This window comes from Schistocerca americana, chromosome X, assembly GCF_021461395.2.
Source record: "Schistocerca americana isolate TAMUIC-IGC-003095 chromosome X, iqSchAmer2.1, whole genome shotgun sequence".
Lineage (NCBI taxonomy): Eukaryota > Metazoa > Arthropoda > Insecta > Orthoptera > Acrididae > Schistocerca > Schistocerca americana.
In genome coordinates this window covers 117,644,866-117,716,954 of record NC_060130.1, presented here as the reverse complement: position 1 = coordinate 117,716,954, position 72,089 = coordinate 117,644,866, and positions in this window count along the sequence as shown.

Here is a 72,089-nt window from a genome sequence, read left to right as displayed (position 1 = left end):
GAAAACGAGAAAGATGTGACTAAATCTACAACTTTCTTCTGAACCCCAACTCCAGTTATTAGATCATAAAACAACAGTTTTATTTCAGTTTTGTACTCTTCTCTCTAGAAGAGTGTATTAATATTATATTACATGTTCGCCTCAGTTATTAAACAGCAATACAAGTTTCATTTTACTTTTGTCAATTCCTATGCTTTCTTCTAGAATATGTTAAAACCGAAAGTACCGTTGTCTCCCACATGCACAGCTACATTGTGCGACTGTAAAACAAGTGTTATTTTCCTGATGTTCATTTCGGTTGTTTTTGTGTGGATGTGGGTTAACACAATGTACGTTTGCTTTATTTGCTGCACTTATAGAGAGTACAGTTCAAGGACCACGTTAACATTTTGACTGAGCCCAGTTATATCGCTTGTGCATTACTCGAAACAACCAATAGCAGAACATATCAACAGTACCAGCGCGCTCAACTAAAACGGCAATTTTAATGTGAATAGGTTATAATAAATGAAATAATAAATTCAATACTCTAGGTAACATTGTTTCGTGAAACCAGGCAGCATAGACTTAAGAAACATACAATCAGTGTCATGAGCTGATGACTCCTGGTGTCTTTTCTTGTCACTAAGTTTTTCTTTCAATTCCAGTTTCGGTTTGTATAGGCACAGCACGAGGAAGAGAATCATAAGGCAGCTTTGCACTTCGCAGGTAGCCCATAACAAGCGGCAATAGCCGTGCATCTGGTGCCAATCCCGTCGCAGAGAATTTGTAATGCATCTCACTTATTTTCTCGAGAATGGAAACAGATATGACCTCCTTCCATCGTTAAGAACAATTTCGATATGTTAGCTACATTTCGTATGTAGCAACCTATGTCATAAAACGCACCAATCGTGCATTGGCCAGCGACTACACTTTTCACTGCAAACTTTTCAAAATATGCGCGGCATTGTACTTTACTTCGAAGTATCACAATAACTATGGGCCATTACGGAAAGAAAACGAGTTCATTATGAAGATGCAATGTGTGGCTATAGGATGCAGAAAAATAATGTTTTTTTACCCAATAGTTTCCTCAAAATGAATGAGAGAGTCTGCATAACGGAGAACGTGCATGAGTCCCAAAACAGTGAGTTTTATTTTTTAAAGCAAAAACTAAATGTTTTACAGAGAAACTAACTACAGAAACGGATGTAGCTGTGTTTCATTTACGTAAGACAATTTTTTAAAGACAAATCGGATCACATGAAATTTCATTCCACATGTACCGTGCAATAAATTTTGCGCTGAGCGACCAGCATCTCAATGGTTGTGGGCAACCAGATGGAGGGGGAAGCTTGACACACCTCACACGACTCAAAGGCCACTCTATATACTTCTATGCTCTGTGGCCACAACAGCAATATCTCTCCTTCTTGATGGTTGATTTCCTGAAACTCTTTACCTTCGGCCAGGCTGTAACCAAAGGCAACTTTGTGCCATGAGATTAAAGGCAACACGCATACACTTATTTTTTCTCCTAGTGAGAACAGCCAACTCCTATCAGCAGTGAAAACGAAACAGGTTAGGACCAATTCCTATCAACTGGCATCTTGGATAGCGACAATGCGCCTGTTGCCCTACTCCTTCCTTTCTTTCTCGAGGTCACCATAGAGCCACATCTAATTCAGTATCAATCTTGTGAGCCACTCAGAACCAAGAAGATCAACTGCAGGAGATACACAATAGATAAGTCGTGCCAGAGAACAATTTGGTGGAGCCACTACGACTGTCAGCATAAGCTGTCTTGACTGCCAAACCATCATCCTGAACCGCCATGGCCTTGAGTGTCTACTATTCTATCTCATGCTGCCTTTGACAGGAGGGAAGGATGTACAGCTGAAACGTCCCCTTTGAAAAATTTTACAAGACTGTGCTTAAACTGACACACAATATTTTTTAGCGCAACGCAATCTGACTTTCAAAAATCTCTACAAACGAATGGCCCTGACTAACATTAACCTATACCTTTCACAAATCACTTACCTCACCAAAAATCTTCGTTACTCGAACTACTGCAATACAGCGAGCGCCACTACTGCCAGCTAAATAAAAGATTCAAACTACTGAAGGCACTAACTACTGATAGGCATAGTTAGCAAATGAAAGATTTTGATAGAGAACAAACAATGTATTTACCTTAATAGTCATAATATATATAGCAGCTCATGACATCCAGTCTTACAAATTTCAAAACTCCGCCATCTCTCTCCCCACATCCACCACTGCTGGCGGCTCACCTCCAACTGCGTAACGCTACGCGCTGTTAACATCCAGCTGCCCAACACTACAATAGCCAACAACAATGCAAACCAGCCACAGACTGCACACAGCACAGCCAGTGATTTTCGTACAGAGCGCTACGTAACGTTGCCAATAAGAAAACATAAACAGCCTACTTACACAGAGAGACACAGAGTTCCCCACCACTGGCCACTGAGCCCTGAATAATATACTCACCCAACTAATGCCGTGATTCACCACTCATTGTAAAGTGATAGTGTTGTGTGTAGTGCAATAAAGAGTCATTGTGAAGTCGTCTAACACTTTCAGTGCTATGATTAAGTGTCTATAAGTTTGTAATTTTTCACCTTGCTCAAATGCCATCATACAGCTTTCGACCAAACTGCTGAACATTCATATGCGACAATGTATATATTTTCTGTAATATCTTGTTCTGCTAGCACTTGATGACCACACTTAACACATTCACTGTGAATTAATTTTGTTGATTATGTCTCCAATGAAGTCATACATTCATTGTCTGTTGTTTTTGCATGGATATAATTTGTAAATTTTGCCTCCATGCCATTCATTTAGTTTATGATTATGGAGTTAATACGTTTCTGTCTGTATAATATCATGTACCGTGACACAGTTCTCACAAACTTTTTGTTCAGGTGTATTTGAAACTTTCATATTTAACTTTCTGTTTAGACACTATAACTCTCATTAGGTACTAACTCAGTTATACACTTGAAGCATTATGTACACATGTCGTGCATCACTTATATCATCAGTATTGCAGCTGTCATGAGTGTGAGGAGTCAATTAAAAACACTGTTTCTTGGAACTGATCAGGGAGACCATAGTTTTGTGGAGGTACAGTATTTCTTTAATAATTTAATAATTGTTTTGCATATTTCTTCTCTGGGCCTAGGTAAATAAGTTAGCATTTTATAGCTGAATGAGTTTCATTTGAATTCTAGTTATTTTAATTGCCTATCTGTGTGACTATGATGCTTGCAGAGAGCATATGGTCATATCAGGTAATAGCAACATCCGGCATGGTCTTCAGCCCCGTATTTCCTTCATCTTTGCTGACCGGAGTGGCCGAGCGGTTCTAGGCCCTTCAGTCTGGAACCGCGCGACCGCTGCGGTCGCAGGTTCGAATCCTGCCTCGGGCATGGATGTGTGTGATGTTCTTCGGTTAGTTAGGTTTAAGTAGATCTAAGTTCTAGGGGACTGATTACCTCAGAAGCTAAGTCCCATAGCGTTCAGAGCCATTTGAACCTTCATCTTTGTGTGACTGGTAAAGTTTTCCCCTTTCCTAGTTATTTGAATCAAGTGATTGACATGCAATCAATCGTTAATAACAAAAACTTTTCTTGTACATGCCTATCCTCTTTAAGTGGAACAAGTCCCTCAAAAAGAAATTATTGCGAGTGGGGGTTGTGGAAGACGGTAGGTCCTTTCGACCCACCTTTTTTCCACAATATTTGCTAACATTCTAATGATCATTTAAATTGTTAGAGAGGACTGACATAGGTTGTAATGCTGAAATCAGTCGTAGGTAAATGCTTGCAGTCACTTGAGGCGGAGGAGAAGAGTGTTCGTTTTTGTTAGAGAGGACTGACATAGGTTGTAATGCTGAAATCAGTCGTAGGTAAATGCTTGCAGTCACTTGAGGCGGAGGAGAAGAGTGTTCGTTTTCCATCGGACAGCCACTGCTGCGGCAGGCGAGACTGAATAGTGCGAGTTCTGAGAAGAACGAGCTGCAGGTTTGCAAAGGGCAGCTGCCCAGCGCTTTGACATGGCAGTGGCCATCACAAGACAATGCAACCCGAAGTACTGGGAGTCACTGGACACACAGAAGTGGAAAGACAACAGCAGGGGCTCAGATGTATTGTCCCTACAGCCAGAGGTGAAATGCACAACTTCACTCACAGTAACTGTGTAAGAATTTGAAAGCTGCAGTTGTTCCTGGGCGAAGCGAGACGCAGTCCACGTTTCAGCAGGGTGCCTCATATTATTTCCAGTTTCCACTAAGTTCGGTATCTGCTTGTTGGCCAAAACTTTTCTTGGAAACACTGTCGGTGGCCGGAAGTTACGTAGGCGCTCTGGTCCACGCGATTTCCCGTGAGTGAAAACTAACAGTGTGTTGATTGGTCCACAGTTCGCGAAGCAAGAAATCATCACAGTGGACGCCTGTCGATGCATTAGGATCGGAGGAACACTTGTTTCCCATGTAGTGGAGGGAGACTGTAAAGTGTTTTCTGAGCATTCGATTGACGATTTTACTTTGTTGGCGAAAACCCCATGTGGAGCTTCCCGCTGCCTGGGAGACAGTGTTTCCAAGAAATGTTTTGGCCAACAAGCAGATACCGATCTTAGTGGAAACTGGAAATAATATGAGGCACCCTGCTGAAACGTGGACTGCGTCTCGCTTCGCCCAGGAACAACTGCTGAGGCACGGTACATATCGTATCTCAAGTTTTCTACACGTATGGTGAGGATTGTGCAGCACCAGCAGTAGGAATCTTGAGAGCAGATCCTCTTATTTTACTGCTCGCCCACAGAAGCAGCAGTTCTTGTCCGATCCAAGTGTATTATTGCAGTTTGTTTCCGAGTTCAGTTCACAGTCACTGCCAATGGTATTGATCACAGACAGGAAGCGTTATCCTTTCAAAATTGCAATTAAAATCGAGTCACTACCCTTGGTTCAACTTTACGAAATGCCAATCTTATCATTGTACTTTATAAATAAGGGATAGTGTGTAATCGAGACGCTATGTTGACCCAAACGGCATATTTTACGTGTGTTTTATGAATAAATCTATTGTGATATTTATTTCATTCTTTCACTCAAGTTGACAAGACCCATTAGCCGAGCGGTTCTAGGCGCTACAGTCTGGAACCGCTCGACCGCTACGGTCGCAGGTTCGAATCCTGCCTTGGGCATGGATGTGTGTGATGTCCTTAGGTTAGTTAGGTTTAAGTAGCTCTGAGTTTTAGGGGACTGATGCCGGCCGGAGTGGCCGAGCGGTTCTAGGCGCTACAGTCTGGAGCCGCGCGGCCGCTACGGTCGCAGGTTCGAATCCTGCCTCGGGCATGGATGTGTGTGATGTCCTTAGGTTAGTTAGGTTTAAGTAGTTCTAAGTTCTGGGGGACTGATGACCTGAGCAGTTAAGTCCCATAGTGCTCAGAGCCATTTGAACCATTTTAGGGGACTGATGACCTCAGAAGTTGAGTCCCATAGTGCTCAGAGCCATAGTGCTCAGAGCCATTTGAACAAGACTCATTGAAAAAGTTTAAAAATTTTATTTACTTATGTTGGAGATAAGAGGGGCAGTCCTGTAGTGAGAAATGCAACATGTTGTCTTCAGTGACATTACAAAGGGCACCCTTTTGTAGTCATTTGACTATTTTCTGTGACCTGTCTAAGGCATTTGATTCTGTGAATCACAATATTCTCCTAAATAAACTGAGGTTTTGTGCAATTCCATGGATGGTATAATCAATCAATGGATAAGCCACATGTAACCAAAAGAATGAAGAAAGTTGTGCTTAGTAATTCTGCCAACATAGTCAGGGGATATACTTCTGACTGGGGAGAAATTGTGTATGGGGGCTCCCCAAGACTCAGTCTTAGGTCCATTATCGTTCCTCTTATATGCAAACAATCTTGCATCTAATATACAAAACGTAGAATTAGTTCTTTTTGTGGCTGACACAAGTATTGCAATAAATCCAAGCATACATATTGAAACAGAATAAGTGGTAAACAATGTTTTTAAGAGTATCATCGATTTGTTTTCTGCATGTGGTCTCACTCTCAGTTACAAAAAGATACAACTTTTTCAGTTCTGTACATCAAAAGGTACTGTACCAATGACATGTGTAGCACATGGTGAGGAAATACCAAACAGAGTTGAAACTTCATAATTCTTAGGTGTCCATATTGATGAGAATTTAAACTGGCAGCCAGAGACTATGGTCATGTGTGCATGAGCTGCGTTTGTGGGAATGTGTGTATGTATCTTGTCTATTACAGAAGAGGCCCTTCTGGCAGAAATCTTAAGTGTTTAGTGGTCTTTCTGTTGTGCCTGTTTGCGACTCAACGTCTCCGCTAGGTGGTGATAAGCAATCTACCCTTCTATAATATTGTCAAAAACATATTTTGGAATTCCTAAAACAACTTAGTTCAGCGACATTTGCACTTTGATACATTGCAAAACTTGGGGAGAGATATACCGTTAAGCCGATATATTTTGCATATTTTCTTCAATAAAGTCATACGGAGGAATGTTCTGGTGTAACTAATCTTTAAGGGGAAAAATCTCCATTTCTCAAAAATATGTTATAAGATGAATATGTAGTGCTCTCCCATGATCATCTTGTTGATATCTGCTTGAAGAGGTAGCTAAGCTAGGCACTGTGACTGCTACTTCACAGTATATTTATTCCCTAATGTAGTTTGTCGTAGATAATGCACTGCAGTTTACAAGGAATAATAATACACATAACTAGAAAACCAGAAGAAAAAATTGCATTCATTACCCTAAAAACTGCCCTTAGCTAAAAATGGGATGCACAATGCTGCAACCAAACTTTTTTGTTCACTTACCCAGTGATGGAAAATGTCTGACATATAGCAGAGTAAAATCTGAAAACAAGCTGAAAAAATTTCACCTTGACAGTTCCTTCCATTCCATAAAAGAATTTCTATTATTCTAATGTGTAAAAGTGGTTGTTTCGAATTACTAATTCACATCTGTGCGTTTTAAAAAAGTCAGTGTATAACCATGTTGTTGTTGTTGTTGTTGTTGTGGGCTTCAGTCCGAAGACTGGTTTGATGCAGCTCTCCATGCTTCTCTATCCTGTACAAGCCTCTTCATCTCCAAATAATTACTGCAACCTAGATTCTTCTGCATCTGCTTACTGTATTATTCTCTTGTTTCCCTCTGCGATTTTTACCCCCCACACTTCTTTCTAATACTAAATTGGTGATTCCTTCATGCCTCACAATGTGGTCTACCAAGTGATCCCTCCTCTTGGGCAAGTTGTACTACAAATTTCTTGTCTCCCAAATTCTATTCAGTATCTCCTCATTAGTTACGTGATCGACCCACCTAATCTTCAACATTCTTCTGTAGCACCGCATTTCTAAAGCTTCTATTCTCTTCTTGTGTAAACTGTTTACTCAGACATGAGTTTCTTGCTATTGCCAGTCTACATTTTATATCCTGTCTACTTCAGACTTTATTTTCTTTCTTTTGCTTGCGCCTTTGTCCCGCAGTTTTCGCAGGGTCGGTATGGTTACCATCGGATTTGGCATGGTTAATTTGAAGGTGTGGCCAGATGTCCTTCCTGCCACCACCCCGTTCCCCCCAGTACAGAATCAATGTACTCCAGCTGTCTGCGTCCAGTGTAAATCATGAAATAGTGTAAACGTGTTTCAAATGTCTGCCAGTCATGTAACTGGGGCAGAATGTGAGGACCAGCCTGGTATTCACCTAGTGGGATGTGGAAAACCGCCTAAAAGCCACATCCAGACCGGCTGGCACACCGTCTTTAATCCGCTGGGTGGATTCGATCTGGGGCCGGCGCGCCTACCCGAGTCCATGAAGCAGCGCATCAGTGCTCTCGACTCAGCTACTTCAATCATCATCAGTTATTTTGCTGCTGAAGTCGTAAAACTGGTCTATTACTTTGAGTGTCTCATTCCTTAAGCTAATCTCCTCAGCATCACCTGATTTAATTCAACTCCATTTCACTATCCTTGTCTTGCTTTTGCTGATGTTCATCTTATGTCCTCGAAGCGCAAGTCGCCGAAGTGGCGTCGACTCAAAAGACTTGCATCAGCCGACCGGTCTACCCGACGGGAGGCCCAAGCCACAGGTCATTTCGTTTATCTTATGTCCCCCTTTCAATACACTATTCATTCTGTTTAACTGCCCTTTCAAGTTCTTTGCTTACTTCGACAGAATTACAATGTCATGGGCAAACCTGAAAGTTTTTATTTATTCTCCCTGACCTTTAATGCCTACACCAGTTTTTTCTTTGGTTTCCTTTACTGCTTGCTCAATGTACAGATTAAGTAACGTCCTGGATAGGCTACAACCCTGTCTCACTCCCTTCTCAACCACTGCTTCCCTTTCATGCCCCTCAATTCTTATAACTGGCATCTAGTTTCTGGTTCAATGGTTCAAATGGCTCTGAGCACTATGGGACTCAACTGCTGAGGTCATTAGTCCCCTAGAACTTAGAACTAGTTAAACCTAACTAACCTAAGGACATCACAAACATCCATGCCCGAGGCAGGATTCGAACCCGCGACCGTAGCGGTCTTGCGGTTCCAGACTGCAGCGCCTTTAACCGCACGGCCACTTCGGCCGGCTCTAGTTTCTGTATAAATTGTATATAGCCTTTCGCTTTATACCCTTTCCATGTCACTACGATTTATTGTGCATATGTTCTAAGGAACATGAAACTAACCAACTAATTCAAGGAACTGCCGTTACAAATTGTTATTCTGGAATGGAAGAATTTTCTCCTGATTCTTTTAAGCAGCAACATGCGACAGCTGAGAGGTTTTTGCGGAACTTTGAATCAGTCTTTAAATCCCTCTCTGTGATAAATACTAGTCAAGGTATGAAAATAAAATCTACTTCACTGTGCCTGAAATAACTTCACGTGTTAAACGAAACCAAATTTTTATACTGTCTGGGCCTACTAGATACAGTTTTGAAACGATTATAGACGAGAAATATGGCCAAACGGAAATTCAAGCGTTGGGAAATCCAAGTGGTTCTGCAAATGCTAGGAATCTTCGCATGAAATTTCCAGAAGTGCAAGGAAAATGTACAAAACTTAATAACAAGGAGAGTAAATTTACATGTGATAACAATAAGTGTAGTGACACAGGTGATAAAAAGAAATACACTCCTGGAAATGGAAAAAAGAACACATTGACACCGGTGTGTCAGACCCACCATACTTGCTCCGGACACTGCGAGAGGGCTGTACAAGCAATGATCACACGCACGGCACAGCGGACACACCAGGAACCGCGGTGTTGGCCGTCGAATGGCGCTAGCTGCGCAGCATTTGTGCACCGCCGCCGTCAGTGTCAGCCAGTTTGCCGTGGCATACGGAGCTCCATCGCAGTCTTTAACACTGGTAACATGCCGCGACAGCGTGGACGTGAACCGTATGTGCAGTTGACGGACTTTGAGCGAGGGCGTATAGTGGGCATGCGGGAGGCCGGGTGGACGTACCGCCGAATTGCTCAACACGTGGGGCGTGAGGTCTCCACAGTACATCGATGTTGTCGCCAGTGGTCGGCGGAAGGTGCACGTGCCCGTCGACCTGGGACCGGACCGCAGCGACGCACGGATGCACGCCAAGACCGTAGGAGCCTACGCAGTGCCGTAGGGGACCGTACCGCCACTTCCCAGCAAATTAGGGACACTGTTGCTCCTGGGGTATCGGCGAGGACCATTCGCAACCGTCTCCATGAAGCTGGGCTACGGTCCCGCACACCGTTAGGCCGTCTTCCGCTCACGCCCCAACATCGTGCAGCCCGCCTCCAGTGGTGTCGCGACAGGCGTGAATGGAGGGACGAATGGAGACGTGTCGTCTTCAGCGATGAGAGTCGCTTCTGCCTTGGTGCCAATGATGGTCGTATGCGTGTTTGGCGCCGTGCAGGTGAGCGCCACAATCAGGACTGCATACGACCGAGGCACACAGGGCCAACACCCGGCATCATGGTGTGGGGAGCGATCTCCTACACTGGCCGTACACCACTGGTGATCGTCGAGGGGACACTGAATAGTGCACGGTACATCCAAACCGTCATCGAACCCATCGTTCTACCATTCCTAGACCGGCAAGGGAACTTGCTGTTCCAACAGAACAATGCACGTCCGCATGTATCCCGTGCCACCCAACGTGCTCTAGAAGGTGTAAGTCAACTACCCTGGCCAGCAAGATCTCCGGATCTGTCCCCCATTGAGCATGTTTGGGACTGGATGAAGCGTCGTCTCACGCGGTCTGCACGTCCAGCACGAACGCTGGTCCAACTGAGGCGCCAGGTGGAAATGGCATGGCAAGCCGTTCCACAGGACTACATCCAGCATCTCTACGATCGTCTCCATGGAAGAATAGCAGCCTGCATTGCTGCGAAAGGTGGATATACACTGTACTAGTGCCGACATTGTGCATGCTCTGTTGCCTGTGTCTATGTGCCTGTGGTTCTGTCAGTGTGATCATGTGATGTATCTGACCCCAGGAATGTGTCAATAAAGTTTCCCCTTCCTGGGACAATGAATTCACGGTGTTCTTATTTCAATTTCCAGGAGTGTAGTTATTTTTATCAGCTGATAATCAGGGGGGAAATACTTTGAGAAAACAAAGTGAAATTAACCTTAATGAGAAATTTCTCCTAAAACCAGGTGCACATGTGTATGAGATAATAAAGAACTTCAAGAAAATATTCAAGCCACTAACGGAAACTGATGTTCTTATTTCAATAGGAGGCGCTAACGATGTGTACCGTAATACTACTAAACAAGAGCGCACAGGAACAGTGAAAACTCTGAACAGCTTACGAAATGGAAACAACATCCTTTCGATATTTTAAACATTTTGTGGCTGTGAGCTCAGCAACCGTGTATGCAATTACATAAAATGTAAAATCAACCAACCAGTTGCACAATTTAAGAAAAAGACACATTAACCAGGTTTCGATAATTCTAAGACTATCTTCATCGGAATGCTAAAAGTTACCTAGCAAAATATATAAGTTATTGATAATATGCATAAAATAGATACATATGTGAAAATTCTCAGCCAAAACCAGGAATCCCTACTTACATGAAATCACATAACAATTTTAAAATTTCATCAACAATTCTCTCTTTAAATGACATGTTTGTGTTCCATGAGTAAAGAACAAAAATTACAATAAAAAAAGACAGTTATCACAGAATGATAAAACCATTGTTCAAGTGGCGTTACACTACTTAGACCTTACTCTGACAATAGTACATGACAAAAATTCCTTTAATATCTTCATAAGGAAACTTGCACTGATCAAACAGTAACTTTTACTTCAACAAACCCCCACTCTCATAAAAAATGCCTTCTTTCATTCGGCTGTGCATAGAACTATCTCTATTCCCTCATCCAATGAAATTCTTGAAGCAGAAATAATTTGATCACAACTATTGCAATTAATAACGGCTACGAACCCAACACAATAAGCAACATATTCAATAATAAATCGAAGAACAGAATCACAACTTTGGGAGTTTCCATTAATGACCGAAATTGTAAGAAAAACTTTATTTCTATACCATTTCCTGGACCTGTCTCTTACAGAATACAGTGTCTTCTACAAAGCAAATATGATTGGAAAGTAGCTTTTTCCACCAATAACTCTCCAAAAAATAATCTTATTCACAATTTGGATTCAACAAAGTCTTATTTTCAAAAGTCAGGAGTTTATAAAATCGTCTGTGACTCTTGTCCGGCCTATTACATAGGGCAAACAGGTCGACCTATATCTATAAGATTTAGAGACCATATTCTAGGAAAAAAGGGCACTAATATTCATAATTCATCCTTTGCCGACCACTTGTTACTCACAGGGCATAAACCCAAAGAAGTGCAAGATGTCAGTATCCTACAATCCGAGAAAAAAGGTATCAGACTCAATACACTTGAAGAATTAGAAATTTTCAAATACTTCTCGCTTAAAGACGGTTTTATTCTTAACGAACAATTACAGTTGCGTAATAAAAACGTCTTTAAAGGTTTAGAGCCGTTACTTAGAATTGCCTGATTTTCGAATTTTTCCTCACAGCACCGTCGGAAATGTCGGTTTCCCTTATCCAACTGTCAGTGTCCGTTTTTTATTTAATTTAAAACTACCTGTAAAATGGCTGATTTACTATTTTTGCAAAGTTTCATATTGCCTTTTAAATGGGGACTATATGTTACTAGGGTATACCTACAGCCATGTAATTTTGCTCTTAACGCAAATGTTTATACGTTTGCCGTTTTCTTACTAGAGGGCACTGCTCATACTCTTTTCCATCTCCTGGCAGTGTATGCACAAATGACGCTTGGTCTGATACCTCTTGCGCTGCGTATGTGCCGGTCTCAGCTGGCTACAGCAGTTAACTTGTGCCGCCACTTGCAACCATGGTTTTATCATTCTGTGATAACTGTCTGTCTTTCTTTTGTTATGATTTTTATTCTTGACACATGGAACACAGACATCATTTGACGAGAGCACTGTTGCTGAAATTTTAAAGTTGTTATGTGATTTCATGCAAGTTCAGTTTTATGATTATGGTTGAGAATTTTCACGTGAGTATTGGGACAACACCGGTTGTACCCCAAAGTACCATTTTCCAAGATGGCGGCAATGACGTCATCCAAGATGGTGGATTTTGGCGGGAAGTTTGAATTTTGGCGGAAAAGTACCACGCCCACTCCCCAGGCAAAATGGAGGGAAGTTTGAATTTTGGCAGGAAAGTGCCACGCCTCCCTCACCCAGAAAAATGGCGCGAATTTCAAATTCCAGCATCATAATACGTCACACCCCAGTTATCTCTACTAAGCAAACAAAATGGTGGGAAAAAAGGACTTGTCTTTATTATGTAGCCAATTTCAAGCATGTCTGTTCGCAACCGGGTCTGCACTGCAATTGTCTTAGTTTATATCGTCACCACCAGAGAGCACCAACGTGCTATCAGCTGATGATGCAAGTACCGTTACTCAAGATGGCTGCACCCAGTGTATCCACCACGTGGTGTAAGATTGCACACTTGGCCTACTTCCACTAACCTAACTCCCTCCCCACTAAAAATGGCGCGAAGTTCAAATTCCAAACCGGCCAGGGTGGCCTAGCGGTTCTAGGCGCTACAGTCTGGAACCGCGCGACCGCTACGGTCGCAGGTTCGAATCCTTCCTCGGGCATTGATGTGTGTGATGTCCTTAGGTTAGTTAGGTTGAAGTAGTTCTAAGTTCTAGGGGACTGATGACCTCAGAGGTTAAGTCCCATAGTGCTCAGAGCCATTTTCAAATTCCAAAATGGTAGTGCGGTAAACCCCAGTTATCTCTAATAAAGAAAGAAAATGCCGGGAAAAACAGATTTGTCTTTACTATTTAACGAATTTCGGACAGGTGCGTTCTCCACTGCAACTGGCTTAGTTCATATCGGTGCCAGCAGAGGGTGCTCTCCTGACTTCAGGTGATGACGCAAGTACCGTCATTCAAGATGGCTGCGCCCGATGTATCCACCACGAGCTCCTGAACTCAAGTGGCTTAGTTCATATCGTGCCCACCAGAGGGCGCTACTGTGATGTGACGTGATGACACAAGATCGTCTGGTCTCTCTCTCGCGCGCGCGCGCGTTATAACGGGACACAAGTTTCGCCACCGGCTGCATTTCACTTCATTTTTTCATTTCATTTTATTATCTTCCTGTATATCATTTACATGATGTAGGAATTGTCACAACAAAGTTATCATACTAGTACTAGTACTACAGACATAATAATAGAATTTCACTTTCAAAGCATTTTTTAAAAGTACAAGTTTAGACATACAAATTAAAATGTTTGGCAATAAATTTACACACAATCAAAGTACTCATCTACGTCATAGAAAGTTTTGCTTAAAACGTAATTTTTAAGTTCAGTCTTAAATTTTACTTCATCTATTATTGCCTTCATGTACACTGGCAGAGCATTGTAGAGTTTTATTCCAAAATAACTTACATGCTCTTGGGTTTGTGTTGTCCTTACCCTTTCTACATACAAATTCTTATGAGTTCTAGTATTATAATTATGGCAGTCCTCATTTATACGTAGATTTTTCATATGTGCTCTTGTACACAGAATGCTTTTAAAAATATACAGTGATGGTATTGTATTTGCAGTTCTTTGAAAAGGGGCCTACAATGAGTTCTTGGAGAGTTATGTGTTATGATTCGTACAGCTCTTTTCTGAAATTTGAAGATATCTGTTAAGCTTGATTTAGTTTTACCCCAGAACACTATGCCATAAGACACTCTCTATCTTCTTATCCATTAGTTTTAACTGGGGGTCCATATCTTGAGTTGCTTTGCCATACTGTATATAATTTGTTTTACTTAGATTAAGTGTTAACTCATTAGCATTAAACCAATGTTGAATATATTTCAGGACTATATCAGTTGTGGTGGTTAATGATTTTTTTATCATCACTTATAATTATGCTAGTGTCATCTGCGAACAACATTATTTTGGTAGAAATATTAGGATTTTTTATGTCATTTATATAAAGCAAGAATAATAATGGACCGAGAACACTGCCCTGTGGAACACCTATTTCCAATTTCTTTGCATCTGAGACCCACTTGATTTTCTGATTTTTATGCTCTGCGATGATTTCTACCACCTCAGTTCTATCTTGAAGGTAAGATTCAAACCACTGCTTCACAACTCCCCTTACACCTATTGCCTCCATCTTGTTTAACAGAATTTTGTGATTTACTGTATCAAAAGCTTTAGATAAATCTAAGTAAATTCCCACTACACATTTTTTAGTGTCGAGACTCCTGACAATATCTTTGGTATAGGCATGGATAGCTGATTCTGTGCTGTGGCCTGAGCGAAAGCCATGTTGATTGCAGTTTAGAAGTTTGTGAGCATCTAAGTAATTTATGAGTCTGGTTTTCATTAATTTCTCTAGAATTTTTGAAAATGATTGGAGAAGGGATATTGGTCTATAATTTTCTACCTTGTATGGATATCCTCTTTTAAACAGAGGTCTAACCTTAGAGATTTTCAACCTCTCAGGAAACACACCTTCGCTGAAAGACAAATTGGCAATATGTACCAGGGGCTTTATAATTTGTTGGGCAACTTTTTTTATTATTGACAAAGGCACTTCATCCACACCTGCAGACATTTTTGATTTTAGACTCTTTATCACCTTTAATATTTCATTATCATTTGTGGGAGTTAACAACATACTACTGTCTACTTTTGGGGCTGTTAATTTCTCATGTTTAGTAAAGTTTTTACTTAATGACACTGGTACACTTAAAAAGTAATTATTAATGTAATTTGCCAGAGTTTCATCTGACTGCTTATGTCACACATCCTTGGCCGCCACGTCCATACACGCGCCAGACATAGTCTTCTGTAAATACGCTAACTGAAGTAACACCCACATCACGCATCTAACCTATTAATTACCTAAGTACTTAATTCCACTTCAATTTTAATTGTATTAAATAATTGAATTTATAATTAATATCCAATGATCAAATGAGAAGTTCCACATTTTCCCACTATCAGCGCGGTGTTCATTCATGACCTAGCACCCTCCCCTCCCCGCTACCCCTAGAATGCTGCACCAATAGTCACGTGTCTCTACTTAAAAAAATTGATCGTCACCTCCTCCTAGGAACCGGCGCCAAGTTTGAATTCTGACACTTGCGCTTTTGCTACCAACATAAGAAAATTGTTGCAAATGAAGCTCACAACCACCACTAATCTAAGTCACCAGGCAGTCACCTCTTCCTTGTGGTGGGCGGTAAAAGGACTCAGCCTGCAGTAGGCTGAAGGAGAGAGGAAGCATTGTACTTTATTTATTTAGGAGCAATTTATTTAGCGATGCAGGATATTTATCACAGAGCACACACTCTGACATGTCCCACAGCATACAGACCTGCAAACTACTCCTACACACTCTTGCTAGTTCAAATGCATCAAAAATAATGCATTGCAGAACCTACAGACATGCGAACCACTCGTAAATAATGCAATACATTTACGTCGAGAGAGCCAGACAACTCATAAATTCTCAAAATAATAATCCATGTAAAAGACTCTGCTTGCTTATCATCAGCTGTCGAAATCATACACCACTCTTTATTTAAAGAATTAGAGGCAGCAGCACCACCAAGTATATTCGCCACTGAGTCCATAGCCCAACTGACTTAGCTCATATCCATGCTACTAGAGGATGCTGTAGTGACGTCAGGTGATGACGCAAGTACTGTAATCTAAGATGGCGCCACCTAGTGGGTTTACCACGAGCTCCAGATCCCAACTGTCTTAGTACATTTCGTCGCCACCAGAGGATGCCTCCATGACACGAGCTGATGATGCAAGTAGAGTTATCCCTGATGGTGGCAAACAGTGTGTTCTCCACGAGGTCTAGTACTCAGTACCATCAGCAGAGAATGCTGTCGTCCTTTTCGTGATGTAAACCAAGATGGTTAGGGAAAATGGTGGCAAAACGACTCAGCCTGCTCTGGGCTGCTGGGGGGAGTAACGATTAACTGCACTCTATTTATTGTCGAACATTTTATTTAGGCATGGAGTATATTTATCACACTATCACAAAACACCCACCCAGATGTGCCTGGGGTCATGTTGCACAGTCCACAGATGCGCAAACAACTCCTAATTTCAGTGCACAATAGCAAACTGCTCCTAAATAATGCAGTACACATTCATGCAAACACGCTCAGTACTCGTAAACTGTCAAAATAATGCATGGCACAGCCTACAGGATCGCTCGCAAAATAATGCAACAGATGCGCGCAAGCACCCTCCACCACACCCTGTCCCCCGCGAAGTCACACGCCTGTCAGCTGTCAAACTGCACACAGGTCCCTGCTCGGCTTCCGCAAACATGAGGTGGTGACAGCCACATTCATACTCCACACCCATGAAATTCCTATCCAAATACGTGTTGACCTAGACGCCGACGATGACACGAATGAAGCTGCTCAGCGCGCGCCACAACACCCGCGAAGTAAGGCGCCATTTGTCTTTACCATTGAAGGCAGAATAGCACAGAGCGTGTTGACACACGCGTTCACCGCAGGTACCTGCCCAGCTTGACTGACACATCGCCATCTAAAACATTCTCAATATTATTCTTACATCATATGACTCTGTAAAAAAATAAGAGCCAAGTCGACCTCTCGGGAATGGTATAGTGTACCAGAAATAGTTAACGCTTGCTTTCTTGATGCCTCAGCTTGTATGCACGGAAATTCTTACCCTAACAGAACCTGTTTACCAAAATATGGCCGAATCCAGTTTTCCTCTCAGGCATAACGTGATAGCCTTCCTGCTCTCAACATACGCAAATGTTCTCACCACTCCTATATCCCACCACAATCAATCGAGCATTTTCATTGGCTCTTATCGAATTTACCAGTCGAATTACTAACGCCGTCGGTATTGAAGCACCATCCACCTTTTCTTTCCTTCTGGGGCTTTCTGTCATTATTTTGCAAAGATTGCTAAATTGCACAGACAGTTTCCTCAATCTATACACCCCCCCCCCCCAACCTGCTATTTCTTTCTACAGATGCTACACTCAGTGGTAATAAACTATTTTACACTGATCACCATTTTGGACCGAGAACTAAACATAGGAAATTTGTCTACAAGTCATCAAATACATCCAATTCTAGTAAGAATATTGGAGCATCAAACCGATCTCCAACCAGGGAATATATCACCGAGTACCGTCTCGATCTAGTAAACATGCAGTTCATCTCCCCCACCATACCAAATCATCCCCTTTACATCAGCGAACCAAAGTGATGTTCAAAGACAGGTTCGTTTCCCCTTGGCACAAACGCGTTACTCTTTCAGCTTTCTTGCTCGCATTTCTACAGACATCTCCAGGCTCGTCGATTACAAGAACACCCGTATTTTCGCCATAATATTGTACAATTTTCACCATACGTCTCGATATCAAGCACACAGCAGTAGCATCCCGATCGCTAACGCAACATAATGCGCATGATATACACTGTAAATTATTTCTCCACAAACACCAAACTTTAGCGAGGTGCAGCGTGCTGTAAACCATTGACTAACTAGAAACAAGTAGAGTAAACTGATATTCGTACTCTCGAATACCGAAGTCGGTGATCTAACAGATTCCAGATGACCAATATTGTTTACAAACCAACTAGGGTCTTTCACACGTCTAGAGAACAGGCAAACGTGTGCCCAACACACCACGATCGATATTCCCTCAACTACTGTATATAAAAGGCACGAAATGTGCAGGAGCAGTCGACCGAACAATTTACATGGGAGGGAATAACGCTCCACCGCAAACGCACCATCTTCTCAAAGTTACTCTTGATCACGAAAGCCGCCCAACACATACTTAGTTCGCTATTCGGTCGTCTAGAAGATGGTGAAGTTAACTATCATACATTCCTACACTCCAACAAATCGCTCAAATGGCTCTAAGCACTATGGGACTTAACATCTGTGGTCATCAGTCCCCTAGAACTTAGAACTACTTAAACCTAACTAACCTAAGGACATCACACACATCCATGCCCGAGGCAGGATTCGAACCTGCGACCGTAGCAGCAGCACGGTTCCGGACTTAAGCGCCGAGAACCGCTCGGCCACAGAGGCCGGCACACTCCAACAGGCCTCTACATTCGGAAGACCGCTACCATTAACATGGGAACGCGAATCAATACCACCACAGACTTTGCATACACGAACACATTCTAGAAAACCCCTCACATATTTCTTCTATCAGTATACTTACAATTAAATCTTATGATCTAGCTCTCATCTGAACGATATTCGGCAATGAGCAAAGTATCGGAAATACACTCCGTTGACCACTGTGGCTCTGGAAATACCTGTACCTTCCTTACCACTAGACATACTCTTCCCTTCGCTATCACAGTACAAGTCAAATCCATACCCTCCCTACAACAACACATAGCCATTTCCTTTACACAAACAGATATACTTTTAAAACCTGATGCTCAAATGCGAACATATCACACACCCAGCACTAATACTAACTAATATTCCCTCCTCAATAACTGGATGCATATGACACCAAATAAAACTGACCAGAAATCAACAATGCGTGTGCATGTCTCTTACGTTCTTTGTGAGAGTCATACCACTGTGTCATAGACGTAATCGAGCACATGTTGAAGAAAAAATCCCGATCCCAACAACAACTGCATCTTACTCTCACAAGCACTCATCGTTCTACAGGTGCACCCAAGTATCCATGTTAAAACCTATAACCGCTTTACGAATCGAACTACGACATTAACTCTGAATAAGGTGGTGTTTTCCAGACAAATACCGTGACGGTGATCATTAAGATGTGTGTATTAAGAGTCAACGATGTAACCTCGTGATAAATTCAATGAACTTTGAAAGTCATTTGGCTAAGAGACGTCATATGCAAGCGCTATTTGCGACTCCATCACACCGCACACAACTGCATAATTCATTAGTTATTACAATGCATACTGTCTTGAGACCATAACAGACGTTCCGCGATATATCCGCTGAGTTATAGGCGATGACAGACAGTAGTAGTAGATGATGTGGTGATTGAGGTCCAAAGAAGAAAAATATACACTAACTTCTCAGATCTCTAGCCTTGCACTATATATTAGAAATTATGCCCATTCAAACACACACTTGCATAGGCTCACACCCACAAGTCAATCATATATCACACACTCTCGTATCTCTAAACGAGTCACGTTCCTCGAATCTGTCAGCTATAGTAAAATTACAACCGCCTTTTAATCATACCCTACACATCCTCCAGTCGCACCCACTTCTACAGCTTTCCACAAGTGCTAATTCCAGTTTAAGTCAGAGAAAGACATGTCCAACACATTCTGCAATCCGTGTAGAAACAGTTCGAGCTGAGTTACTGCAACAGGACCGTGTTTTGAGCATTCGATGGAAATGCGCATAATATGGTGCATACCTAAACTAGATACAAGAACTACAGATCCCTAACATGGTATCTTCGTTATTCTATACCCACCCCAACATAGAAAAATTACGAACTATAAAAGCTCATCCTATTTACAAGTCACCTACATGTCGATGCGGGCGCAATGATGTATAGCTACAGTGGACCTCCACCGCGAAGAAAGACATTTCACAATAGTTACCGAGAATAGCGCAGCGTGCAGCCAACCCGGCATTCCTAACAGTTCACCAAGTCCGGCACATCAAACCGCAGCTGCCTATGTGGAGACGATCATATTAAATATACAAAAACCGCATAGACCACTTTAAACTTTCATCGCCCATACTCTAAGTGAATTATCGTATGAGGCGCTCCCTCTGCCTCTGCTTCAAACACTGTTTTCTAACACGCTTTTGTACATTGCCAAAGATTTCGTTTTCTGCCACGACTCCGAGGTCTGTGTCAGATTCTAAACTGACATTAAGACGCTCTGATCCATGACCTCTCACAGAAAACTAGACATCACACGATGTAAATCATATTCTTACGGCAGATGGCATAACACTGAATGATTTTTAAATAAAACACATTTACAACATAAGGAAACTAGAAGAGTTTGGCAGTGTTGTGGAGAGTTTCCAAACTACCGTCCCAAAGTGATTCATGACCTCTACATCTAAATTCATATGTCACCGTGACGGAATAGATGATGGCTCGGCGTTCCATTTCGAGTTATTCGTAATTTTGCACGCATGTACGCGATCGCTTTTTAGCTGCTAGCAACCCCTAGAAGTTGTCATCCATCCACAAACCTTTTTCCCCAATTCAAACAAGCTATGTCACTCAATCATTATGCGGTAACCAATGAGACTTGATAGTGTGAAGAATTTTACACTAAGTTCAGCACCGGCCAATGATGTGACAGCATGTTTCCCCAATTTCCGTATCATAGCTAAATCACGCCCTCTCCACGTTGCGAGTATCATTGCGAACATCGATAGATGACTGAGCAGTACGTCCATTAATTCTTAATTCTGGAACACATAAATCATCAAAGTACACGAGACAGCGCTCCACATATTTCTGTCACCTCAAGCATAGTGTTTAATTTACGATCTATTTCTCAGCGTATGGGAGTCACAGAGCATTCTCCCCATCTTACGGTAAAAGACCAACCTCACATTGTCATTGGCCAACCCACCCTGCAGCACCGTTAGAGAATTAATCTCCAAGCGATCAGAAGAAGAGCACTGCACTCCACGTCTCGTGAATGAATATAGCTTTCCAAGTCCTTATCCATCCAGGTGCACGAGACTTCTCGAGATGCGACCATGTCGAGGAGCTTAGCACTCCTTATCAATCTACAGTAACAGATTTCAAAGTGGCATAATGTAATAGCATACAGTTAAGAAGAACAAAAAAAGACTTATTTTTATACGCAATTGAGTTCGAGACGAATTGAGTTGGACACATTTTTACCTAAATCAACGATTGTTCTACAGCCTAGGATCTGTACCTGGAAGGTATTGGTAAGATAGAGAACATAAACACACACACTCCTAAGACTACAGCGTTCTGCACTTAAAAATTGGCTATGATGTTAGATCGAACACCTTTCCAGTCTATCAGGCATACATCCTTCTTCACAGTTTCTCTACACTGAACTATCTCATCGAATCGTAAAACATTTGCTTTGCATGATAGGAGCACAATATAGCTTTGCAGAGACGTATAGTGTCCACTGTTCACATCCGATCACGGTTCAGAAATTATACGATGCCTGCATAAGGCTTACATAAAATGATAGTAGTGGGGGCTACATCCTACAAGGAAACAAATAATATAGCAGCAGCGTCTGACATGTGAAGATTACAAGTCATTCCGTCACTAACTCTGTAAACAGCGCATCAGTCGGGCAAATGTGTACACAGGGATTGCAGCGCCTCACAAGCTCTTACCGCTAAGTTAGTTATGACCCTGAAGTCTCGATTTTACCCCCAAGATGCGACAGGGGCGATCGCATAAATCAAAGCTCCTTTAGAGGAGTGTGCCAAGTTTCTTCACGCATCTATATCTACATCTACATCTACATCCATACTCAGCAAGAGATGGAAGGCCTCTGATGACCGACAGGTTTACCGTTAACGATCGCAAGTAGACAGCACTTTAAAACACATACGAAACACGTAGCTGTATACGAGTAGAATGCAGGCTATGTCACATTGAAGTGGAATTAAGTACTTAGGTAATTGATAGGTTAGATGGCGATGTGGGTATTACTTTAGTTAGCGTATTTACATAAGACTATGTCCGGCGCGTGTATGGCGGTGGCGGCCGAGGGCCGATGGCGCGGCGCGTGTCCGGTTATAACGCACGCGCGAGAGAGAGACCAGATGATCTTGTGTCATCACGCGACCTCACAGTAGCGCCCTCTGGTGGGCACGATATGAACTAAGCCACTTGAGCTCTGAAGCTCATGGTGGATACATCGGGTGCAGCCACCTTGAATGACGGTACTTGCGTCATCACCTGACGTCAGGAGAGCACCCTTTGCTGGCGCAGATATGAACGAAGCCAGTTGCAGTGGAGAACACACCTGTCTGAAATTCGTTAAATAATAAAGACAAGTCCATTTTTCCCGCCATTATCGTAGGTGTGCTGCATTATCGTGTTGTAATTTGAACTTCGCGCCATTTCTATTGGGGAGGGGGGTTAGGTTAGTGGAGGTAGGCCAAGTGTCCAATCTTACACCACATGGTGGATACACTGGGTGCAGCCATCTTGAACACCGGTACTTGCATCATCAGTTGACATCATGGTGGCGCTCTCTGGTGGCGACTATATGAACTAAGCCAGTTGCAGTCCAGATCCGGTGGCGAACAAACATGCTTGAAATTGGGTACATAATAAAGACAAGTCCTTTTTTCCCGCCATTTTGTTTGCTTAGTAGAGATAACTGGGATGTGACGTATTATCATATTGGAATTTGAAATTCACGTCATTTTTCTGGGGGGGAGGAGGGCGTGGCAGTTTCCCGCCAAAATTCAAACTTGCTGCCATTTTTCTGGGGAGGGGGGGCGTGGCACTTTCCAGCCAAAATTCAAACTTCCCGCCAAAATCCGCCATCTTGTATGATATCATCGCCGCCATCTTGGATAATGGTACTTTGGGATACAAACAGTGTTGTCCCAATACTCACGTATGTATCTATTTTATGTATGTTATCTACACCTTATATATTTTTCTAGGAAACTTTTACCAATCTGATGAAGATAGTCTTAGAACTATCGAAACCTGGTTAATGTATTTTTTGTGGGCAACCTGTTGGCTGAGTACTGCGTTTTACATAACATCCTTTCTAGTATACCTACCTGGTAAGACTTAATTACTAAGCAATCGAGAATACTAACAGGAAACTAAAAAAAATGTCGGAATCAGGGATGGGCAAATGCGGGGGCGTCCTTCAGTGCCAACGCTGCTTGCCTGCGGGCGCTCCCTCCTCCACGTCTCTGCTAGCATCGCTCTTTCGTTACCGATGCGTGTGCTGCAAGACGGCCGTGTCCACTTTGTGTTGTTAGTGTTGTCGCTGTTGACGAGTCTTTGGCGTTCGTGGCAGGAGAAAATTAATGAATGTATAGTTTCTGAGGAGGAGGTAAGACCTTTAAAACGAAAATCAGTCGCATCCCTATGCTTCAACCGACAGTGACAAGAAGATTACTTTTTTATTGAAACACAAACCGGCCGTCATCTGTTCATATTATTCACATAGAAGAAGAAAAATGTGATGCGACATTCTCAATTCCTTCACGAGAAATCGCTTTGGATGCTGACGAAAGGAAAGCCAAACTTCTGGAAGTAAAACGGGAAAGAGAGAAATAAGCAAGATAAGCCATTTCCTGAAAATATTACAATTGTTTATAAAGAATTGTGTGGTTTTACCCTCGAGTTTTCCTCAACCTTTCAACGCATTTTCGGGAAGAGAACCCTATCTCTCACAGTGATGGTACATTGAAAGTGAGCTATCATATATCTCTTACAACAGCCAAAATAGCGCGTCCCTTCAGCTACTGAGCATTTGTTTAAAGAGTATCTTGTTGATGCTGCAACAATCTTGCGTCCAGCACCCTTGCAGTTTTCGAAACAGTTCCTCTTTCAAGGAGAACAGTTTGCAGACGCATGAAGAAATTGCAAATGAAAGATAAGATTAAAGATTTCTTTCTCTCTCTCTCTCTCTCTCTTTGGTTTTGGATGAAATCACGAATGTGACCCCGGCCGTTGTGACAGAGCGGTTCTAGGCGCTTCAGTCCGGAACCGCGCTGGTGCTATGGTAGCGGGTTCGCATCCTGCCTCGGGCATGGATGTGTGTGATGTCATTAGGTTGCTTAGGCTTAAGTAGTTCTAAGTCTAGGGGACTGATGACCTCAGATGTTAAGCCCCATAGTGCTCAGAGCCTTTTGAACCATTTTAACGAATATGACTGTTGTTGCTCATCTGGCGGTATTTGTGAGGGGTGTTGACGCCGAGTTCAGCTTGATGGAGAAACTGCTTGATTTAGTGCCAATGCAGGATACAACTTCGGGAGATGACATATTTTCTTGCTTAGGATATATTATTGGCAAATGACCCTTATTGGGAAAACTTGTGTTGATTGCAACCGGTAGGACTCCTGCAATGGTTGGTCAAATGACTAGTGTAGTTACGTTGATGAGGAACAAGAGTAAGAAGTTGGTATCCAGCAGGAAATAGCAGCGGTGGCACGCCACTATCTCACTTTAACAAACAGTCAGTCAGATCAATGTTCATACTTTAGATCATGTTCTCAAGTACTACATTTGCTATGTGTGGTTTATGACTGAAATTGTGAGTATAACGTTCATATAACTGCATGTGTAGCCTGTACAGAACTTGTAGCCGAAGAGCTGTAGTGGAGGTGACAGAGAACAGGGAGAGTGATGGATTGTGGGCTGTAAATGTTGAATCCAGCGAGTGATTCTGGGAAGCAGCACTGTGGACTTAAGACCGTGGCACTCCTTTCTTTCTACTTAGGGATGGAGCAGGAGAGTGCCGGTTCGCAACACATTTTACCTTGTCGAAGTGACAGTCCGTCAAGAAGGTGTCCAGTTAGCGGAAAGTGGGTGGACGAAGCCATTTAAGAGAGACTTCTGTAATGTGTGATTATGTGCAAATGGTGGGACAGTCATAAAACTCCAAGCATTCTCATGTTAGAGGCTGGGACGATATAGACTAAGCGGCTGGTGCAATTGAAGGCAAGCTTGTAACTCCCCTGATGCCAGGAAGTCGCCAGGTTCTTCTAGTGAGCGGCAAAAACATGGTGTCCTGGGAGCTTAACAGCCTTCTTTCAGAAACTGAAAATGGTCGACGTGGAAAGATTAGATTCGTTTTGGTAATTGATCTCCTGTTCCGAGGCTTGATGGAAAGTGGTTGTGATTCTTTGCCTTCTTCGTCTTCTCATCCTTCCCCGATGAACTTCAGGTGTTTCCCTGGTGGGAGAGACTTGTGGTCTGTATCTTGTGGTGGACTAACAGTCAGTGGCAGTTTCCAACAGTACGGACAGTGGAACTGCATATCACCTCGGACATATCGAGTGCCACGAGGGTGAACTTATTCATCCTGAGTCGGCCGTCTGACATTTGACAATTACAACATGCACCATTGTGCCTGTGAGTCAAATTGTTTAGGCCAGACCAGTGAATGGGTGCACCTAATACCGAAATCTGCCGGGATTTCAGGGTTCTGATAAGAAAGTTTACCCCATTCTGATAATCAGAACGCCAGTCAGCATAATTTGCAAATTTCCGTGGACTCGTCAGAACATTACAGCTGCCGCATCGTGCCGATTTCTGTTGCCGCCCGAATGCAGGTGAAAGTGTGCTCCCTGTTCTCCGTGAACCATAGTTTGTGGTGTATCTGGTCATATTTGATTCCATTTGAATAGAATTCGACCTCACAGAGGATTCGTCTACACAAAGCCTGATTGTGTTGTAAAAGGGATTAATTCAGTGGATAATTTTTATAGCTTTCTTCCCAATGAATGCTCTGCCAATAAAGCAGCATCCATTTTTTGATTTGTGTTTGTCATTTTTTGTAAGATTTATCAGCTCGTTGTAGTTATAAAAGGATTAATAAAAACTTGTGATTCTTTTTGTAAACTTAAATACGCCACTGTTATCATTCATACTCCCTCAACAATACACTGTTTTTATTTTATTGCGGTGACACAAGGTTGTTGTTGTTGTTGTGGTCTTCAGTCCTGAGACTGGTTTGATGCAGCTCTCCATGCTACTCTATCCTGTGCAAGCTTCTTCATCTCCCAGTACCTACTGCAACCTACATCCTTCTGAATCTGCTTAGTGTATTGATCTCTTGGTCTCCCCCTACGATTTTTACCCACCACGCTGCCCTCCAATGCTAAATTTGTGATCCCTTGATGCCTCAAAACATGTCCTACCAACCGATCCACAAACTTCTCTTCTCCCCAATCCTATTCAATACCACCTCATTAGTTACGTGATCTACCCACCTTATCTTCAGCATTCTTCTGTAGCACCACATTTCGAAATCTTCTATTCTCTTCTTGTCCAAACTGGTTATCGTTCATGTTTCACTTCCATACATGGCTACACTCCATACAAATACTTTCAGAAACGACTTCCTGACACTTAAATCTATACTCGATGTTAACAAATTTCTCTTCTTCAGAAACGATTTCCTTGCCATTGCCAGTGACACAAGGGTACACCAGAAATTCAAGGTTCAGTATAAGTAATTTAGTTAGTTTGAATATTAATCTGAGTCTGAAAGTGACCGCAGACATAGGCAACAAAAGTGCCATTAGTAAATTTACAAATTCCGAATATAAAAATTAAGGGTGAAGCTCACGATTTGAAGTTTATTGACAAGTTAGTACTTTTCTTTATGTAAAGATAATAACATTTAGAATCATCGGACAAATATTTATAGTTAAAGCAAGCGATAGCTTGTAACACTGCTTTCTACATCGCGTTAATCTGATGGCAAAGTGTCCCCAAATAAGTGACGCCATGGGCGCTGTTGTAAAAAATGTTATCAAACTGAGATCGCACGGTTTTATGACATCGGTAGTATACACCTTTCCTGGTAGAGCTGGGGTATGATTATGGCGATGTGCCGTATTTTTGTGAAGTACGCCGGTTGTGTCGAGGTATTGTTTTAGAACGATATTTCAACTTGCGTAAAGACATGAAAGGTCTTATGAGACGAGATGGCTTATAAAAGGGTGCGCACTAGCGTAAATTATTTTGATTTTCCTCACAACAGAACAGTTATAAGCCATCAATTATTATTTAAGTCTGTAGGCTTTCGTGCCCGTTGTCAGCGTAGTTAAAATCTTCTGGTTTGTTACGCCGCGTCATATTTATGCTAAACGATCTGTTGGGATCTTCTTCAGAATCTTATGGCGTGAACTGACAGTGAACACCACAAGATCCTGAAGGAAATCCCAGCATGGGGGTCGAAACGTCGATCGTTTAGGATAGATACGTCCGCCACCGTAGCGGAACTGAGTTAATGGAATGACGATGAACTTGAACAGGAGTTATGGGACGTCTGCCCCGAAAAAATAGAACGAACGATCACGAACAAAATGAGATAAAAGAAGGACAGTGCGACAGCTTGTCATGTCGGGATGCCCGGGTTCGATTCCCGGCTGGGTTGGAGATTGTCTCCGCTCAGGGACTGGGTTTTTGAGTCGCCTTCATCATCATCATTTCATCCTCGACGTGCAAGTCGCCGAAGTGGCGTCACCTCAAAAGACTTACACCAGGCGATCAGGTCTACCCACCGGGAGGCCCTCGCCACACAACTCATTTTTTCAGGATAAATATGACATGCCCTGACAAACCAGAAGATTTTAACTTCAGTAACTGTTATTACTTTTTCATTCGATGGATCTCTTGTCCAACACAAAATTGGTCTTTAAACGACATTTCAGAAAACACTATGCACGTGTTATGTTGTGTCGTACTGCAGTAATTACGACAATGCAAAGAATACTAACGTGACTACAAATTCGACCGTCAGCTGTCAGTCATGTATCATATCGTCGACTGTCTTCAACCATGTTCACGAGTAAGGGAATGTGAGCTGCGGGCGCATCGTGGCCACCAGGCAGCTCACGCGCCCAGCCCGGGTCTAAAGCATATCTAAACACGTCTTTTCTGAAGTGTCAGTCCCTCGAAAGAGTTCATTATACCAGGCATGGCATGCACATAAATAATAGAGGAAAGTGATTTATTTGTCAGAAAATTAGAGAACGCGTTAGAAATATAAATAAGAGTAGCAGTTCACAAATTGTTCTAAAAGTGGAAGTAAAAGGACACCAAAAAATAGTTTCTTATGCTGAGAGTCTTAAGGAGAAAAATTATTCGTGAATTGGGCTACAAGCGGAAACGTAAGCTCCAAGTAAAACTCTCTCCTATGCTGAAGCTGTGGTGCAAAACATCAAGCATAACAACAACTGCAGCAGAAGAAAAAGAAGCAATAACAGAAGAAAACAGAACAGCTTTACACCAAAGCACATGAAACAGTAGGAAAACGGAAGGTGTTGTGCTCTTCTCATCTAAAGGATTTTGTAACCACAGGCACAAAGAAAAATAAGCCTCACTTTAGGGACAACAAGAGAAGAGGCGGTGAAACCAAATTTATTAAAAATAATTTAATATTTAAACAACGGAAAATCCAGGATGGAATAACGAATATTTTATGAAAAGAATAGATTGCTACTAACCATACGGAGGAGATGTTGAGTCACAAACAGGAACAACGAAAAGACTGCTATGCATTTGAGCTTTCAGCCAAAAGGCCGTCTTCTAAAGTAGAAAACACACTCAGACACATACACACAAACATAACTCGCACACACACATGACCAATGTCTCTGGTCACTTAGGATCCTTTATTGTATGATTATATGATAGCGGAACAAACATTGGTAGCAGTTACTTCTGTAAAATATCTGGGAGTATGCGTGCGGAACGATTTGAAGTGGAATGATCACATAAAATTAATTGTTGGTAAGGCTGGTACCAGGTTGAGATTCATTGGGAGAGTCCTCAGAAAATGTAGTCCATCAACAAAGGAGGTGGCTTACAAAGCACTCGTTCGACCTATACTTGCGTATTGCTCATCAGTGTGGGATCCGTACCAGGTCGGGTTGACTGAGAAGATAGAGAAGATCCAAAGAAGAGCGGCGCGTTTCGTCACAGGGTTATTTGGTAAGCGTGATAGCGTTACAGAAATGTTTAGCAAACTCAAGTGGCAGACTCTGCAAGAGAGGCGCTGTGCATCGCGGTGTAGCTTGCTGTCCAGGTTTCGAGAGGGTGCGTTTCTGGATGAGGTATCGAATATATTGCTTCCCCCTACCTATACCTCCCGAGGAGATCACGAATGTAAAATTAGAGAGATTCGAGCGCGCACAGAGGCTTTCCGGCAGTCGTTCTTCCCGCGAACCATACGCGACTGGAACAGGAAAGGGAGGTAATGACAGTGGCACGTAAAGTGCCCTCCGCCACACACCGTTGGGTGGCTTGCGGAGTATAAATGTAGATGTAGATGTAGATGTAGGCTGGACTGTGAGTAGTTGCGGCTGATGGGACAAGCAGTCCGTGGGTGATGGGGGTAAGAAGTAGGCTGGGATGAGAAGGTGAGGGATAGCAGGTTAATGGTGGGGGAGGGAGTAGTGTTGCTTGTGGGAGAATGCAGGGATGTGGTGAGTCAGGGTAGGGCTTTATGTGCTTTCAGGCGGTATGAAAATGAGGGAAGTGGAGCGGAAAAGAAGATAAGTAGAGGAGGGGAAAAAGAATTGTGGGTACACTGGTGATAGCCGAGCGGTCTAGGGCACTGCACTCACGGACTGTGCGGCTGATCCCGGCGGAGGTTCGAGTCCTCCATCGGGCATGGATGTGTGTGTTTGTCTTTAGTATAATTTAGGTTAAGTAGTGTGTAAGCTTAGGGACTGATGACCTTAGCAGTTAAGTCCCATAAGATTTCACACACATTTGAAGATTTTTTTGGTGTAATGGTGACATAGAAAGCAGTGTAGTAGTGGAGTGGGAGCAGGGAAGGGGTTGGTAGGTGAAGGACAGGGGCTAGTGAAGGTGGAAGCCAGGGGGTTACGGGAACATAGGACATATTGCAAGGAGTGTTCTCATCTGCAAAATTGAGAAAAGGAAGGATCCAAATGGCGCAGACTGTGAAGCACAAGTGAAGTATGTTGTGTCGTGCAGCATGTTCAGCAACTGGGTGACCCAGCTATCTCTCAGTCACAGTTTGTCAGTAGCCAGTCATGTGGATGGACAGCTTGCTGATTGTCATGTGCACATAGCAAGCAGCACAGTGGACGCAGATTAGATTGTAAATGTGACTGGACTGGAGTAGGTGGAGGTGGGAGGATGTATGGGACAGTTCTTGCATCTAGGTCTATTGCAGGGATATGAGCCATGAGGCAAGTGGTTGGGGGGAGGGATGGAGTAGTGATGGACAAGGATATTGCGCTGGTTTGGTGTCTGGAGGAATACCACCATGGGAAGGGTGAGAAGGATACTGGGTAGGATATTCCTCATGTCAGGACATGACGAGTATCTGAAACCATGGCAGAACATGTGGGTCAGTTGCTCCAGTTCTGCATGATGCTGAGTCATGAAGGGAGTGCTCCTGCTATCCCTTCGCCTACTTGGTGCAGCCTCCTCCTTACCCCTACCACCCACGGAGTGCTTGTACCATTAGGTGAAGTTGCCCACAGTCCGACCTCAGGTGCCGGAAACCGTGGTCATGTATGTGTGAGTTGTGCTTGCGTGAATGTGTGATTTAGAAAATTGTCTTTTGGCCGAGTGTTCGAAATGTATAGTAGTCTTTTTGTTGCGCCTGCCTGTGACTCAACGCCTCCTCTACGTTGTCACGTAGAAGTAGGTGTAATTATATGAATGAGGAACACTAACTTCACTTAACAAAGGTATAGTCAGCACTTGCACATACAAGAGTACGGAGAGAACTGCCTCCGGCCAGAACACATACAGTAGTATATATACAGCTACAGAACATTGCAGTACAATGATTCTTGACATTTGTGGATGCTTCTAGAATGTACTCGAACCGAATATAGAAATTAAAATTGTAGAGACGAGATGAGTTTTGAACTCACGACCCTCCATGCAAAAGTTTAGTATCATAACCACCACACCACGGCGCTACTCAGCTTATTCTGCAACACTCCCCGCACCTTGTGGGAACAGTGTCTCGGTGTTACGTCGTCCTAGACGGGGAACGAGTCATCGATTCTGTGTACTCCGACTCCTGATGACTGATTCTCGCCCTGGCGGTGATCTTCTTAGAACTTCTTTTGCCGCTACGCACTTCGTCACCTTCCTGCTTGTTGCCTGTCGCTGGAGCTTCGAATTTACCATGGGTTGCAGGATCGTTATAGGGCTTCATTCGAAGGACGTGGACCGTATCTCTGATCTTTCGTCGTCTTGTGTCGGGGTCGAAATCTTCAACTTCACAAGTAACATCAGACAACTGTCTTACAACCAAAGTAGCGCCTGGTGAGCTTCTCAGAGAGACCAACGTTCCGAACAGAAGTGAAGAACCAGAGGAGGTCACCGGGCTGGTAGACAACAGGGCGGTGGCCCGCGTTATACTTTTGGCGAACGTTTTCTTGAGCCTACAGCGTGCGGAGTCGAGGTAACTGCCGAACTTCCTCAGCCCTGGTTAACACCTGGCCGATGTAGTCGTCGTTCACGTCATCAGGATGTAACGGAACCACAGTGTCCATCGTCGTAGTCAAAAAAAGAAAAAAAATGTTCAAATGTGTGTGAACTCCTATGGGACTAACTGCTAAGGTCATCAGCCCCTGAGCTTACACACTACTTAACCTAAATTATCCTAAGGCCAAACACACACACCCATCCCCGAGGGAGGATTCGAAGCTCGTGGTTGTCGCCTCACGTCTATGCACCAGGAAAATAGGCGTAAATCCTGTGGTGTCTTGTTTGAAGGTGTTGTAGGCGAACGTCACGAAAGGTAGCACCTCATCCCAGTTGCTCTTCTCAACATTGACGAACACTGATAATACGTCGGCCAAGGTCTTATTAAGGCGTTCAGTATGCCCGTTAGTTTGCGGATGGTAGGCAGTCGTCACGTGATGAGTAATGTTGCACCGACCGTTTATCTCTGTCACAAGATTCGATTGAAAAACTTTCCCTCTTCCCGTAATTAACGACCATGGGCCACAGTGTTTTAATACAATGTCTTCCACGATCAGTCTGGCTACCTCGGATGATTCGGCTCTTTTCACGGCTTTTGTAATGGCATAGCGTGTCAGATAATCAGTGCAAACAATAATCCATCTATTGCCACTAGCAGACGTTGGAAATAGTCCGAGGAGGTCAATCCCAACACACTGAAAAGGCGTTTCGGCTGGTGGAATTGGTATGAGTCAGCCAGGTTGTTTCGGAGGAACTGCCTTTCTCCTCTGGCACTCTAGACAGTGTGACACACAGTGATGGACACTCCTAAATAAACCTGACCAGAAAAATCTCTTGCAGATTCTATCGTATGTCTTAATAAATCTTAGATGCCCGACCTCAGGTGTGTCATGGAATTTCTGTAGAACATCTAAGGGCAGGTGTTTAGGAATCACTGGTAGCCACCTCTTTCCAAACGGTTCAAAGTTTTCCTTGCAAAGTACTCCATTAACTACCAAAAATTGTCCTTTCATATCGACTGTCCAATTTAAGGCAAGCATAATTTGAGATATCTTGGCGTCCTTCTTCTGCTCAGCAAAGAGATCCTGGAGTGCAGCGAGACAGTCACTATCTTCATCAAAGTCTTGATGGTCTTGCACCGGGTTTCTTGAGAGACAGTCGGCATCTTGGTGTTTTCTTCCACTTTTGTACACTATGGTAATGTCATACTCGTGAAGGCGTAGTGCCCACCTGGCGAGTCGTCCTGTTTGATCCTTATGACCTGTCAACCAACAAAGTGAATGATGTTCTGTAACAACTGTGAATGACCTTCCATAGAGTTACTGTCGAAATTTCCACATGGCCCAGATCACAGCAAGACATTCTCTTTCTGTAGTTGAGTAGTTCTGTAGGTGCTCTCTCATCATACAGTCCAAGTACAGGGTCAGTCGTCAGAGCTTTTCGCAGCACATCGAAAGAATCTTGTTGACCACCACCCCAGGTAAATTTAGCATCGGCTTTTAACAAGTCTTGGAGTGGCCTGACTTTGATACAAAAGTCTTTAATAAAACGACGGTAATAAGAACATAATCTGAGGAAGCTTCACACATCTATAATAATTTTAGGAATAGGAGATTCCGTTATAGATCTCACCTTTTCTGGGGCTGGCCTCACACCTTCGTTTGACACAAGGTGTCCAAGTATTTTGATTTCTTTTGCTCCAAAGAGGCACTTTCTTGGAATAAGTTTCAGTCTGCCTTGTTGGAGACACTTAAGAACGGCCCTCAGTCTTTTTATATGTTCGTCAAATGTCTCTGAGAACACTACAATGTCATCCAAATAACAAAGACACATCGTCCACTTCAGGTGAATTAGAAAATTATCCATCATCCGTTCAAAAGTTGCTGGTGCATTACACAAACCAAACAGCACTACCTTAATCTCATACAGGCCCTCAGGGGTGATGAATGCTGTTTTCTCACGATCAGCCTCATCTACTTCGATTTGCCAGTATCCCGAGTACATGTCCATGGTTGAGAAAAACTTAGCCCCCTTCAGACAATATAGTGTATCGTCAATTCGTGGAAGAGGGTAAATATCCGTTTTAGTTATCTGATTAAGCTTCCTGTAATCAACACAAAAGCGCCAACTGCCATCGTTCTTCCTGACGAGGACCACTGGTGACGACCATGGGCTCTGTGAAAGCTGAAAGATATCATTCTTCATCATTTTCCCTACCTCGTCACGAATTATTCGACGTTCCGTTGCTGACACACAGTATGCTCTCTGGCTTATTGGTTGATCTCCAGTGCTAATCCGATGCTTCACCGTCAATTTGTCTAATTTACTCCTCACCTGTTGACTGAAGCATTCAGAGAATTTTTGAATACTGGCAAGTAGCTCCTTCTGTTGTTCCTTAGTGAGATCTGGTGATAGTCGAGCTATAAGATCTTGTCTCGTAGTGGTAGCGCTAATTTTGTCCACAGACTCGACATGGGAGGTTTCTATGGCGCTCAGATATTCTTCAATCAACGGCTCAACGTTTGCTACGCACACGCGTCTTAGAAGGATCTGCGGTTCTCAGTGACAGTTAACTATCCACAATTCACCGAATCCGTTCTTAAACAAGACGACAGAGGCTGGGACGACCAAGTTATTCTTCAGTGGTGACAGTAACCTTTCTAGTGCTGACTGCAGGAATGATCGCTTCATCCAGCACACATAGTCTCCACACACTCGGATACGCATCTTCCTGTCCACAGTATCTCATCTTGTCTAGCATAATCCTCGAGCGACAACGATCTATAATTGCCTGAGAAGCTTTCAAAAAGTCACACCCGAGAATAACGTCATGACTTCACTCTTGTAAGACTTTGAATCCTAAGGGCTGTTTATGGCCACTTATGCCCACACGGATGGTACATCTTCCTGTAGGTTTTACATATTTCCCATTAGCCACCTTCAGCAGAGATGTTTTGTTGTCGACGAATACGGTTTTCTGCAACTGGCGACAGTACTACTCCGAAATGATTGAATATGATGCTCCAGAGTCCACAAGAGCTCGGGCTGGACGGCCATCCATGAGGATATCGGCGTAGTTTCTTATCATTTTTGTAGTGATCAATGGCGGAGGATTCTTCTTCGGCGGCCTCCCCTCCAAGAAAGACCGCACCCTTTAGTTTTCCAGGTTGCGGCGGCTAGGTGATCGTCTGGAGCTTCTAAACGGCGATGGAGATCTTGATCAGCGTGTTGGGGAGTGTCCTCTCCAGCGGCTAGCTTGCGGCGATGGTGACCTACGTCGTCCTGCACCCACATCTTCTTGTTCATCTTCGTCCCGGAGTTGGCGTCGTCTAAAAAAATGGTTCAAATGGCTCTGAGCATTATGGGACTTAACTACTGTGGTCATCAGTCCCCTAGAACTTAGAACTACTTAAACCTAACTAACCTAAGGACATCACACACATCCATGCCCGAGGCAGGATTCGAACCTGCGACCGTAGCAGTCGCGCGGTTCCAGACTGCGCGCCTAGAACCGCTAGACCACGGCGTCGGCTAAGATCGGTCTGCTGTCTTCTGGCGCGGGCTTCATCAAATCTCCGCCGACTTTCGCGACAATAGCGCACCACATGTCCCGGTCGTCCACAGTGGAAACATACTGGTTGGTTGTCCTGGGTCCTCCAAACGTCAGTCTTCCTTGGTGCCCAACCAGGTTCCTCATGCGGCATTGTAGGAACGTAACCCCGTCTGGGTCTCGACTTTTTCACCGTATTAAAGGGAAATGAAGGACGAGAGATTGGGTTCAATGTCTGTTACACTTCCTCCCTTATGACGTTTTGAAGCGTCTCGGTTTTTTGCTCTCCGTGCAATCCAAGTGCCTTCTGAACTTCTTCTCTCACTATATGACGAAGAACACTTGTGAAATCAGTTGCTTTCTCCATCACAGACATCGATACGACGTTTGGAAGCCGTTCAGACTTCTTGTGTGTAATCCTTTTTGATGCATTGTCTCGATATACTGGCACCATTTTATGAAGTCGTCTTCTGTCGAAACCTCCAACAGGAGTAGGGCTTGATACATGTCCTCAGCAACACCCTCCATGAGATGTGCAACCTTATCTTCCTCCTTCATTCTAGGATAGGCTATTTTACACAGCTCCAAGACGTTTTGATTGTAGGATACTGTAGTTTCTGCTGGACGCTGTGCCGTGGACTTTAATTTATCTTCAGCCTTGCACTTCGGTCGTTGTGTGTCGCCGAAATACTTGCGCAGTTCCGCCTGGAATACTTCCCAGTTTTTGAACTTCACCTCGTTGTTCTCATACCATTGCTTGGCAGTGCCCTCCATGTGGAAAAATACGTTTGCCAATCACACGGTGTCATCCCATTTGTTGGAGCTGCAGTCTGGAACCGCAAGACCGCTACGGTCGCAGGTTCGAATCCTGCCTCGGGTATGGATGTTTGTGATGTCCTTAGGTTAGTTAGGTTTAACTAGTTCTAAGTTCTAGGGGACTAATGACCTCAGCAGTTGAGTCCCATAGTGCTCAGAGCCATTTGAACCATCCCATTTGTTAAATTTGGCTATACGCTCATTTACCTTCAGCCACTTGTTTGGATCTTGGCCATCGTCACCAGAGAACCCGGAAGGATGTCTCATGTGGAGGCACACAGTTGCTGTCATCGTAACGTCCTCTTCTTCTTCTTCTGTCTCCGGTAGATTGCGATCTGTTGAAGATGGCTCGAACTCGGGTTTCTCGCCAAGTAAACGGCGGCTCTGTCGTGGCCTGATGGGAGCCACTGTGTCGTTGATAATGTGCGCTATCACAAGTTCCAATACCCAACGTCTCCACCAGAATAATTTCACGGAGAAGAAGGTGTAATTAGATGAATGACGAACACTAACTTGACTTAACGAAGGTTTATTCAGCACTTGCACATAGAAGTGCGCGGGGCGAACTACCTCCGGCCAGAACACACACAGTGTATATACAGCTATTGAACATTCCAGTACAATGATTCTTGACATTTGTGGATACTTCTAGAATGTACTCGAACCGAATATAGAAATTGAAGTTGTACAGACGAGATGCGTTTTGAACTCACGACTCTCCATGCAACAGTTTTGTATCATAACCACTACACCAAGGAGCTAATCAACTTCTTCTGCGACAATATGATGAGTAGCAATCCGTCTTTTTCCGTTATTTGATTTTGCCTAGCGGCTTTTCTTCCACCCCACAACCTAGTGCTGTTTTCCTTTGTTACTATTCTCTAAAAAATTACTTTACTTGGCATCCGTCCTTTTCTCTATCTTCTGACGCTGAAGATTCGTAGCCTCTGCTGAGGTACTGCAACCTCTGCTGCGCAATGAATCGGCGTTGATGATGCCGCTGCTGGCTGGAACCACGTGCTCTCGATGTCGCCTCTTCTTCCATGTTCCTTTTTTATCACTACTAACCACTGCTAAATCTCGGTGCACACAACTGTTGCAACAATCACGCAAACTTCCTAAACTGTCACAGACTTGGGACCTAGGTCACAGAATGTCATTAACTGTGAGAATCACAATTGTAATTTCACAGCTATTAAAGAAACCTAACATTCAATCTTGAACCGATCTCACATTTAACTTTTGCGAGAGGTCCTTCCTATCGAAGTTCAAATAATACTTTTGGGAACACTTTGCAGAATTAAAAATCCAATTCTAAACTTTCCAGAGTTCTTATTCCGTAACTAACACTTTTCAAACTCCAATCCTCTTCAAGATTCTTATCCCTCAACTAACACTTTCCAAGTTGCAATCCCGGACGAGCCCCCAATTGCGAACTAACATCCCAAAGATGTTCGGGCTCACATGCGATTCCTCCTCGTCCAAATGTCTTGGCTCAAACTCATCTAGGGGCTGAACCGCACGTGTCGCGTTACGCGCCCTAAATCAGACGCTTGTGACCCTTTGGTTAAATTGTCTGGCTGATGGCAAGTTTGCGAAATACAAAGTTAACATAACACATAGTAACAGTAGTAATAATATCGGGAACTAAATTAACGACCCATAAGTGATGTAGGCCACACAGTTACGATTTGGTTAGAAGAATGTTTATTCAGGAAGCAAACAAATAGCAAAAGTGATCGCATTTAGAGTTACTGTTACACTTGAGCGCGTATCCATTTGACACAGTTCGATTATTCACAATCTCATCGCGAAATACAAGTTATCAACGCGAAACGGAGTTCAGACCAGGCGCGCGGCTGCTCACCGCTCAGAGACTGTCCTGCGATACCACACAACGCGGTATTTTCTAATTCGTTTCACTTCCTAGCTGCCTAAAGACCGACTGTCCGCTTTCGCATCTCAATCCCAACTGTCCCCTTTGGTGTCTAGACCAGAACGGTCCCCTTTCGTGTCTCGACCAGAACTGTCCCTCTGTCCGTCCACGGCTGCGTTTCCCGTGCTCCGAATATCCTCTCTCAACTGACTAGACCAGTTTCCTTTCCTGAAGCTGTCGATCTGATTGGCTACAACTTATTCTACATTATTTTACAAATGTGACATATTTAAATAATCAGAGCTTGACCACTTTCACATTCTATATAAAGTAACAATAATATCCATTACATAATAAACGTTAAATTCTTTTACATAAAACCAATACAATTTCCTTCTTAGCTTTGAATGCCACGGCCAGTAGCCTTGCACCAATGTCCTTTCTGATAAATAAGCAAAGAACAAAAGAAACTGTTATGCACTAAACTTCACAACAAATATTCTATTACCTAATGATTCAATAAGGTGTCATGCTGTCATCGTTCAATGTGTTTTGTGTGGAGGAAATGATGATCTGATGCTTAACTGAAAATACTGATACTTTAAATTTACTATATCTTTTAAACAAATAAAGTTACAGAGTTGATACTTACAACATCTGTCATTTTAATGATGCGCTTCTGTACGAAATGTCGATCGCTAAGATCGACCAAAGCGCTCAGATTTTTTAGCATTAAGGTCTTTGTTACAAAACTTGTTAATATCGCTTTAACAGTAAATCCTAAACTACTATAGATGTGACCAATATTCAAGTTTTATTAGGGTCACCATGAAAAGTATGGAGGATGGGAGATTAAAATTACTGTGGCTTGATTCCCTGCACTACTACAGAATTAAATAGTTTTCATAAATGTTTCCCTTTATGGCCCGTCTTGGGTCCACCAACACTCCTACGTCTCCTTGGCCACAAAAGCCCTCTACTAGGTTTCCCCATGACGTAGGTTCTCGTCTGTCTCACTGGCACACTACAGCGCTTAGGCCTCAATAAACAATGGACGCCTGTGAGTTTCCCCACCTCGTCGTGAATCGGCGGCCATTGTGCATCAGGTCCTGGACGAAAGGGTTCGTTTCACAATTCCTGAAGGTTGACTGTTTCAGCCATATACTTAAATGAGAGCGAAATGCTCGTTAACTCACAAGGCGCATCTCATAACCCCTCCCCTGAGTCTACCTATCTCCTCATTTCTTTATTCCCTGCGCTCACATCTTCTAGATGCTTCCTAAAATCCAAAAACCCAACCACTCAGGCTGTCCCACTGCGATCTTTTACTGTGCCCCTACTGAGAGAATCTCTGCTCTCACAGACCAACACCTTCAGCTTATTCCATGTAACATACACTCCTGGAAATGGAAAAAAGAACACATTGACACCGGTGTGTCAGACCCACCATACTTGCTCCGGACACTGCGAGAGGGCTGTACAAGCAATGATCACACGCACGGCACAGCGGACACACCAGGAACCGCGGTGTTGGCCGTCGAATGGCGCTAGCTGCGCAGCATTTGTGCACCGCCGCCGTCAGTGCCAGCCAGTTTGCCGTGGCATACGGAGCTCCATCGCAGTCTTTAACACTGGTAGCATGCCGCGACAGCGTGGACGTGAACCGTATGTGCAGTTGACGGACTTTGAGCGAGGGCGTATAGTGGGCATGCGAGAGGCCGGGTGGACGTACCGCCGAATTGCTCAACACGTGGGGCGTGAGGTCTCCACAGAACATCCATGTTGTCGCCAGTGGTCGGCGGAAGATGCACGTGCCCGTCGACCTGGGACCGGACCGCAGCGACGCACGGATGCACGCCAAGACCGTAGGATCCTACGCAGTGCCGTAGGGGACCGCACCGCCACTTCCCAGCAAATTAGGGACACTGTTGCTCCTGGGGTATCGGCGAGGACCATTCGCAACCGTCTCCATGAAGCTGGGCTACGGTCCCGCACACCGTTAGGCCGTCTTCCGCTCACGCCCCAACATCGTGCAGCCCGCCTCCAGTGGTGTCGCGACAGGCGTGAATGGAGGGACGAATGGAGACGTGTCGTCTTCAGCGATGAGAGTCGCTTCTGCCTTGGTGCCAATGATGGTCGTATGCGTGTTTGGCGCCGTGCAGGTGAGCGCCACAATCAGGACTGCATACGACCGAGCCACACAGGGCCAACACCCGGCATCATGGTGTGGGGAGCGATCTCCTACACTGGCCGTACACCACTGGTGATCGTCGAGGGGACACTGAATAGTGCACGGTACATCCAAACCGTCATCGAACCCATCGTTCTACCATTCCTAGACCGGCAAGGGAACTTGCTGTTCCAACAGGACAATGCACGTCCGCATGTATCCCGTGCCACCCAACGTGCTCTAGAAGGTGTAAGTCAACTACCCTGGCCAGCAAGATCTCCGGATCTGTCCCCCATTGAGCATGTTTGGGACTGGATGAAGCGTCGTCTCACGCGGTCTGCACGTCCAGCACGAACGCTGGTCCAACTGAGGCGCCAGGTGGAAATGGCATGGCAAGCCGTTCCACAGGACTACATCCAGCATCTCTACGATCGTCTCCATGGGAAAATAGCAGCCTGCATTGCTGCGAAAGGTGGATATACACTGTACTAGTGCCGACATTGTGCATGCTCTGTTGCCTGTGTCTATGTGCCTGTGGTTCTGTCAGTGTGATCATGTGATGTATCTGACCCCAGGAATGTGTCAATAAAGTTTCCCCTTCCTGGGACAATGAATTCACGGTGTTCTTATTTCAGTTTCCAGGAGTGTACTTTCCTATCTAAAAGACACCAACCATCTCCTCCACCAACTCTCTGCAGTTCTTGTTTATTTACCATAAAGCGTCCTGCTCATTACTATTGTTTCCATCTCCCTCTACACTAATATCCCTAAGCCTATTGCTTTTCTGCTGTTGAACATACTCATCCCAATGCCAGACTGGCTCCAAACCTACAACTGCCTTCCTACACTACTCTTCCCAATGCCAGACTGGCTCCAAACCAACAACTGTCTTCTTGGTCACCTTGACAAAAAATATCCATTTCCAACAAACAATCAATTAACCTCTGAAGTCTTCACCCGCTAAAAAATTCATGGTACACGGATGTGCATAAGTATGGCACCATTCTATGGCAACCTATTCATGGGCCATCTAGAGGAATTCTTCCTAGCCACCCAGATCCCAAACCTCAACCTGTCTCAGATTCGTTGATGAAATTTTCGTGATCTGGACTGAGGGTGAGGATAGCCTATCCACAGTCCTGCAGAGCCTGAACACTTCTCCATTATTCACTTCATCTGGTCGTCCTCAACCCAGCAAGCCACCTTCCTTGATGTTGACCTCCACCTCAGCCATGGCTATGTCTGTACCTCCGTCCAAATCAAACCCATCAAGGACCAGCAAAACCTCTAATCTGACAGCTGCCACCCATTCCATACCGAGAAGTCCATTAGATAAAAACTAGCCACCCATGGCCATCAAATCTGTAGTGACAAGCAGTCCCTCTCCAAATGCACCAAGGGTCTCAGTGAGGCCTTCACAGACCGAAATTATCCTCTCAATCTTGTACAGAAACAGATATCTCATGCCTTGTCTCGCCAGTCACCTACGACTTCCCACATTCCCACCATATGAACACAAAGCACCACTCCCCTCATGACTAAGTACAATCCGGGAATGGAGCAACTGAATCACATTTTTCGCCAGGGTTTCACCTGCCTCTCGTCATGGTCTGAAATGAGGAATATCGTGCCCACTATCCTTCTTACACCTCCCACTATGGTATTCTGCCACCCATCAAACTTACACAAGATCCTTGTCATCATTACTCGACTCCTGCTCCCAACCCCTTACCTCATGGCTCATACAATCTGTCACATACAGCATCCCAGTAACATCCAACTAGTCTGTTCACAGGTGTCACCTATCCCATCAAAGGCAGGGGTACGTGTGAAAATAGTCATGTGATCCACTAGCTAAGCTGCAACCACTGTGCTGCTTTCTATGTGGGCATGGCAACCAACAAGGTGTCTGTCCACATGGATGGCCACTGACAAACTGTGGCTAAGAGACCGCTGGACCACCCAGTTGCTGAACGCGCTGCCTACCACAAGGTGCTTCACTTCAATGATTGCTTCATAGCCAGCTCCATCTGGATCCTTCCCACCATCACCAGCTTTTCTGTATTGTGCAGGTGCGAACTTACCCTGTAATATATGCTGCGTTCCAACAAACCCCTTGGCCACAAACTTGACTAGTGCCTAACCTTCACCCACCTATCCTCTTCCATGTTCCCACTCCAGCACTACACAACCGTCTATTTCACCAGCGTACCCATCAGTCTTTTTCCCCTCCTCTGTTTCTCTTCTTTTCCGCTTCTGTTCTCCCCTTATCCCGAATGCGCATAGCAGCCCTAATCTGTCTCCTCCACGTCCCTGCAAGCTCCCATAACCAGCAACAGACCCTCCGATGTACTTTGTTTTTGTTTATTACGGGAATTATACCTGTCACATTCAAAGTATACCAATATTGATGATAGAATTTCGATGTTAGAGTACCACTTAATGAATGCGAAAGAAATTTTGAAACTTAACATTAAGTTGGAACTGTACTGGGTACTGGGCAATAATAACAGCAGGTGCGTGAAATCACAATTACCTTTCTTTCTGTTATTAAATAAAAAGCCTACCTATCTTCCCTGATTTTTAAAATGTAATGTTTCCATCCTAAGCTCCGTTATTACAAAACACCACATGACTATTTAACGCCACAGAAGACGCTAAACTCACAGAAGAACACAAACTACATAGTCAAAATGTCGTTAGTGACATCTTACTTCTTTTCAGGTGGTCGCACAGAAGCTCACAGTGTTTAGTTTTGTAGTTTAAATTACTTTTAAAATGCAGTTATTGTGACTTTCAATAACGCGATCTAAATAATACACACACGAGATGGTACATCCCATGAATGAGATTAACTATTAAAAGGAATCTTCCGCTTAAAGTTAATCACAGTACAAATATTATATTTCTCAAGGACGTCGTTATTTACACTTTACAGAACTCGAGTATACACTTTATGAATGTGTCTTGCAGGGATTATTGAGTAAGGGTTGTGGCCGAGCGAGGATGTTTTTGTGGTGGCCGATTGCAACTCCACCTCTGGCCAGGGGAAGGGGATTATCTGTATAGTGGAGGATATAGGGAGAAATTCGGATGGTGGGATGTGGTTGGAGAAATGTGTCAATAAGATGAAGGTATGGACATTGTGTTGGGACAGGGTATGCATGAAAAGGGGTTTGTTCATGGGTACAGAGTGGATGTTGTGGTATAAGATTCTGTATTGCTGTTGTACCATGATGGGAACTTAGGGAGTGGGTTGTGTGAGTGAGGGGTTGGGGAGTTTTAAACAAGGGTGTTGAAACAGGTGAAAGCGAAGTGGACTTGGTTTTGGGAGTAAGTGGCCTGGATACTGAGCTGGAAAACAAGAGTGGGTGGCAAGAGAAATTTGTTGTAAGGTATGTTGTGGTTGGAAGGGGTAGATATTTTGGAGGACATTAGTAAGGAATCTGATGATGTCTTTGGCAGTAGGAGTTGGGAAGAGGAGTTATTGGAATGGATAGGGCGATCAATGGGATGTATGGGTACTGTTAATTCTTCTTTTATAGATGGGAGTTTAGCCTTGCATTTGGCCTAGTAGGTAGGATGGACATCATTGTAGCTGTTGCAGGTGGATGGGGAGGTGAGATTGGGACATAGTTTGAGGAACTGAGAGTCCTTACAGTGAGGACAGGTGAGGGGATTTCACAATCGGGAGTGAGGTGGTCATTGTAAACAAGGCATTTTTGGCAATGGTAGGACTGGGGGGATGGATTTTGTAGATTTGACTTTATGCCACTAGTTGTAAAACAGGGATCCTTCTGTGAGGAGGTGCTTGATGGAAGGGGCAGGCTTTGTGAAGACTCGCATGAGAATTTAGTGAAACTAAACTTCTAATTGTTGTTGTTTATAGGACCCTAACTCTGACTACAGAGCATTTCTGCTCAAGCTAGAGAGGGTTCTTCATTCACTTCATAGGAAGTACCAGAAATTAGTTATATGTGGTGGCTTTTAATATTAATTTTGCATATGATTGTGCGAGAAAAAGGATGTTGGTAGATCTCCTAAATTCATATGATCTGATGCCGACTGTGTTTTTTTCCAACTAGGGTGCAGGAGAACAGTAGCACAAACATAGATAACATTTTTATTCATTCTTCATTACTAGAAGAGCACTCGGTTAGTAAAAGCGTGAGTGGCCCTTCAGACCATGATGTACAAATTTTAACACTAAAACGCTTTTGTACTCAAACAAATGTCACAAATAATTACAAACTATGTAGGAAAGCTAATCCAACGGCAATAGAGAGTTTTTTAAACCTCGTTAATTAACAAGAGATGCAGGATGTTTGTAGTGCCGTTAACATAGATGGCAAATATAATGCTTTCCATAACACATTTCTATGCTCTTTGAGAGTTGCTTTATATTAGAACGTTCTAAACGGGGTACTAGCAGTAAAAGGCAGTCTGGGTGGTTGAGTAATGGGACAAGGATATCATATAGAACGAAGTGGGAACTACGTCAGAATGTTAGAAGTAGTCACAATCAAGCTACAGTAGCCCATTACAAACAGTATTGTAAGGTGCTTAAAATTTATTAGGAAGGCAAGAGTATGTGGTATGCAAATAGAATAGCTGATTCACAGGATAAAATTAAAACCATAGGGGCAGTTGAGAAGGAAGCGTCTGGTCAGCAGCACAAGGTCGACGATATACAGTCAGTGCATAGCAAAAAGAATTCTGTTACTGATAAATCAGATATACGTGCAGTATTTAACGATCTATTTCTGAGCATTGCTGGTGAATTAAATAAAAATTTAGTTTCTACAGGGAATCATATAACTCTCTTGGCAAATACCTTTCCGAGGTTGATGTCTGAAATATTCCTCTGTGATAAAGACAAGCGGGAGATTGAGTCAATAATTAAATCACAGAAGACTAAGGCCCCTCATGGATATGATGGAATGCCTAGCAGAATATTGAACTACTGTACTGCACATGTTAGCCCTGTATTAAGCCATATTTGTAATTTTGCTTTAGGAATGGTCAGTTTCCTGAACGATTGAAGTACTTGGTAGTAAAGCCGTGTTATAAAAAAGGAGAAAGGGATAATGTAGACAATTTTAGACCTATTTCTATGCCATCAGTCTATGCTAACGTGGTTAGCACACTGGACTCGCATTCGGGAGGACGACGGTTCAATCCCGTCTCCGGCCATCCTGATTTAGGTTTTCCGTGATATCCCTAAATCGGTTCAGGCAAATGCCGGGATGGTTCCTTTGAAAGGGCACGGCCGATTTCCTTCCCCATCCTTCCCTCACCCGAGCTTGCGCTCCGTCTCTAATGATCTCGTTGTCGACGGGACGTTAAACACTAATCTCCTCCTCCTCCTCTATGCTAACGTTTTTGAAATGGCTCTGTATGTAAGAATAATTGATCATTTTATATCACACGATTTGCTATCAAATGTTTAGTTAGGCTTTAGAAGACGTTTAACAACTGAAAATGCTATATTCTCTTTTCTCTGTTGGGTACTGGATGGGTTAAACAAAAGATTTAGAACGCTAGGCATATTGTTTATTTAACTTAGGCGTTTGGTTGTGTTGACCACAAAATATTGCTCCAGAAGTTGGATCATTACGGAATATGGGGAGTAGCTCACAACTGGTTCACCTGTTACTTTAGCAACAGACAGCAAAAGGTCATTATTCACAGTGTTGAGAATATCTGTGATGTGGGGTCTGAGTGGGGTACGATCAAACGAGGGGGGCCCCTGGGATCTGTGTTGGGGGGCACTCCTGTTCCTTATTCATATAAATGATGTGCCCTCTACTATTATGGGTAACTCTATAGAGTATTTCTGTTTGCTGATGACACTAGCTTGGTAGTAAGGGATGTTGTGTGCAACATTGGCTCAGTTTCAAATAGTGCAGTCCACGACATAAGTTCATGGCTTGTAGAAAATAAACTAACGCCGAATCACAGTAAGCCTCAGTTTTTACAGTTTCTAACACACAATTCAACAAAACCCGACGTTTTCATTTCACAGAATGGGCATGATTAGTGAAACTGAACAGTTCAAATTTCTAGGTGTTCAGATAGATAGTAAACTGCTGTGGAAAGCCCATGTTCAGGATCTTGTTCAAAGACTTAATGCTGCCATTTTTACTATTCGAACGGCATCTGAAGTGAGTGATCGTTCGACATGAAAATTAGTCTACTTTGCTGATTTTCATTTGCTTATGTCGTATGGTATTATATTTTGACGTAACTCTTCCCATTGTAAAAGGATATTTTTGGCTTAGAAACGAACGGTTCAGGCAATAAGTGGTGTAAGTTCGCGAGCCTCTTGTCGGCCCCTGTTCCCGAGTTTGGGTATTTTGACATTGGCCTCTCAATATATATATATATATATATATATATATATATATATATATATATATATATATATATTCATTCTTTAATGTGTTTCTTGTTAACAATATCAGCTTATTCCCAAGAATAATCAGCTTTCATTCAATTAATATTCGGCAGAAATCCAACCTGTATTTAGACCGGACTTCCTTAACTCTCGTGCAGAAAGGTGTGCAGTATACTGCTGCACCCATTTTCAATAAGCTACCCCAAGAATTCACAAATATTAGCAGTAATCCACGAACTTTCAAATCGAAACTGAAGAGTTTCCTCATGGGTCACTCCTTCTATTTTGTTGAGGAGTTCCTTGAAAAATTATTCTGATTCTAGTGTTATATTGTTTTTTATGGTTACTGTTAGACTTGTCACTTCGTAAAGAGGTGTTTTCCTCTTCGCACAGATCAAGAGTATATAATTTTCAAATTTCTGAATGTCTGTATGGGCTTAATTATTGGCATAGCTGCTGTCCACGGCACACACACATACACACACACACACACACACACACACACACACACACACACACTACATTTTCGTGGTGAGTTTTACAGTCGTAGTACCTAAACTTTTTTTTTAATTTCAGAACGACTATACAAGTTGCCACCTCAGGAGAACGATTGTGCTTACATTTCAAATTTCCCGTGCCATTTTAACTTAGGCCACATTGGGTTGTGGCTGTAGCGCCATCACAAACAGTATACCAGCAGCAGAATTTGGGACTGCTATTCCACAATTTGTGTTAGGCTGTCGACTCGGTTGTGTGTGTACAGTGTCCCTATGCATTTAGTTGTCACAGGCCAATGTTCATGCAACTCCCCGTTACCTGGTTGGTGTTGTGTTGGAATGGTATGTCTAGAGTGAGGCAATGTCAGTATCTGTGGTGTCACCGCAAGGCACCACACTTGCTAGGTTGTAGGCTTCAAATCGGCCGCGGTCCGTCAATACACATCGGACCCGCGAGTCGCCACTGTCGACGCTAGCAGACCGAGCGCCGCCACTCGGCTGGTCTTACGACACAAGCTAGCGCACTCACCAGTTCTACAGCCGACTTTAATAGGAATGGTTCACTCGTTATAGCTTCAGAGATCTCATTTGCAGAGATGCTAGTTAGCATAGCCTTCAGCTAAGTCAGTAGCTACGACTTAGCCAGGCGCCACATACAGTATATGCATTGACAATTGATCTATATGTGTGGAGCAATCAGAATTGTAAAGAAGTATTCGCAGTTCAGTCTATAACTGCACTTGTAAATATTACTGTACAAAGTCAAGATCGGCGTACACCGCTGATTCTGAATTAAAGCAAAGTATTTGATTGTATTCCTGTCTGCTAACTTTCTAATCACCTAGGATGTTCCAGATACATCCCGTCAAGTATAGTTCATTGATCCTCACGTCAGCATACGTGATCAACGCGTGCAATGGCCGCACCTCGTGATCAGACTAAGAGCCAAATTGCGTGACTTAGTGCCGGCCGGAGTGGCCGTGCGGCTCTAGGCGCTACAGTCTGGAACCGAGCGACCGCTACGGTCGCAGGTTCGAATCCTGCCTCGGACACCGATGTGTGTGATGTCCTTAGGTTAGTTAGGTTTAAGTAGTTCTAAGTTCTAGGGGACTGATGACCTCCTGCCGGCCGGCGGCAGGATGGAATTCCTGCAATGACGTCCCGGACTTACACAGATTATCGGGCAAGTTCATCTGGCGAAAAGCTATTTTTTCGAGTGCGCTACGAGGTTATGGCGAGACCCCTACTGATGGGAAGTTTGGGACTGACGTTCGGGCCAAGGTTTCTGCTTTATTTCTTCGACGCACTATTTTAACGTGTCTTCGCGACCCCCAATCACAACAGCTCGCCTTTTTGTCTGTCTCCGACCTACGAGCTTAACCTTTCAATAGATGTTGGTAGGATAAATAACAAATTAAGGAATATTCGGGAACTTTTCATTGATGTCATTTATTTGGGTGTTGATATTCTTTCCCATTCGCATCTCTCTGTGAATATGCTGTTATGTCGCCGGGAGCTTCCAAGTCGCATTTCCTAAGTGGAGTCCCCGTCGCCAGAGACAGATTGGAAGGTTGTTTGGTCTAATGTCAACCTACCTATTTTTCCGATAGAAGTGGCGTCCTCATGGTACCAAGACGTTCATAACCTTCTCCCAACCAACGTTCGACTTTTCGCATTGGCGTTAGTGAGACAGACCGACGCAGTCGTGCCATGAAATGGATAGATCACGTTATCGGTTGGTTGCCTGTGGAGACATACATTGAAGCTGGCACCGCTGTCAATTGGTCTTTCTTGCCAGGACGATAGAAGTGGCAATCTCCGATGAGATTCCGGCTTGTCGGTCATTATCTTCATTACGTGGTGCGGAGAGAGTATGACACGGATCCTTCTGTATTTTACCAGTATGTAGTTACAGCCCATTGGACATGGCAAAGGATGCCACGCCATCACGAGCTTTTTGCGAAAATGCTGTACCTCGTATTTAATCGTCAAGGAGTTGGATGGTGTATAATTATAATCCCTTTTCCTTTCGGATGCTTTCGTCATTTTCCCTTTTCAGAGGTGTTACAACAATTCATTTCATTTTTATGGCCCTGTTTTTGCTGTTTTTTAAAATTAATAAACAATAAACAAAACAATGTTGCAGGCAAGAGTGGGAATGACTTTATTTCTTTTCCAGGTACGGAAGCCATATCTTCCCAAAAACGTTTCGTATGTATGCTAAAGTTCTGTCTGATGGAACTTCAAAGATAATTCGCTTCACTGCTTAACACACCAGCAATAGTAAAAACCTCTACAAACAATTCCGCCAAACAGCTCGTGGCTGTGTCAAGATGAGAACAAGTTCACGCTCGAAAATTTCCTCGCCCTACAACGGCCACTGGCAACAAACTACCGGTCATTCGCGACCCGCCGCCTAACCCCAGCAGCCGTCCGACCAGGCGAACGCAGCGCAGCGCTATAAGAGTATTATTAACTGTCTCTTATTACACACTGATTTTCAGAATATTTCATCAAATGTGCGTAAATATCTAGCGAATGTAGTAGAATAATTCAGTTCCAGTTCTGGAACACCATCGACTATCACTCAGTCGCCAAACATTTTCTGGATGGCATTTTATATATATAATTATTTTTGAGACAATGCTAGTGATTTGCGAACATTTGTCTTGTACTTTAACGGCATTCTTTCCTTAGTCATTGTTTGGTGATGCCGTTAGTTCATGTCAGATACATGTGAATCAGAGTGGAGCGTCTATCTACTCAAACAACTAATGGTCAGTGTGTTTCAGAGCAATGGAAGCAGCAATGCAGGGAGCTTACTACTTAATTATAACATATAAAACATGTGTAGTGACTGTCAATTCAGTTGCATTAAATAAGATAATATTTGTCACCTAATTGTCTGCAGAATTAATGTAATTATCAGAAAAATGAACTGTGTGCCTAGTTGGTGCTAATGAGACAGATGTTCCATATATTAGGTTTAGTAGATTTACAGGTGCTTCTCTTAAATGTTAGGATCTTTTGGTTCCATTCTCTGCTTGTTCTTGAGGAAAACGTGAGACAGTGTAGCAGGGAAGTTGTTCCTAGTCGCATATCAATGTATAGTGTATGCTTGACTGCGGAGCAGGATGAAGTGTGTAGAGCTTAATCAGAATTGTTGCTCATAAGAAGCGCCGACTGTCTTCACTTAGGTAGTCAGATCTAGAGGAAGTACGTCATTCAAACCAGGTGGGCAGCGTAGCAGCACTGCTTTCACTGAGCACAGATACCATTCTGATCATACCATTGTTACTATCATCTATTCCCAACGATTACAATATAACTACCACTGATGTTTTGCCAGGAAAAGCGAAAAGTGCCTTATGAATGAGAATTTCTACTTGCAGTACGCCCAAGAATGAGATCAAAAAGACGTTAACAGAATAGAGCAAAAGGCAGAGCCCCTACGTATTTTCTCGAATCCCGAAGTTTTATCTTAATTCCTGAAATTTGTGCACTAACGGGTATTTTCGGCTATCAAAATAACCGTATGGATGTTATCGAAGTTTAATTGCCTTAACACTAAAGAGGCTTAAGCAATACCGCATTTTGGGTTGAATTTGATTCTGAACGCGGCGTTTACTTGACTTTTAGTCCATCTTATGACGACTTGATGAATTATGTCTGAGCTGTTCTGGCAGTTACGTTGCCTGTCGTCTGAATTTGGGAAAGAGTTGTGGCATTTGTCAGTCACTGCTGAATGCAGATATACACAAAGATGTCATTTCTTTAGGGGTACTCTTCTTTTCTTCCTGTACCCAGTATCGTAACTAATAAAATAACAAAAGGCTCTTCAGCTGAAAAACTCGACGTTCAGAAGTCCTTAATTAAGAAACTGCAAGTAGTAGTGATGCAGTGAAAGGGAACAGCCTGAGACTTGGGAGTGTACTGTCGTAACAGTGCCCACGCTCAAGCTGATACTGCCCTACTGCAGATGATGCGAGACGCTGCATACCAAAACGGACGACTAGACGTTGGTGAAGTGGCTTTGTTGAAATAGGCAGTCGAAAGTGGCAGTGGGGGACCCCATGTGTCCAGTGAGAGAGGCGAAAACATAGTGCCAGTCCATTTCTCAGCTGCCATCAAACGAGACATGTTTCTCAGTTTCCTGGAAGTGAAAGAACTGTGAGAAGGAGACTGAGCGATAATGGACATTTATTCTGAAGAGTTGCTATAAAAAAACGCTTGACTGTTTATCAGGAAATCTATCGCATGACGTTTGTAGAAGACCATATTGGCTTTCATTGGAGCAGAGTTAAAGTTTCTGACTAGAAAATATTTTATGCCATTACCAGTGCCCCATTTCAGGTAAGATATTGTTGTATATACGAGGGTCGTTCAAAACTAATGTCCCACATTTTTTAAAAAGCCATTAATATACGTTCTTGTTGGTGGTTCACATTTGATGTTTGTTCTGCGCGCCGGTGAAGTTTCGAACTGCTCTGGAAGATGGCAGAGCCGTAGTACAGCGTCAAAATGCCGTCTACATACGACCCACGCTACAAGCAGCGTGCTGTTATTGAATTCTTGTGTGCGGAAAAAGAAACCGTGCTGAACATCCATAAACTTTAGTGTGGAGTGTATGGCGATGCTGCAGTTGATAGGAGCACATTTGTGCGATGGGTAAAGAAAGTTACGGCCTCAGGAAATGCAGCAACAGAGCTCCATGATCAGCCACGGTCGGGACGTCCTGTCACAGCCACTGCTCCAGACATGCTGAATCGTGCGGATGCCATTATTCGAGCAGACCGGCGCATCACAACTCGACAACTGGCTCTACAGTCGTCGGTCAGCATTGGAAGTGCGCCTGCAGTGATCGAGACTCTCGGATATGGGTTCCACGAATGCTCACAGTGGACCTCAAGATTCAAAGAAAGGCCATTTCATCTGAATTGTTGGAGCGTTTTGAGACCGACAGAGAGACTTTTCTGTCACAGATCGTTATGGGGCACGAAAGCTGGGTGCACCACTTTGCGACAGAAACAAAAATGCAGTCCATGGAGTGGTATCATCCGCATTCACCACAAAAGAAGGAATTCAAGACAAACCCTCTGCGGAAAAAGTCATGGTGACAGTCATCTGGGATTGTGATGGCACCATTCTCGTTGATGTGATACCAAGAGGGTCAACCATCAATTCAGAGGCATACGTGAAGACTCCGAATAAACTCCAGAACCGTTTCCGACGTGTTCGATTGGACAAGAATCCAGCAGAAAACTTGCTCCAACACGATAATGCATGCCCACACACAGGTCAGAGAACGCAGGAACACATCGCCAAATTGGATTGGACATCATTGCCTCATCTACCCTACAGTCCAGACCTGGCACCCTCGGACTTCCATCTCTTTGGACCGTTTAAAGATTCTCTACGGGGAACACAGTCATGCAATGTCAGTCATGCAGTGAAAACATGGCTACACCTACAGGACATGAGCTTTTACCAGCAGGAAATACATGCTCTTCCACAACGTAGGCGTACAGCTATAGATTGTGATGAGACTACGTAGAAAAATAGGACATGGAGAAGACATGTTGATGTATATTGTTATCAAATTCTGACTCTGAACAATAAATATGTTCTGAGAAAAAAATGTGGGGCATTAGTTATTGAACGTCCCTCGTAGTATCGTAAATACAATCAAATTATTTATGTCGTAATTTATGTTCAAATGTTCAAATGTGTGTGAAATCTTATGGGACTTAACTGCTAAGGTCATCAGTCCCTAAGCTTACACACTACTTAACCTAAATTATCCTAAGGACAAACACACACACCCATGCCCGAGGGAGGACTCGAACCTCCGCCGGGACCAGCCGCACAGTCCATGACTGCAGCGCCCTGAGACCGCTCGGTTAATCCCGCGCGGCTCGTGATTTATGGTCTGTCTCCACTCTTTTGCTTCTAATCCCTCTTACGTTCCATGTAACAATTTTCAGGCAGTCTGTGATACTTGATCGTTTATCCTTGACTTGCCTAGGTAGGCTCCAAGAAATGATGGTATTAGGATTGAACTAGGTATTTGTAATATTATGAAAAGATTGACCAAAGTAAAACATTATGGAAACATTGCCCACAAAGAATGAGTGCAGAGAGAAATCCACGTCTAGCCGTGCTGTACCAGCCAAGAGGAAGAAGGGAATTATGAAGACCGAAAATAAGGTGGAAGTGGAAGGTGAAGACGGAACGAGCATAAGTGCCTAAGCCTTGAAGTGCAGAAGAAAAAGAAGAAGGTTGTAAATGTAAGTGTTTTAGATAACACTCGCTTTACGTTATTGTAGTGCAGAACACCCATTATAAAACCTTTTTCCTCACTGACATTATTTTAATATTCTGATTTTTTTAGAAGTTACTTCGAATTTCCTCTTTCGTTATGCACGGATCGCACATGAGCTGTCGTATTTCTTTTTTGAATTCACAACTAGTACTACGTCACATTCCTCACACTTTCTTGTACAGTTGCTGCTTATTACTCCACGGTAGGAATTTTTTTGCACAAGAGTTAAAATTGCAACGCAACGCAGAAGTTAAAATTGTCTAATGTTTTATACATTTCAGTTCGATGCCACATCATTCGCATCTGAGTCAGCTGATTGATCTTAATCTGGCTTTCATCAGGCTACAACTCTCATCATATGATGGTCTTAGTAAACCTCGTTCCTAATCGGACAGTTTAATCTGGATCTAATGACAGGACCTGAATTCTTAAATGCTGTAACGCCCCAGGATAGCATGCACAGTAGACACTAAAACTTCGTTCAGATTCTACCTTGGAAGCGCCTGGAAGCCTGTATCAGTGACCAGCAGACTGCCAGCGAGGTGAAATACTGAGCGAGCTGCGGCAAACACGGAAGCTATCGCAGCAAGAGGGAACTATCAAGCGCACAGGTTTGCGAGCAAACCGTAATGACATCGTGGAAGCTGAAATATACCATTATACTAATGACAAAGTAGAATATCTTAAGGGAGTCTAGATACAACGCAGCTTTAAGTCTTCAGGTTTCGAGCCAGCAAAAAACAGCCGAAAGGTGAAGCTGCGAAAGTCTGAAGTCTCTATGAAAGCTGACAGTGAAGGAAAAACCGTGACACATGATGTTACAGCCACCCTCAGTATCGCAGAGTGCACGGGAAGGCGAACATAAATACCCCACCCTTCTTAATAAATGTCTAATTGCTGAGTGCTGACTTCCGACTGCCCAGTGCGTAGTCTCAGCCCTTGTGTCAGTTGTAGCTATCCAGTGAGAGGGCAAGTTGTGGAGGTGGACCCTCAGCACCTCCAGCTGGACGCTGCTCCTGCCAGCTGCACTGACAACTTCCTAATCAACACTGAGGGGGCGTCGAGACTGCTGTCACTCTGAAGGCCTGCTCGAGGCTCGACCTGTGTGGCCTGCACGCTGTCCGTCATCTAAGTGAGAGTCGCTGCTGCTCGTCCCACTGCTGTGGCAGATGTCGATGCTGCTGGCTCCTGTCTCCTAAATGGTAGCTGAGAACCGACAGTGAATACTTCAGATAGACCTGGGTCGAAACTCCTGAGTGCACATCTTCGACATCCACAAGAGCACTTTGGAGATCGATACACAGAGCTGGAGGCCGCTGGATCCCGCTGGTCGACGGCGGTGTAACGAAAAAAACCGTCACCTGAAGCTCCATTGTGATGGCGACACCGTGAGACGAGAGCACGCCGGCTTTCCGCCGCTGACAAGGCGCTACTCTGCCGACCCGGTTGTAGCGCGGCCCTTTGGAAGACAACCCTGTTTTCTGCCTAATAAATGTGTTATTGACAATAATGTTTTCTTGGAGCTCTCAAGTGTAATTAAGACCTCACCACCCCATCACCCGGCTTTCTCCTGACGACTGTAGGAGCCTGGGACCAGACCCCTAAGATGCTGCAGAAAATTCTAATACAGTGCGCCAGTTACAAATACATTTTAAATACAAATAGATTAAATAACTAGATAAAATTTTATTTACAGGGCTATAGCCCCATCCATCAAAGCAGATCTGTTCAGGACTCGTTTCAGGACCAAGACAGGATAAAGCGAATGGCGTTCATTCCACAATCACGGGACCTCAACCCGACAGAGTATATATGGGCGGAGGTACCGAAGTCACTGCCATGTGGACCTACAAACGCAAGTAACATTCGGACGAATGTACAGGGTGTTCAACATGTAACCCTGCAGTTCATAGCTTGCCGTATTAAAGTCATTGAAGCTATAAGAGATGCTGGAAGTGATCACCTTGAACTTGAAGACACAGCGGCACACGTTTCTGCATATTCTTGAAGACGTTGTGAAGAAGATCGGGTGTGATGTTGCGAATGTGATGTGCCAGGGCAGCTTGGAGTTTTTGTATGGTATGCGGTTTACCTTCATAAGCCTTTCCCTTCAACGTACCCCAAAGAAAGTAGTCTGGTGGAGCCAAGTCGGGTGAACGTGGAGGCCAGAGAGAGATGATGCGGTCACTGAAGATATCCTTTAAAAAGTTCGTCCCGTTATGCGCGGTATGTGCAGTCGCTCCATACTATTGGAACCGGGCAGTCTCAATTTCTTCCTCATTCAGTTCACCTAGGAAGTGCTCCAGAATGCAGGTGCAGTATATTTCTGCATTTATGGTGTCGTGAAGGAAGATCGGCCCATTGATGCGCTTACTAGTCACGGCGTACCAAACACCAACCTTTTGATCATGCAGTGGGGATACCTTAACTTCATGCGGATTCTCCGTAGTTCACACACGACTATTCTGGGTGTTCACGTAGGTGGAGAGCTGAAACGTTGAATCATCCGTGAAAAACGATGTGTCCTGAATCCCCTCACCACTGACCTGCAGGAAGGACATAAACCAGTTGCAAAAGATCACACGCGCCGGGCGATCGGTGTCTCTCAGTTCATGCACGACCGACATTTTGTACGGATACATGGACAGTGACTTCCGGAGAACTTGTGAGCGGAACCCAAGGACACGTAGGCCTGCTGAGCTAGTCGTCTAACCGATTTCTTTGGACTTCACAGCATAATGTCTTGCACTTCCGCCACCTTCTCTTCGGATGTGGATGTGGATGGCCTGCCTGATCTTGGAGCATTATGAACGCTTCCAGTCTTTCGAAACTTAGTGATGAGGTTCCATACGGCATTGCGGTTAGTTATCTTCACTCCTGGTAGGAACTTAGCTGCAAATGCAGCTTCTTCTGCTGACCGAGGGAGGGCGCAGTGGTTAGCATACTGGACTCGCATTCGGGAGGACGACGGTTCAATCCCGCATCCGACCATCCTGATTTAGGTTTTCCGTGATTTCCCTAAATCGCTTCAGGCAAATGCAGGGATGGTTCCTTTGACAGGGTACGGCCGATTCCCTTTCCCATCCTTCCCTAATATAATGAGACCGATGACCTCGCTATTTGGTCTCTTCCCCCAAATAAATCCAATTCTACTGCAGAGGCAAACCTGTCAATTGCGGAACACATGCTCCACAAGAAACACTCTTTGTTCAATCGTCAGCGTGATGACCTGGATCACAATGATGTCACACAAGAAGTTGATCTTCAATCAAACCGGACGTGCGAATAAATACAAATACCTGGTTAAAAATGGTTCAGATATGTTAAACAATGGAAAATGTTGTATTAATAATTGACAGTCATATCAGTCATTACTTAGCACACCACAACATGGCACTGCATAGTTACTTTCTGAATGATGGTGGACGTGTTGGTTATTAGAAGTATACTTTTGTGCAAAAGCCATGCAGACGAATGACTGATAATCAGTCAAGCGTTGCTTTAGACAGTTCATCGGAATAAACATGTTATCTTTCAGTCTCCTCCTCATAGTTCCGACAGTGTCAGGAAGCTCACAAACTCACCCAATTGATGACATTTAAGGAATGGATTGGTGGATATGTTCTCGAACAGATAATGGTCATCTCTAACACTAGACACAATGACTCTGTGTGTGTGTGTGTGTGTGTGTGTGTGTGTGTGTGTGTTCATATTTGCACATTGTATGAATAGATACCATTAAGATCTAAAAAACAAGCAACAATATAAATTGCATGAAATGTCACTGTGAAGTAATTTAACGCAATGGCAAGTTACAAACTTCATTCTTACTCACCCTGTGTCCTAAATGTTACCTTAGCTAAATTCTTCGAGGATGTGTTACGTATAAAACATAATTAGCACAGTCAGTGCGTTCTTGAGGTCGTGATTCGAGACAAGTGCAGCAATAAACAATGCCCGATTTGCTTATCGTGGCTGACCGACCGACACTGCAGCAAATACTTCGACATAAAGATAAAGACGTCATATTGACTCCACTATCTGAACATTCGTCAAGTAGTCAATGTGAAACTCTGTTCACAGATTCGATGGGGCGAGTGAAACCAATATCACCTCATTAGTCATCAGAATATTAACCAGTACCAGACTGCCCATTCGCTTCTGATCCCAAGAAAAAGTAAGATGGAGGTGATACCAAAATTTATGCAGCACGCTCAAAAGAACTACTGCACTTACTGCAGTCGGTAGTAGTACACAAGTAAACAGTTTTTCTCAGAAGTATGTAATTCATTTCCTCTTCTCATGTCATAGCACATGTTTTAGTATGAAGTGAGAAACAAAAATTTTAGGCTTCTGAAGCGCGGTACGACACGAGATTTTATCGTAGTCCCAGTCAGAAACGTTCTCCTTTCTTTCGTCCGACGGGCTGTTTCCCTTCATGCATAACTACAGCTCGCAGATAATTTTTTATGGACTTGTGCATATCGTTTCTTTTAGAAAAATGAACTTTTCTTGCTAAGCATCAGTGGCAGTTATATTGTAATTGTTGTGGGTAGAGGGTAGTAACAAGTGTATGATCAGAATGGTACGGGTGCTCAGTGGATGGAGTGGTGTTAAGCTGTCCACATGGTTTGGATGACGTTAGTCGTGATGCACGTACTCTAGCGCTGGCTATCTGAGTAATGATAGCGTGAGGGCGTCGGCGCTTCTTGTGAGCAATAACTCTGATTAAGCGCTACTTACTACATCCTGCTCCGCGAGAAAGCATACACTATACACTGATATGCGACTAGGAACACCTGCCTTGCTACACCACCTCACGTTTCCTCAAGAAAAAGCAGAGAATGGGACCAAAAACTCCTAACATTTGAAGGGAAACACCTGTCAGTCTGTTCAACTAAGTAAACGAAGCAGCTGTCTCATTAGCGAGTTCGTTCTTGTTGTAATTACACTAATTCTGCATTATAATTACTTAATACATATTACTATCTGCTATGCAACTAAAATGACAGTCACTACACATGTTTTATATGTTACAGTTAGTTAAGTAATAAGCTCTCAGCATTGCTGCTTCCACGGCTCTGAAACATACTGACCAATATGAATGAGATTTTCACTCTGCAGCGGAGTGTGCGCTGATATGAAACTTCCTGGCAGATTAAAACTGTGTGCTGGACCGAAACTCGAAGTCCGGACCTTTGCCTCTCGCGGGGAAGTGCTCTACCAACTGAGCTACCCAAGCACGACTCACGCCCCGTCCTCACAGCTTTACTTCTGCCAGTACCTCGTCTCCCACCTTCAAAACTTTACAGAAGCTCTCCTGCGAACCTTCAGTTGGTAGAGCACTTGCCCGCGAATGGCAAAGGTCCAGAGTTCGAGTCTCGGTCCGGCATACAGTTTTAATCTGCTAGGAAGTTTCATTCTGACCATTACTTATTTGAGTATGTAGGCGCTACACTCTGATTCACATGTATTTGACTTGAACTAGGCACATCACAAAACAATGAATAAGGAAATGATGCCATTAAAGTGTTATTACACAGGTAGCAAGTCAAATGAACCCAAATCACTAGTATTGTTTCAAAAAAACAATTATACGTAAAATGCTACCCAGAAAATATTTGGCGAGTGAGTGATGGGGTCGACGGACTTCCAGGACTGGAGCTGGATTATGGTACTATGCGTACTAAACATTTACTTGTATCTGGGGAGGAATTTGTAGTGCACAACATTCTTTTTGAGTCACCAGATGCAAAATATTATGTTCAGACTGCCCTTTGCTAGAGTATATGTCTTTTGTTACGGCTGAGCTGTAGTTCATCACATATGCCTGTTAAAGAAAGTTCCTGAGTGTGGAATATCAGTCATGCCAGAACGATCTTTCTTGAAAAAAGAAACCCCTTTTCCGATTTGTTTTCCCAAAAGCACTCACCCTACATACAATACGAAGCTGCCTCTGTTGCCTCCAACCATCTATTAAACCCATATCGGATAATATATCTCAAATGTCAGACCTTTTTCCACTTGTGACTCAATTTTACAACTCTTGAACGACGTTCATAAGTTTCAAGCATGCGAAGTCCGGAATGTAGCACCAAGACAAATATTAGAGCTGCATATAAGAAAATGACAGTTGACAATACAATCATAGCGCCATGCGGCGTTCGCCTTGTCGGATACCTCCTGGCGTTCGGCGACAGGTGGTGTATGGCCGGTAGCTGGTGGCTGGGGGCCACTATAGGGCGAGGAAACTCTCGAGCGTGAACTATTCTGATCCTGACATAGCCACGAGCTGTTTGGCGGAATTGTCTCTAGAAGTTTAAACTATTACTGATGTGTTAGACAGCGAAGAAAATCACCTTTGGGACTACTTCAGACAGAACTGAAGCATACACACGAAATATAACCAAATAGAAACAAAGAAGAAGGGCATCAGGGTGGTCTCGAACTCGCAATTCCGTATACACCTTGTGCTTCGTTTACCACAACGCCGCAGTCAGATACAGCTCTGTAACGGCTTGTGAAGAACGGCAGCATTTCCTCCACACGCTTGCGCACCCTGCAGTGTCGGCAGATCGTGCATATGGATGAATTAAGAATTCTGAGGGGCGGCCTGTTGTATTGGCCGCCTAAGTAAGTGACTTTGGTTCAGTCTCTGCGGCGGCTGTGCGTCAAATGCTAAGTTGTCTGCTAGCTAAAGCTGGTATCGACTTGAAAGCATTCAATACTCATCAACATATATTGATTTCTATTGATTCAGATGCACACATCAACCACCTCACCGAGAGTTTTCCAGGAGCACTTATTTAGTATTGAAAACCATGGGCATTTTGTTTAAGTACAACATATTATCACTTGAACATTTGTAGTATGCCTGTCTATTTCAAGGATTTCTAGAGTAACCGACTCAAGAAACTCTCAGATGAGAATGATGTAATACTGGTTTATTTATTTTATTTATTTATTTATTGTTCCGTGGGACCAAATTAAGGTGAAGTCAATCCATGGAATTATAACACGATAGTAGAAACAGATGAAATGAAACATAAAAAACATATTCAGGTGATAAATCTTAAGTTTAAATAAAGAAAATCAACAATGTAACACTGGAATTTGCTTAATTTTTTAGCTCTTCCAGGAGCTCCTCGACAGAATAGAAGGAGTGAGCCATGGGGAAACTCTTCAGTTTAGACTTAAAAGGGTTTGGGCTACTGCTAAGATTTTTGAGTTCTTGTGGTAGCTTATTGAAAATGGATGCAGCAGAATACTGCACTCCTTTCTGCACAAGAGTCAAGGAAGTGCATTCCACATGCAGATTTGATTTCTGCCTAGTATTAACTGAGTGAAAGATGCTAACTCTTGGGAATAGGCTAATATTGCTAACAACAAACGACATTAAAGAAAATATAAACTGAGAGGGCAATGTCAGAATTCCCAGACTATTATATAGGGGTCGACAAGAGGTTCTCGAACTTACACCACATATAGCTCGAACAGCCCGTTTTTGAGCCAAAAATACCCTTTTTGAATCAGAAGAGTTACCCCAAAAAATAATACCATACGACATAAGCGTATGAAAATATGCGAAGTAGACTACTTTTCGTGTTGAACTGTCACTTATTTCAAATACTGTTCTAATGGTAAATAAAGCAGCATTTAGTTTCTGAACAAGATCCTGGACATGGGCTCTCCACAACAGCTTACTATTTATCCGAACGCCTAGGAACTTGAACTGTTCCGTCTCGCTTATAATATGCCCATTCTGTCTGATCAAAATATCGGTTCTTGTTGAATTGTGAGTTAGAATCTGTAAAAACGGAGTCTTACTGTGATTTAGCATCAAATTATTTTCCATAAGAAAGGACAGGAAAAGGGCAGATGACATCTGGTCTGTGACGAAGGTAAATGACATCTTAGAGAGAGTAGGTTCCTTGAAATGGCAGTGGGCTGGCCACGTTGCAAGAAGAAAAGACAACAGATGGACGAAGCTAGTACTGGAGTGGAGTCCGAGAGAGCACCGGAGGCCTAGAGGAAGACCACCAGACCGATGGGAGAAAGACATCAAGAAGATCGCTGGTAACACCTGGCAGAGAACTGCCCAAGACCGTCCCACTTGGAGAAGACTTCTGAAAGCCTACCTGAATCCACGACTCGAAGAGGCCACATCATCTAATGATTGAATTGGCAGATGACGATGATGATGATGAAGCCACGAACTTATTTCATGAACTACATTATTTGATACTGTTTCAATATTACACACAAGATCCTTCACTACCAAGCTGGTGTCATCAGCAAACAGAAATATTTTTGAATCACCTGTAATACTAGAAGGCATATCATTTATATAAATAAGAAACAGCAGTGGCCCCAGCACCGACCCTTAGAGAACGCCCCACTTAACAGTGCCCCATTGGGACTAAACATCACTACCACTCTCAATATTGCGGCGAATTACCTTCTGCTTTCTGTTCTTAAAGTAAGAGGCGAACCAATTGTAAGCTGCTCCCCTTACTCCATAATGGTCCAACTTCTGCAGTAATATTTTGTGGTCAACACAGTCAAAAGCCTTCGTTAAATCAAAGAAAACACCTAGCGTTCGCAACCTTTCATTTAATCTGTCCAAAACCTCACAGAGGAAAGAGAATATAGCATTTTCAGTTGTTAAACCATTTCTAAAACCAAACTGTACATTTGACAGGAAATTACGTGAATTTAAATGCTCCAGTAACCTTGTATATAAAACCCTCTCGATAACTTTAGCAAACACCGATGGCATAGAAATAGGTCTATAATTGTCAACATTATCCCTGTCTCCCTTTTTATAAAGTGGCTTCACTACCGAGTACTTTAATCGGTCAGGAAACCGACCACTCGTAAAGGAAAAGTTACAGATATGGCTAAGTACTGGGCTAACATACATAGAACAATACTTCAGTATTCTGCTAGATACCCCGTCATATCCATGAGAGTTCTTGTTCTTTAGTGATTTAATTATTAACTCAATCTCCCTCTTGTCAGTATCATGGAGGAGCATTTCAGGTAACAGTCACGGAACACTTTTTTCTAAGAGCGCTATATAATTCCCTGTTGGGACTAGGTTTCTATTTAGTTCACCTGCTATATTCAGAAAGTGATTATTAAATACTGTACATATATGCGACTTATCAGTAACACGGACATTCCCACTACGCACTGATTCTATATCCTCAACCTGTCTCTGCAGACCAGCCACTTCCTTTACGACTGACCATATGGTTTTAATTTTATCCTGAGACTTAGCTATTCTGTCTGCATACCACATACTTTTTGCCTTCCTAATAACATTTTTAAGCACCTTACAATACTGTTTGTAATGGGCTGCTGCATTTAGATTTTGCCTGTTTCTAACGCTTTGATATAATTGCCATTTTGTTCTACAAGATATTCTTATCTCTCTAGTCAGGCACCCAGGCTGCCTGTTTGTGCTAGTACCCTGTTTTGAACGTTCTAACGGAAAGCAACTTTCAAAGAGCACGAGCAAAGACTTGAGAAAAGCATTATATTTATCATCTACTGTATCAGCGCTATAAACATCTTTCCACTCTCGTTCCTTGATAAGGTTTACAAAGGTCTCTACAGGAACTGGATAAGCTTTCCTAAACAATTGATAACTATGTTTAACATGTGTTGCAGCACAAAAATCTTTTAGAGTTAAAATTTGTGCATCATGATGTGGGGCGGCGGTTAAGTTGTAAAAATGAATCGTTTAACTGTTGCAGTACAAATGTTTGAATGTTGAATCAGTTTCTGGCTTTTAGAATGTTGTTAATGCTGTCTTTCGCCGTTCTCAACACTGGCTCTCTATTTACTTTTTAGCACCCAGAATGTGATTTAACAAAACTTGAAGCCTGTAATTAGAGTTCCTAGTGCCCACTTCATCTGAGAATACCATTATAGCTGCAGCTTATAGCTCTGAGGAATTAGGAGATTGTCCGGGATTTCTAATCAAAAACGGTTTTCCAAAATAGTTGAGTATATTCTGAAATTCACTGATAAAAAACACAAGTATCCCTACAACCTAACTAACAGAGCAGTTCAGAGTCTAATGCGCTGATACAACTATAAATGTCCGAATTAAATGTTAAAAAGAATGCTCGCCATAATTTGATGAAAATATTTCATCAAACGCCACGCTAAATATTTGGTAGAATGTCTGTCCCGCGACGGCACGTGAAAATACGACAATACGCAAACTGAAGCTAGATAATGAAAATCATCCCAGAATTAACACTTCACTTGAAATGTTTTCATGGTTCCACGTATCTCTAGTAACTTAATACGGCACCCGAGGCTGTTTGTAGCAGTGACACTGATGGGACGCGACTCCCGACACAGATGGCGTGTCATTCAGTGTCTGGAGAGAACTGGGGCCTTTCTTCCTCGCGCAGCGTTCTTATATATAAAGCCGCGGTGCGGACGGCTAAGGGAATGCCTGATCAAATCGGCTCTCCCGACTAGCCGCTGGGCTAGTAACGCACCACTTCAAGTTACATAATAATTTATAGCTTCTTTTGCTGATGGCCGATGAAGCTCTTAATTTAAACATGCATTCAGCACGCAGGTAAGTATGGATAATAAAATTTTGACATGGCTAAGTTAAATATTTTGGGCGAGAGAATTAATTAAATTACACTGCACGCAGTAGATGAGCTCTGAACTGCCCCTTTTGAGATCCGCTATCGCTATAATTTTATAGGTATTCAAAAGAAACTTTTCACATCTTCATAGTCATAGCGGACCTCCAACCTATTTAAATCTAAACATCCTAGCCTTATTTATTAGCCTACTTAATCTATCTTGCTTCCTTCAGTTTTGAGATGAAAACCTCATTGGCAGCAACACGTTCTACACGTTCCAAATACTCAATGAAACGATCCAGATTGTCTCTAGGGGCTTTTATAATTCTAGTTTGCCAATACCATGGCAGTTTGGCTTCAAGACCCAGTATTATCATTTCAGGTTTCAGCTTTTCGTCCAAATGTGACAAACGTGAAATCCATGACCTAGCAAACTCTTTAATGGACTCCTTGCCTGCATTGAAGCGTTTTCCACTCCAAAATTCTCTCAACACTTAATTTTGCTTATTGGTAGACCAATACTCATTAATGAAAGCTGTTTTAAACTCCGCTAATGTTTTACACTTCAACATAACATCAGCTGACCAACGCATGGCGTCACCTGCTAAATGGCTTCTAACAAATGAGATTTTCTCTCGCTCAGACCAAGTTGGTGGAATCACATCTTCAAAATCGTTCCAGAAATCTAGCGGATGGATATTTTTATCTGGATCGAACCGCAAGAACTGCCGACACCCGATAAAAGCGGCATTTGCAGCTACAACTTGCTGTATACTACCATTACCAGAAGTTACTGAAGCTACTTTACTCTCAATGTTAGCAATGTTAGTACTTATATTTTCTACTTTCATTTCCACACTTTCTACTCTTTGTACAATATGAGTAGTATCAGTTTTGATTGCATCTACATCTGCTTGACATGTTTACTTTTATATTAACATCTTTAAATCTATCTGAGCACAGTTCAGATTCCGCCTCGATCTTTTCTGTTAACTTGTGCTCCAGCTTCGCATCTTCCATTTGGAAGTCTCTGCGAACCTCAGCAACTTCGGATTTAACTGTTTTATACATTTCAGACAACTGTTGAGCAACCTTTTTCTTAATATCTTCATGGTTGTAATCAATTTTATAATTCAAACTGTCTAGATCCTCTTTCAACTTATTGCAACCAGCCTTGAAGGTATCGTCCATTACCTCCAATCGTTTATTAAAATTAGTTTGACTGGCCACAATCCTGTTATTTACCTCAATTATATTAGATTTTAATTCAGCATTATTGGATTCTAATTTATTGTCCATTGCCTCAAACCGCATATTAAAATTTGTTTGACTGGCAGCTATTGCTTGTAATATAACATTTAGATCAACAGCCCCAGCATCTTTGGGTTGCTCACTAGCTGGCTTTTTATCACACTCAGGTGACAAAAAACTAGCTCCAATACCAGAATCATCAAAATTAAATGAAACTTCTGACTGATTAGTCATATCTAACTTCTCCTTCTTAAACTCTACCATCTCTGATGACTGTTTCATTTTTAATTCATCAGAGAAACTATCATCCAATAAATTTACAATTTCTACTTTCCGCTTTACTACAGGGGTCTCTATTATTGAATCATTGCCCCTTTTTAAACTACTGTCAGGAGACAATACTTCATATTTCACTTTAACATTACTACTTTCATGCATATTTACTTGAAACGTTGTCTGAATTTACAGTTCCCTCAACAGATATTGGTTCTGATTTAAGTTTAACCTCAGCTTCTTTTGGCGGTTCCATCGCCGACAGTCTTTTAGTGCAGGATAGTAAAATTTTTAACAGCTTTTCACTTAACTTAGTTCCTTCTGCACGACGTATGGTGTTGCCGGCGCGGCGTACCAGGATTCCTGATGCGACGTGGCACGTTGAACTGCAGACGGCTCTCCGACGGCTGTTGTGTGTTTGCGTGGCCCGCAATTGCAGGCGCTGTGCCGGCTGCTCCAGCGGACGACTGCGGTGCGGCGAGACTGGCTTCTCGCGATGCCGGCAGCACCGCTAGACTCAGTGCCAGCTCCGTCATTCCAGATGTGTTGTTAATCCAATTGCGTCGTCCACATTCACACGTAACACATTCACTGTTCTATACTCAGTTGCGTGTCGCCTTTCACTCGCGAATCCGAATAGTTAAAAATCACTTTCACTTAGTCGATTTCCCGGCCGATGCACCATATGTGGGGCGGCGAATAAGTTGCAAAAATAATTAATTGCTGTATAAATGCTTGCATGTTGAATCAGTTTCTGGCTTTTAGAATGTTGTTAATGCTGTCTTTCGCCGTTCTCAACACTGGCTCTCTATTTACTTTTTAGCACCCAGAAAGTGATTTAACAAAACTTGAAGCCTGTAATTAGAGTTCCTAGTGCCCACTTCATCTGAGAATACCATTATAGCTGCAGCTTATAGCTCTGAGGAATTAGGAGATTGTCCGGGATTTCTAATCAAAAACGGTTTTCCAAAATAGTTGAGTATATTCTGAAATTCACTGATAAAAAACACAAGTATCCCTACAACCTAACTAACAGAGCAGTTCAGAGTCTAATGCGCTGATGCAACTATAAATGTCCGAATTAAATGTTAAAAAGAATGCTCGCCATAATTTGATGAAAATATTTCATCAAACGCCACGCTAAATATTTGGTAGAATGTCTGTCCCGCGACGGCACGTGAAAATACGACAATACGCAAACTGAAGCTAGATAATGAAAATCATCCCAGAATTAACACTTCACTTGAAATGTTTTCATGGTTCCGCATATCTCTAGTAACTTTAATACGGCACCCGAGGCTGTTTGTAGCAGTGACACTGATGCGACGCGACTCCCGACACAGATGGCGTGTCATTCAGTGTCTGGAGAGAACTGGGGCCTTTCTTCCTCGCGCAGCGTTCTTATATATAAAGCCGCAGTGCGGACATTGAAGGGAATGCCTGATCAAATCGGCTCTCCCGACTAGCCGCTGGGCTAGTAACGCACCACTTCAAGTTACATAATAATTTATAGCTTCTTTTGCTGATGGCCGATGAAGCTCTTAATTTAAACGTGCATTCAGCACGCAGGTAAGTATGGATAATAAAATTTTGACGTGGCTAAGTTAAATATTTTGGGCGAGAGAATTAATTAAATTACACTGCACGCAGTAGATGAGCTCTGAACTGGCCCTTTTGAGATCCGCTATCGCTATAATTTTATAGGTATTCAAAAGAAACTTTTTGTGGTGTCACCGCCAGACACCACACTTGCTAGGTGGTAGCTTAAATCGGCCGCTGTCCATTTAGTACATGTCGGACCCGCGTGTCGCCACTGGGTGATCGCAGACCGAGCGCCGCCACAAGGCAGGTCTCGAGATACGATATAGCACTCGCCCCAGTTGTACGACGACTTTGCTAGCGACTACACTTACGAAGCCTTTCTCTCATTTGCCGAGAGACTGTTAGAATAGCCTTCAGCTAAGTCCATGGCTACGACCTAGCAAGGCACCATTAACCGTATCTGAAGATAGTCTTCTTTGTATTATCAAGAGCGTTGTACCACAAGGATAGAATAAAGTTAAGTATTCGAGGAGCTGCATACTTTTCTTATGAGAATTCACTACTTATCCTGTTCCAGAATTCACGCCCGTTTGCGTTAGATAGCTTCCATTTCGGCCTCCTCTATCTACAAGGTGTTGGCACATTTACCAACACATCATTGGCGACGAGTATTGGTGACGCGCCCATGTTGCAGTCATTTTGATAGTAAGTTGCTCTGATTTATTTGTGTCATGGCTTCGCCAGATGTACTGTCCGAATTTTATCGCTTGCAGAATCAGCAGACGCAGGCGTTATTGGATGCCCTTGGACAGCTCGTCCAGGGTCAACATGCGCTGCAAAACGATGCGGCAGCCACCGCTTCACCGCTACCGCAGCCACAACATGCAGTTGCACCGCCTTTCAGGCCCTACGACCCAGACGTGGAATCGTGGACCGAGTGGTCCCGCCGGTTTGGATTTCATCTCGCCGCCCACAGAATTCAAGGTAACGAGCGGCAGCCTCATTTATTGTCGTGTGTAGGGGTGCAAACGTACCGTGTGATAGTGAAATTGTTTCCCCGACGCGACGTAGAAACTCTTACCTACGAAGAAATTTTGTCGGCATTGGACGCCTATTTCAAAGAAACAGTTAATGTAGTTGCAAAAAGGTATACTTTCTTTTGTACAAAACGTACGGCCGGTCAAACTAATCAGGAGTGGGTTGCAACTTTGCAAGGCCTTACTAGGGATTGTGCGTTTGAATGTGTCTGTGTCCTTCCTTATTCAGATACTATGGTGCTTGATGCAATTGCACAGAACGTTCCTGATGTTCGCATACGGGAACAGATATTGAAACTAGTTAATCCCTCCCTTCAACAAGTGATAGACATATTGGATAAACAAGACACGCTTGACTTTGCTCAGGAATCATTTGCGACTTCGCCAGCCGTGTGTAACATTAACCGGCCTGCCGGGCGCGCTGCGCGACCCGGTCAACTGCCCTCGCGCACACCAACGCAGCTGCCGCCACGCTCTAAACCAGGTGCGCCGCGCCAGCACACAAATGCAGTGAAATCATGCCCGCAGTGTGCTACTAGACATTCGCGTGAAAATTGCCCGTCACGCCAAGCTATTTGCTTTTTCTGTAATAAGAAAGGACATGTTCAAAGTGTTTGCCAGAAAAAGCTCCGATCAGACAATCACAATCATTCCAGGCCCTTTGCTTCACGCCGGTATCGAACCACGAATACTCAGGCTCGTGAACATTCGCACATGGACATTCATGTAGTTAATTCCGCTTCGTCCAGTGCCACTTTCTCTAACAGTGACTGTGTTCATCCCACAAAAACTGTGCGTCGACGTCGCCGGAAATCACGTCAATTAGCAAGTGATTCTGTACCAGTGTCTGTTCAAATTGCACAAAACAGACGCTCTTGTCGTCGGCAGGACAATAAACTTTTTGTAGATTTGGACTTTAATGGCAAGGTCATACAATTCCAGCTCGATACCGGAGCTGCAGTTTCACTGCTCAATCACGACACGTACAAACAACTGGGCAAACCTCCGTTGCGTTCCGCAAATGTTAAGCTAACTACATATTCAGGACAGAAAATTCCTGTGTTAGGACAGTGCAGCCTTCTTGCAACATACAAGGGACAAACAAAACTTGTGTCAATTTTACGTTCTTCGTTCTTCTACTGCAGTGAACTTGTTTGGTTTAGATTTATTTCAGTTGTTTAACATGTCTATAGTAAATCAGGTCCTATCAGTGAATCAGACTGTGCCTTCAGACAGTGTTTCTCGTCTGTGTGAAGAATTTGCAGACATTTTTGCACCGGGCTTAGGTTGCGCTAAGCACTATGAAGCGCATTTGGAACTGAAAGTAAACGCGCAACCGAAATTTTTCAGAGCGCGCAATGTTCCCCACGCATTACGTGATGAGGTCGCACAAACATTAAACGATCTAGAATCACAAGGTGTGAGTGAATGTGCGCAATGCCTCTTCCCTTTCAGCTCCGCTTCATCGCTTACGCCGTACAGGTGTTCCGTTTCTCTGGACGACGGAATGCGAACGCGCTGTTCGCCAGTTGAAATCGGCGTTGCTTTCTAATACTTGCCTTACGCCATTCGATCCTCAGAAACCCCTTTTGTTGATGGTAGATGCAACGGATTTCGGGATCGGTGCTGTGCTTGCGCACAAAGTTGGCTCGCATGATCGCCCTATTGCCTTTGCGTCAAAATTGCTCTCGTCTGCGCAAGGAAATTACTCACAGATAGAGAAAGAAGCTTTGGCTCTCGTCTTTGGTGTTACAAAGTTCCATGATTTCTTGTATGGTCGTCACTTTACCATCATCACAGACCACAAACCTTTGACATCGCTTTTTGATCCGAACAAGCCTGTACCTCCACGTACAGCGCAGAAATTCATTTGCTGGTCTATTTTCCTCTCGCAGTACCGCTACGATATCTTGTATCGGTCCACTGCTACGCACGGAAACGCCGATGCGTTGTCCCATTTGCCTGTTGCTGAGGATAGAGCATTCGATTCTTCCGAACTTGCTTGCATGTTCATTGATTCGGAAACCGATGAAGTGGTCGAATCGTTTCCGATTGATTTTCGTCGTGTAGTTACAGCCACAGCTGATGACCCTGTCCTTGCTACCGTTTTGCGTTTTGTTGCTACGCAATGGCCTTTGTCAAAGTCTCGGATCGAGGATCCGTTGGTTCACAGATTTTTTGCTCACAAGGAGCGACTTTTTGTTCGACGTGGTGTTTTGTTGTTGCGTTCTGATAATGATCAGTCCAGAGTCGTGGTCCCACGTTCGTTACAGTCCTCTGTTTTACGGCTTCTTCACCAAGGACATTGGGGTATAGTGCGAACGAAACAACTTGCTCGTCAGCACTGTACTTGGTTCGGAATCGATGCTGCGATTACGAAAATGTGTTCTTCTTGCATGGCGTGTGCCGAACAACAATCCGCACCGCCGCAGAAAGTCTTTGCATGGCCAAAAGCCACTTCCCCTTGGCAACGCTTGCACATAGATTTTGCTGGTCCCTTCTGGAATGCTAGATGGTTGGTTCTGGTAGATGCCTTCAGTAATTTTCCTTTTGTTGTCCGGATGTCTTCCACGACGTCCTCTGCCACCATCCAAGCGTTGTCTGCTATCTTTTGCATTGAAGGTCTTCCGCAGACTATTGTTTCCGACAATGGCCCACAATTCATGTCCGCAGAATTTCAGTCATTCTGCCAGGCCAATGGTATTCAACATCTGACATCCGCGCCGTTTTCGCCTCAGTCAAACGGTGCCGCTGAACGATTGGTTCGGACTTTCAAGTCACAGATGTTGAAATTGAAAGAGTTGCATTCTCGGGAGGACGTGTTGTTGCTCTTTTTGTCATCGTATCGCTCTCAGCCCCGCGATGGTCGCTCGCCGGCTGAGTTGCTCCACGGTCGTCCTCATCGAACCTTGATGTCTTTGCTGCACCCGCCGCATCAGGTTCCAGTGCAGCGGCAGACTTCTGCTTTTGCTCCAGGCGACGTTGTATTCTATCGCAACTATCGAGGTTCACGGCGTTGGCTCGCAGGGCGCATTCTTCGCTGCCTCGGCCGCGCGATGTATTTGGTTTTGGGGGCCTCTGGTGAGGTGCGTCGGCATCTCAATCAGCTGCGCCTCTGTCGTCGCACGGGTTCTGCCGTTCCCCGTCTGCTTTCAGCGACGGTGCCGTCCGGTCAGCGCCCTGGGGACCCATCTACTGGCTCGCCTCACCCCCAGGTGTTACCGACGATGCCTTCCATTTTTCCCCATGGCGACGCGCCGCCGCAGCCGCCGCAGCACCCGCCGCCGCCGCCGCCAGTTCTCCCGCCGGCGCCGCCCGCATTCGACGCTTCGCCGCAGCCGCCAAGCGCCTCCCTGGGTCACGCGCCGCCGATCGCTTCCCGTGACCAGCCGTCCTCCGCAATGGACCTCTTGCCCGCTCCGGACCACATGGCGTCTTCGCGCGTCGGGTACCCCGACGCAATGGAGGTCGACCCTTCGGCCGCTCCTGTCTTTACGGGCGCATACACCGCATGTTGACGTGCACCCTGGACTAGGTTTTCAGGCGTTTCCTAGCTCCCCTCGGACCGAATGGCCGGGTGCGGGTGGCACAGCCTCGCCTGTTGTTAGGCTCCCCACCTCATCGCATACGTCAACATGGGGTCCTCCCCACGGGGGGCGGAAGCCTTATAACACGACCGTTCGCCGATTTGCGGGGGAGGAATGTGGTGTCACCGCCAGACACCACACTTGCTAGGTGGTAGCTTAAATCGGCCGCGGTCCATTTAGTACATGTCGGACCCGCGTGTCGCCACTGGGTGATCGCAGACCGAGCGCCACCACAAGGCAAGTCTCGAGATACGATATAGCACTCGCCCCAGTTGTACGACGACTTTGTCAGCGACTACACTTACGAAGCCTTTCTCTCATTTGCCGAGAGACTGTTA